This window comes from Schistocerca americana, chromosome 5, assembly GCF_021461395.2.
Source record: "Schistocerca americana isolate TAMUIC-IGC-003095 chromosome 5, iqSchAmer2.1, whole genome shotgun sequence".
Lineage (NCBI taxonomy): Eukaryota > Metazoa > Arthropoda > Insecta > Orthoptera > Acrididae > Schistocerca > Schistocerca americana.
The window spans coordinates 183394265-183466353 of NC_060123.1; the positions used below are offsets into that span (position 1 = coordinate 183394265).

General features: G+C 39.0%; 2 protein-coding genes across 5 annotated transcripts; one reads left to right on the forward strand and one right to left on the reverse strand.

The window, feature by feature from the left end:
• The first annotated feature begins 13004 nt into the window (after positions 1 to 13004).
• Positions 13005 to 23804, forward strand: LOC124615529 (3-oxoacyl-[acyl-carrier-protein] reductase FabG-like). Of its 3 annotated transcripts, none has more exons than XM_047143491.1 (2): positions 13005 to 13130; positions 22857 to 23804. In XM_047143491.1, exon 2 carries the CDS (start codon positions 22859 to 22861, stop codon positions 23630 to 23632), a length of 774 nt encoding a protein of 257 aa, XP_046999447.1. In that variant the 5' UTR covers positions 13005 to 13130; positions 22857 to 22858; the 3' UTR covers positions 23633 to 23804. The 3 variants fall into 3 exon arrangements, with proteins under 3 accessions (XP_046999447.1, XP_046999446.1, XP_046999445.1); XM_047143490.1 differs by lacking the exon at positions 13005 to 13130 and adding an exon at positions 13307 to 13456; XM_047143489.1 differs by lacking the exon at positions 13005 to 13130 and adding an exon at positions 13790 to 13817.
• A 9152-nt stretch (positions 23805 to 32956) lies between these two features.
• LOC124615936 (sequestosome-1) lies at positions 32957 to 52192 on the reverse strand. 2 transcript variants are annotated; one of them, XM_047144125.1, is made up of 8 exons: positions 52021 to 52191; positions 44953 to 45160; positions 44689 to 44847; positions 44418 to 44584; positions 43680 to 44091; positions 39327 to 39617; positions 35272 to 35418; positions 32957 to 33751 (listed from the first exon to the last, which is right to left on the reverse strand). In XM_047144125.1, exons 2-8 carry the CDS (start codon positions 45128 to 45130, stop codon positions 33612 to 33614), a joined length of 1494 nt encoding a protein of 497 aa, XP_047000081.1. In that variant the 5' UTR covers positions 45131 to 45160; positions 52021 to 52191; the 3' UTR covers positions 32957 to 33611. The 2 variants fall into 2 exon arrangements, with proteins under 2 accessions (XP_047000081.1, XP_047000082.1); XM_047144126.1 differs by lacking the exon at positions 35272 to 35418 and having other exon boundaries at positions 52021 to 52192.
• Positions 52193 to 72089: the final 19897 nt, after the last annotated feature.

The window sequence follows — 72089 nt, forward strand, 5'->3', positions numbered from 1 at the left end:
GCGAAAGTTATTGAAAAAGCTGTGTATGTAAGGATCATTGATCATTTTATATCACATAATTTGCTATCAAATGTACAGTTCGGCTTTAGAAGTCGTTTAACAACAAAAATTTCTCTTTTCTCTGTGAGGTACTGGATGGGTTAAACAAAAGGTTTCGAACGCTAGGTATCTTTTTTGATTTAACTAAGGTGTTTGATTGTGTTGATCACATTAGTGAAACTTAACAGTTCAGATTTCTAGGTATTCAGATATATACTGGTATATATATTTCGTAGTGTAATTTCTTGTTAACAATATTAGCTTATTCCCAAGAATAAGCAGCTTTCACTCAGTTAACGCTCGGCAGAAATCAAATCTGCCTTTGCATCAGCCGAAGTGGCCGTGCGGTTAAAGGAAGGCGCTGCAGTGCGGAACCGCAAGACCGCTACGGTCGCAGGTTCGAATCCTGCCTCGGGCATGGATGTTTGTGATGTCCTTAGGTTAGTTAGGTTTAACTAGTTCTAAGTTCTAGGGGACTAATGACCTCAGCAGTTGAGTCCCATAGTGCTCAGAGCCATTTTTTTGCCTTTGGATCGAACTTCCTAAAGGCTTGTGCAGAAAGGTGTGCAGTATACTGCTGCATCCACTTTCAATAAGCTACCACTAGAATTCAAAAATCTTAGTACTAATCCACGCGCTTTCAAATCGAAACTGAAGAGTTTCCTCATGGGTCACTCCTTCTATTCTGTCGAGGAGTTCCTTGAAAAATTGAGCTGATTCTTGTTGTATTCATGATTGCATTTACTTAAACTTATCGCTTGACTTTTTTTGGGTTCATAAACATTTTATTTTTATCTGTCATTTGAGATTTGCTCCTCAATTTGGTCCTATGGAACTTGACGTGTAAATAAAAAATAAAATAAAATACTCAGTGGAGTTGGTGTTGTCGTTTGAAGACCAGCAGTGGATAGCATCACGCTATGTGTCAGTGAGTCACGTGAGAAAGATGCGGTGACAGTGTGTCATGTAGCAGAACGAGAGTGCACAGTGATGATAGTGGTGGGGTAACCTGGTGGCGAGTCAGGACATGGCGTTATGAGGAATGTGGTCCACTGTGTATCAAAGGTTGGTTGCAGTGTGGCTGCCGAGAAGAGTGGTGAATGGGCTTGGTCGAACGTCGGGAGAGCATGACCACTAGGTGCTTTGGGAGCATCGAATGTGCTCCCACTCTCATCTTATGACACTTGTGGGTGAACGCCGTAAGCTGCTCGCACGCCAGGAGGAGGGAGCAGATATGTCGTTACTACATTGTGGAAGCAACAGTTCCTCTGTACAAAGTGCGTCTAATGACACACAGCAGTTGGTACAGCGTTGGTAAATCAGCAAAAGCTCATCATCTCAGGAAGCACAGACCTTGAGTGTCTTGACAGATGTACGATTGTCTTCCTATTGTTTATCTTGAATACAAGGTCCTGCGTTTCAGTGGCCTGTGTCAATGTACAGTGTGTAGAACAACCTGGGGAGAGGTAAACTGGCATAAAATGTCAATTACTAGGTCTTGTTTTATGATATCCTTCACTGAGAATGTCCATGTTGGACATTGAGATGGTGACTGTTGCAGAGTCCAGGTCGTGGATCTGTGCACTACAATTGACGAGTGAGGCCACATGGCAAATCGTTTGTTGCTTTCAGTTGTTTGGCACTAACATTGTAAGCCAAAGCAGAATAATGAAGCATGTCACTTGTATAATTGTTCACTGTAGGCAATCAGTGAGAATATTGAAAAACACTATGTTGTCCAAATGGGAACCATCGATGTGGCATGCGAATTTCGACACACAGTGGTTATGTGCAGATCGTATTGTAATAGTATAGAAACTGCATCAGCATGAAAATTACCTCATGAATGGCTGTCATGAATTGTCAGGGTCATCAGTGTGGAAGTTGGGTATGATATAAATGAGATGTGAGATGGTACAGTAGCCTTACAGTAGAACCACACTTGCTGGAACGTCGCCGTGACGTAACCATCACATTTTTGAACGTCGATGGTCAGAGCAACTTCTGAGCAATCACATGACACGGCACGTCAACGTCGAAAGAACGCTGTGACGTTACAACTGGTTAATTAATACCCACCAGAGGCGCTATTTCGTAGTTCATGGTAGATCGTCAAAAAATTCTGAAATTTAGTTTAAACCAGTTTGTAATAATTACTTTTGCGCTCAGGAACAGAAAGAAAAAAAGTCTGGGTTAGAAAAATGTTAAAAAATCGAGACTGTGTAGAAGCTGGAAGAGGACGAGTCACAATTCTATAAATATTTCAGAGTGTCTAAATAAAAACTTTTTTGTACCTGTTAAGCAAGAAACAAATAAAAATTATGAAGAGAGATTAAAGATTTAGACATCCAATGTCACCTTGACAGAAGCCTATGGTTTGCCCACAGTATGTCTAAATGGGACGTTTTAGAGAACTTAAACTCTATTTACATATATTTCTATACCTGCTGTTCGTCGTTAATTTATTACGAATCCTATTTTAAACTTCTGCATGCCACATCAGCTTTACTCCTGGTTTTTCTTTACGCTATTCCGCTGGAAAATTGAACGAAATATATACTGTTTATTTTGCAATACATTTCTTCAGTGTATAACATAAAATACTTTAACTTAGTAATGTCTTCCAGTACCTATTAGTTTGTGGGGAGAATACTTTTGTATTAGTTCACACTGTGTACTTAATGTGCAGTTGCTCGCCAAGCAGGCTACGCTGTGGCCCGTCGGAACATTTTTCCCAAGAAACATGCGACAGTGACATGATGTGACATCATGTTTGCTGACGTTCATTTGATGGCGTGTTTGAATGCCACCATTCAAACTACACAGGAGAATCTTTTGACGAGACGGACATAACTGTGATGTTCTGTCAAGTGTGAATCCACATTTACACTTTATTGGTCAAATATGTACATACATACTTACATACATATATACATTAATCCTTGTTCAATAGATCATGAATACGACATTTCGTAATGATGTGGAACATGTCACTTTAACATAAGTTTTGTTTACACAAAATAATTAATTAATTAATTTTTTACAGTTACTACTTCATATCTAAGAATTCATCTATTGAGTAGAAAGAGTTGACACTCAGATATTCTTTTAATTTAATTTTAAATGTTGGTTGGCTATCTGTCAGAATTTTAATACGATTTGGCAAATGATCAAAGATTTTTGTGGCACCATAATTCACCCCTTTCTGTGCAAAAGTGAAATTTAATCCAGAATAGTGAATATCATTCTTTCTTCTAGTGTTGTAGTTATGCACTTCGCTGTTATTTTTTAATTGGGATGGGTTATTAATGACAAATTTCATAAGTGAATATATGTATTGCGAAGGTACTGTGAATATCCCGAGTTCCTTAAAGAAATGTCTGCAAGGTCATCTTGGGTGGGCTCCAGCTATTATTCTGATTACACGCTTTTGTGCAATGAATTCTTTCTCTCTTAATGACGAATTGACACAAAATATGATGCCACATGAAAGCAGTGAATGAAAATAGGCATAGTAGGATAATTTACTGATACGTTTATCAGCAAAATTTGCTATAACCCTAATAGCATAAGTAGCTGAACGTAACCGTTTCAGCAGATCATTGATGTGTTTCTTCCAATTCAATTTCTCATCAATGCACACACACAGAAATTTTGAGTATTCTACCTTAGCAACGGACTTCCGTTCATAGTCTATATTTATCAATGGTGTTACGCCATTTACTGTACAAAATTGTGTAAACTGTGTTTTCTCAAAATTTTGTGAGAGCACTTTGCAGACAACCACTTAATAATTTTATGAAAGACATTATTTACAATTTCCTCAGCTGATGCTTGCTTCTTGGGTGTGATTACAATACTTGTATCATCAGCAAAAAGAACTAACTGTGCATCTTCGTAAATATAGAGTGGCAAGTCTCAATGAGTGATGTTCAAATGATACACGACTGTTCAACATAGGCGCTAAGAAGGAAATGAACTCTCTGATCAAGTCACATTTACTGCACTCGCAGCAAATCATCCATGTATATCGCAGTGGATGTCCCAATGAGTTTAAATTTCACTATACGTCCACCATGTTTGAAACAATTTCAGTGCCTGTCCGCCATTTCCTCTGTAGTCAAGAGCGTCGTCTGCTGTGTCACCCCTCTTGAAACTGACTTTGTCTAACTTCAAATTACTCATGCTAGCTTTACTTTTCTCAACAAACAATAAAAAAACTGTGATTTTCTTGTACACAGGCAGCAATAAGGAGAGCTGTAGCCGAAAAAGGATAAACTTTTCAATGTCCATAAAACTACAAGGCTACTCAAAACAGTTTCTTCCACCCATGATAATTTCTTGTTGCTCATAACCTGAACGTAAATCAACACAAAATGAGCAAATATCACCTGAATATTATGCTGTACACTTAGAAGTACGTTGTGGCCAGCCAATAGAAACGGTATTTTCGTTTGCATGAAAATATGTGAAATCAGTATAATTATTAAATTACAGACTTATTATTTACTACTGATGACGCAAGACGATTATCTACTGAATTGTCAAAAGTTCGCATTCTGGGTTCTGGTTGTGCGATTTTGTAAATGTTGAAAATTAAAGGCAGCTGGGATTGCCTTGGACGAAAAATCGCCTCTGATAATTTGTGTCATACATATATTTCTCTTCAAAGAGATTTGAGCAGCTATAGCTCGTTGATGTTCGAAACAGTTTTCCTCGTTTCATAGTTCGTGCCCATCTCTATGTTAGCTCCTGTCACTTCGATTTGAGCAAGTGTATGTTAAACACACTTTAGGCATGTTTAATTTATATTTCGCTAAATGAATTATAAACAAAACCAAAAAGAATTCACTAAAAAAAGAACTTCACTTTCCGTGCAGACAAACTTCTGAGTGTTCTGTCCACTGTTGATATGACAGTAGAGTTGACACTGGATGCTGCAATGAGAGTGTAACACGTGTTAGTCACTCTATGAAATTTAGGCCCACTGGGCTATCCCCACACTGGTATCTGAAATGCATTGTGGAATTTTTTGATGTTCTGTTCTATTCCATCCAGTGCGAATTGTTCTAAGAGCACCTTTCAAGATGCACCTGTAATGAATTTGATATGCCGCCTACTGTGTACCATTATTCGAATACAGAGGTTGTGTAGAGAACCCAGGCAAAAATTCGACCTTCAGAGTGAGAATGTAAACACAACTCTCAAGCAAAATAGACTACTGAAAACTGACAAAATACTTTACAATAAACTCCCCCATCTCATCAAGACAATAAAAGAAATCCAAAAGCTCAAAGTTGCTCTAAAAACACATTTGCAAGATAGGTATTATTACACCGTGAGTGAATATCTGTTGACATAAATGTAAATTTTCCCTTCTTTCTGTCATGTATTTAAAATTGCTTTGTTATCTACTGTACAATGTATTATATTGTACTCTTATTTTAATGTATTAAATTGCAATGCTTTACTGTACTATGTGCTTAAATGATTTACATTATTGAATCAATTTTACTGTTATGTACCATGTATTTAAAACTGTGTATTAATGTATAATGTATGTTTCATCTTATATCAAAGATTTGATGAAGGGGGCTACATATATAAATAGATAAATAAATGATGATATGACCATTTTGTCATTTGAATCGACATATGCCCTCTTCTTTTGAGTTTTAATGCCAAACAGAAGATTATTTATTTAAAATTAAGTACAGATATCCTGAAGATGGCTGTAAATGATCAAAATACACACTGATGTTTCATGCCTGGAAATAGAACAAGGCTTGAATTGACTTGTGTTTTACACATAAAGCAAGCAAACACATTTGAGTACATTTTTGTTTGTTTTACTACTTCTACAATTGAGAAAAAAATTCTTAAATTTAACTTCAAGAACAAAACTGAATACAAAGGGTGATTTTATATGAACAAAGTAGAAATCTAGTTAACACTATTCTATTATCTAACAAGAACTGTGTACTGACAATTAAGTAGAGCAATAAAACGTAAGAAAATATCAATGAGATATTGAAAGTTAAATAAATACTATCTAATAAATCTCAGCAAGTAAACTAAGTGTCTCCACAATTTCTATTTACAATATTGCATCCAAATGTCTTTTTGACACATTAGGCTACTACATACAATCTTTGCAAATGAAGTTGGAATGTTTAAACACAGAAACTTAGCGCATTTCTAAGAAACATATCGAGTTTTACTCTCTTTACACCCAAAGCATCTTCCTCTTTTAGACACCGTACTTTCCTTCACACATTCAACTTCTTGATGCTTGAGTTCAGAGGTTTTTTGGGAGGTTGGTTGATATGCTTATTGCCAACCCTCTGTAGTAATTGGTCTTTGATTAGAGTCTTCCAAGTGATTTCAGAAAGTCTCTTCTGTTCATCTCCCACTGGTAGTTAACTCGGAAAATTACAAGACTCTATATACTTGTCACATTCAGTAAGCAAAGGAATAAGGCCAAAAGCCGTCTTGTAGTCATTCTTGCTTCATCACATGTCACACATCTCTTGTCCACTACATCTACTTCTCCTTTAGGAATATTATACAGTGTTATCATCTCAGTGTTCATTCCTTCTCCAGGTGTTTCTGCATTTTTTGTCACTGTGCATAGTGCTCATTAGAATTACGCACTTGCTTTTCCTTGGTAAATAACTAACTATTCTGCAATCTATCTGGAAGCCAAATATGCTTGTAAAAGCAGCTCTCCCTCTTGTTTTCACAAATTCTGGGGGAATTTCTTTATTAGTGTTCCCAAAACTGTTAGTTGATGATCCTTCAGTTCATAGCTTGTAAACCAATTATACATGTTTATGTTTCTTGATGTTTTGGAAATATGATTTCACAATGTTTTCACGATAGTTACAAAGTTATACAGCACATTTGGTTGCTCTTCTAAATAAACTTTCAAATTTGAGGTATCAGCTGTTGCACTGTCAGTTAGATTGAACACCTTCATTCAATATTTGCCAGGTTTGGAAGGAAAATACATTTGAAAACTACATCGTCATTGAAATTTTACAAGTATTTCATCCACAGTCACATATTCTCCAAGAGAATAGTGTGTCATGCAGTCTTTTGGAAATAAATAAAAAATATTTCATATAGGAGTCAATTTATCCTCTTTTCATTTGTTGGACCTAGTTGAGTTACCATCAGATCTCAGACACTTTGCCAATTCTTCTAAATTTACCTTACCAGCCTTGTATATTCCATCCAAATATATCAGACAAATAATAGCTTCCATTTCAATTCTCTCTCATGAATAAAGGACTGAGAAGAAGAGTTGGGTTGGGTTGGGTTGTTTGGGGAAGGAGACCAGACAGCGAGGTCATCGGTCTCATTGGATTAGGGAAGGACGGGGAAAGAAGTCGGCCGTGCCCTTTCAAAGGAACCATCTAGGCATTTGCCTGGAGCGATTTAAGGAAATCACAGAAAACCTAAATCAGGATGGCCGAACGCAGGATTGAACCGTCGTCCTGCCGAATGCGAGTCCAGTGTCTAACCACTGCGCCACCTTGCTCGGTTGAGAAGAAGAGCATCTAGAATTAGCAGCATTATTTTTATTTCTCGTTCAGCTACAGGCAAAGCGTGATACACTTACAAACATCTCTTGCGTAACTTCGCCTGTGAGGGCCGGGAGGTATTACTACGTCCGGCCACCGTTTGGTGGTGACATTTGCTTCTCGTGTCGCAGCTCGTTTAGCAGCATTAATGCACAGGTTATTACAGTCACTATTTCAACCATTATTTCATCAGCTAAAAATAATCGCCATATTGCTATTGGTCTTTTTATCCTTTGCAATTTCCCTCACACCCGCAATATGAGATAAAATGTAAAGTATTCGGAAGATATAGACAGTAACGAAGTGTGTCATAATAGAAACATGGTAAATGCAGGTGGTATAGTTGCCAATATCTTGAGCAACCATTTTTTGGCAGCAACGGATCAAATAGGTTATAAAGGATCTGTGGTTGAAGCCATGAACCTGCTTAAAAAAGCAGTCCAGAACAAAATTAGTCTGATGCATATACCTTATATTACTACCGATGAGACTGAAAGGTAATATGCCATTGAAATATAAAAATTCCACTGTAGTGAATAATATGTCTATGAAAGTACTGAAGCAATGCTGCAAATATATTCTTCAAATTCTCTGTGACATATTTAATGATTCTAAAAATGAAGGTATTGTTCCCAATACACTCAAAAAAGTAATTGTTAAGCCACTGTTAAAATAGGTGATAATGCTGAAGTTTCCAACTACTGGCCAATTTCATTGCTAACAAGTCTTTTTAAAACCACAGAGCCACTAATGTTCAAGAGAAGCAAGGGTCATCTTAATAAACATAACATCCATAATAAAAAATCAATTTGGATTCTAAAAGAGCATTTAAACTGAACCCGCCATTTTCTCATTTGTCAACAACTCATCAAATACATAAACAATAAAATGTCACCAGTTGGAATCTTTTGTGATTTGTCTAAAGCATTCGACTGTGTAGATTACAAAACTCTATTTAAGAAGCCTGAGAACTTTGGCTTATATGGTTAAGTAGGAATGTGGCTTGAATCATATCTGTATAAAAGAAGGTAGTATTGAATAAGTCTGCGGTCGCATCTGCCTGCTCTGACTGGGGCACAGTGAAATATGGAGTACCACAGAGCTAGGTGCTTAGTACCTTACTTTTTCTAATATTTATTTATGATCTGCCATGTTGAATGTCACAAAAGCACACTTCAACCTATTTGCAGATGATGCAACCATTGTGATAGAGAAAGTACCAAACTGCAGTCTTCTAATGATCTTCAAATGGCTCTGAGCACTATGGGACTTAACATCTTTGGTCATCAGTCCCCTAGAACTTAGAACTACTTAAACCTAACTAACCTAAGGACATCACACAACACCCAGCCATCACGAGGCAGAGAAAATCCCTGACCCCGCCGGGAATCGAACCCGAGAACCCGGGCGTGGGAAGCGAGAACGCTACCGCACGACCACGAGATGCGGGCTCTAATGATCTGTCCCTCAATGTTAATGATACTCAGATCATTTAATTTCAAACAGCAAACATAAAATTGGAATATACCGAAATAAAACGTGACAAAGAAATATTGAGAGTTGAGTCTTCCAAGTTCCTGGGATTACACGCTAGCAACACTCTAAACTGCTCAGATCACATCATTGACCTGTGTAAAAGACTGAATTCCCCAGCATCTGTCGTTTGCTCAATGTCATCTTTTGTGACTTGAAAACAGTTAAAGCTGCATACTTTTGGATATTTCCATTCACTTACACTATATGGCATCATGTTCTGGGGAAACCAGACCCAAGGAAATAAAGTCTTTATTACACAAAGAGAGTCAACAGAATTATGGGTAAGTACGGCCTAGATGCTCATGCAGGCTGGACAGTGAAGGGGGAGGCGTGTTTATAGCGATAAGAAGTGCAATAGTATCGAAGGAAATTGACGGAGATCCGAAATGGGAAATGATTTGATCGAAGATCACGGTTAAAGCTGGCTCAGACATGGTAATTGGATGTCTCTATAGGCCCCCTGGCTCAGGAGCTGTTGTGGCTGAGCACCTGAAGCATAATTTGGAAAATATTTCGAGTAGATTTGCCCACCATGTTATAGTTCTGGGTGGAGATTTTAATTTGCCGGATACAGACTGGGAGACTCAAACGTTCATAACGGGTGGCAGGGACAAAGAATCCAGTGAAATTTTTTAAGTGCTTTATCTGAAAACTACCTTGAGCAGTTAAACAGAGAACCGACTCGTGGCGATAACATATTAGACCTTCTGGTGACAAACGGACCCGAGCTATTTGAAACAGTTAACGCAGAACAGGGAATCAGCGATCATAAAGCGGTTACGGCATTAATGATTTCAGCCGTAAATAGAAATATTGAAAAGGGTAGGAAGATTTTTCTGTTTAGCAAAAGTGACAAAAAGCAGATTTCAGAGTACCTGACGGCTCAACACGAAAGTTTTGTCTCAAGTACAGATAGTGTTGAGGATCAGTGGACAAAGTTCAAAACCATCGTACAATATGCGTTAGATGAGTATGTGCCAAGCAAGATCGTAAGAGATGGAAAAGAGCCACCGTGGTACAACAACCGAGTTAGAAAATTGCTGCGGAATCAAAGGGAACTTTACAGAAAACATAAACATAGCCAAAGCCTTGCAGACAAACAAAAATTATGCGAAGTGAAATGTAGTGTGAGTCAGGCAGAAAATTCTAAGAAATTTTGGTCTTATGTCAAAGCGGTAGGTGGATCAAAACAAAATGTCCAGACACTCTGTGACCAAAATGGTACTGAAACAGAGGATGACAGACTAAAGGCCGAAATACTAAATGTCTTTTTCCAAAGTTGTTTCACAGAGGAAGACTGCACTGTAGTTCCTTCTCTAGATTGTCGCACAGATGACAAAATGGTAGATATCGAAATAGACGACAGAGGGATAGAGAAACAATTAAAATCGCTCAAAAGAGGAAAGGCCGCTGGACCTGATGAGATACCAGTTCGATTTTACACAGAGTACGTGAAGGAACTTGCCCCCCTTCTTGCAGCGGTGTGTCTCTAGAAGAGCGTACCGTTCGAAACGATTGGAAAAGGGCACAGGTCATCCCCGTTTTCAAGAAGGGACGTCGAACAGATGTGCAGAACTATAGACCTATATCTCTAACGTCGATCAGTTGTAGAATTTTGGAACACGTATTATGTTCGAGTATAATGACTTTTCTGGAGACTAGGAATCTACTCTGTAGGAATCAGCATGGGTTTCGAAAAAGACGGTCGTGTGAAACCCAGCTCGCGCTATTCGTCCACGAGACTCAGAGGGCCATAGACATGGATGGGTTCACAGGTAGATGCCATGTTTCTTGACTTCCGCAAGGCGTTCGATACAGTTCCCCACAGTCGTTTAATGAACAAAGTAAGAGCATGTGGACTATCAGACCAATTGTGTGATTGGATTGAGGAGTTCCTAGATAACAGAACGCAGCATGTCATTCTCAATGGAGAGAAGTCTTCCGAAGTAAGAGTGATTTCAGGTGTGCCGCAGGGGAGTGTCATAGGACCGTTGCTATTCACAATATACATAAATGACCTGGTGGATGACATCGGAAGTTCACTGAGGCTTTTTGCAGATGATGCTGTGGTGTATCGAGAGGTTGTAACAATGGAAAATTGTACTGAAATGCAGGAGGATCTGCAGCGAATTGACGCATGGTGCAGGGAATGGCAATTGAATCTCAATGTAGACAAGTGTTATGTGCTGCGAATACATAGAAAGATAGATCCCTTATCATTTAGCTACAAAATAGCAGGTCAGCAACTGGAAGCAGTTAATTCCATAAATTATCTGGGAGTACGCATTAGGAGTGATTTAAAATGGAATGATCATATAAAGTTGATCGTCGGTAAAGCAGATGCCAGACTGAGATTCATTGGAAGAATCCTAAGGAAATGCAATCCGAAAACAAAGGAAGTAGATTACAGTACGCTTGTTCGCCCACTCCTTGAATACTGCTCAGCAGTGTGGGATCCGTACCAGATAGGGTTGATAGAAGAGATAGAGAAGATGCAACGGAGAGCAGCGCGCTTCGTTACAGGATCGTTTAGTAATCGCGAAAGCGTTACGGAGATGATAGATAAACTCCAGTGGAAGACCCTGCAGGAGAGACGCTCAGTAGCTCGGTACGGGCTTTTGTTAAAGTTTCGAGAACATACCTTCACCGAAGAGTCAAGCAGTATATTGCTCCCTCCTACGTATATCTCGCGAAGAGACCATGAGGATAAAATCAGAGAGATTAGAGCCCACACAGAAACATACCGACAATCCTTCTTTCCACGAACAATACGAGACTGAAATAGAAGGGAGAACCGATAGAGGTACTCAGGGTACCCTCCGCCACACACCGTCAGGTGGCTTGCGGAGTATGGATGTAGATGTAGTATTGGTATATCAATTGCCGACAATGCTTTTTATGTGAATATGTATGCCTTGTAATTTGTTTGTGCAAGCATCATTACTATTACAATCTATGTTGTTATTTGAACACTTGAATCTTGTGTATCTTTTTACATATGATTTAGACTGTAATTTTCATGACCATTTGCATATGGTTATTATTGTAATAATCTGACACATTCTACATCCTAATGATACACTCGCATCAAGGATTCATGGATTGACTGATTGATTTTTTTAATAAAATAAAATAAAATAGCCTTCATACGATTATTAGGAGTGTCTTTCTTCCGTTTAGTATGCTCGTCCTTACAAAAAAAAATTTACTATTGTTCTGATTTGTACCAGTCACGCCCACTTTCTGTATTGTGTTCACCATATAGTTCAAAGCCTGAGTTTACACTTTCTTCACCTGATTCTTCACTAGCCATTTCATTTAGCAGTCTATAGTTACATGGATCTTCTCTCTCATCCATTTTAGTTCTCTTCTGAAATAAACAGCCGGATTCAACGTATTGAATGTGTGCTAAAATCGTATTTATGTTACGAAGAAAGATACCACTAGTGCTACTCTGGGTCCCGCAGACGCAAAAAGTACTTACCTGCTTGCTACCGTTAGTTCTTGCAGACCCAAACACGTCAAAATCGCTCCTAGACAATGGACTTCAACACACATTCAGCAATCAAATTTCACAACAATGAAAGATAAGAAGGTACACGAAATACTACACGGGTACTGTGTTATAAATCTAACAAAAATTAATCATCAACATAGCCCAGAGTCTGGACTATGCTACTCTACAATAGCAATGGAAGTTTAATTCAATATGGCAGGTTTACGCTGAAATGTCAAGATATTTGAGTACGCCTGGCATTCTTCAACTTAAATCTGTCGCCACAACCTCTCTCCACGGCCAATGAAATTAAAGGATAGCCACAAGTCAGAGTCAGATGGAAAGACAACTGACATTGTAACTAGAAACCACAGAGATAATGAAACTGTTGGTTTTAGTAGAAAATAATCAAAGTGATTGGAGCAGCTGCCATTTGAAACAAAATTAGTAATTGGTAGAAATATACACTGACGGTTAGAAGTCATACTGATTGTTCGTTTGTATCAGCTTTTCTGTGATGGGTCTTTTAGCCCAATTTTGCTTCTTTCTCCTATTTATGAAGAAAGCAATGAGAACGAAACGAGTAAAGTCACACATTTAGTACAAATAAATATAAATATGATTTTGAATGCTCATAGATCTATATATACGTTGTTGTATATCGAAACTGAGAAGTGAGAACTGTACTGTGGGGCTGTTATCACAATATCAGTGTGATACACGTGCTAAGTGTGTAAACAGCTTTCGAACTCCAGAGTCTTCGTGGAATTTCAACGTTTGCATGTCAGTTCTGTTAGAGGCAAGTGGGTTGTTAGCATTTCACAATTTCACCGCGCAAGGAAATTGTTAAGAGTCGAGCAACGTATTTACAAAATAAAGAGCCGCATGGATTGTCACATTCTTGCCCCTTTTACACTACTCGAGCCCGACCTTGAAAATTGTGCGAATGAAAAACGATGAAAAGCGATATTGTTGTTTGACAGCAAAATGGAAATTCCATTTTTTCCGTATTCATTATAATGCAAAAAATGAATTTTTGTTATGGCCAGGTACTGTAGGCCTAGTGCTTGTTGTGAAACAGGCATTGGTTCTACCCGTTTGCTCATTTACCGGACATCAGCAACTTTATTACTCAACGTATTCAACTATGGCATTACTAGGTGCTGCCCAAAATATTAATAGCCTTTTTGCTTTTTTTCTTCAAAGCTGCGGTCCTGTAGGTTAATTAAAGTAAATCTATTCTATTCATTCCTCATATTAAACTTTCCCTTGCTCCATTTGTGAAATATGCACTTTTGAAAAGTGTCTGCAGCATGTTATCACTAGAGCAAATTTTGCTTTTTCATTGCCGTATTCATTGCACAAAAGAAAGCCATTAGAACTGTGTGTGAGGTTTACACATACACATGTTGCAAGCATCTGTTTAAGCATTTGGGAATGTTAACCACAGCCTCACAGTATCAATATCTACATCCATAGGCTACTCTCCAAACCACTGTGAAATGCATGGTATAGGGTAGGCCTACTCCCCATTGTACCAATTATTGGGCTTCTTCCTGTCCCATTCATGTATGGAATGTGGGAAGAATGGCTGTTTACATGCCCACATGCATGCTCTAATTAATGTAATATTATTCTCACGTTCCCCATGGGAGTGATTTGTAAGGAATTGTAGGATATTCCTAGATTCATCATTTATAGTTTGTTGTTGATTGCTTTATAAATAGGCTTTCTCAGGACAGTTATGTCTATTTTCAAACTAGTTAGTTTTGTGTTCCATGGATCATTTGTGTGGTTTCTTGAGCACAGACCTGTGACTTCCACTGCCCTTCACTGTATGTGTTCAATATCAATTACAGGGTGGTTGCACAAGTGAATTGTAAGCAATCTCCTTTGTATATAAATTGCATTTCCTTAGTATTCTAACAATGAACCAGTCTGCCACTTGCTTTACTTAAGACTGACTCCTAGGACACACCCAATGTTACTTAGTTACAGCCATCATTTCCTCCATCCAAGATAATATGCTGCATCCTCCCTACCACGAAATCTTCAGTCCTGTAACAAATCTTGCTTGATAGGACCATATGGGCTTACTTTTGACAATAAGTGTCGGTCTGGTATTGAGTAAAATGCTATTTGGAATTTGAGAAGTACTTCTAGCTGACTGCCTTGATCTGTGGCTTCTAGGATGTCATGTGAGAAAATTGCAATTTTAGTTTTCATAATCATAGTTTTTGGAATCCTTTATTAATGGATGAAATCTGTTTCCAACAATACATTGCAGTCTTGAGTGTAGTAGTTATGTTGGGTCAACAGAAGCACCCGATTCCACCTGTCGACACTTGAGAAATATTCTACAATGGGTTGCACAAGCGATTTGTAAGCAATATCCTTTGTAGATTGTTTGCACTTCCCCAGTATTGTAGCAATAAACTGAAGTCTACCACCTGCTTTACCCACAACTGACCCTATGTGAACATTCCATTTCATATCCTTGCAAAGTGTTACACCTAGGTATTTGTATGAGTTGCCCGATTACAGCAGTGAGTCTGTGTTATTATGGTCATAGGGTATGTCTTTTTGTTTTGTGAAGTGCAAAATTTTACATTTCTGAATATTTAAAGCAAGTTGCCAGCCTCTGCACAGCTTTGAAATCTTATGAAGATCTGACTGAATATTTATGGATTATAGATAACTGCATCATTTGCAAAAAGTCTGATGTTACTATTAATATTGTCTGCAAGGTCATTAATATACAAAGTGAACATCAAGGGTCCAAACACAGTACCCTAATCTCACAAATGCTCTCCATCCTATATAACATGCTGCATCTTCCCTACCAAAAAATCCTCAATCCAGTCACAACTTTCAGTTGATATCCCATATGATTGTACTTTTGACAATAAACATAGATGTGGTACTGAGTCAAATGCTTTTCAGTAATCAACAAATACAGCATCTAACTACCGAGCGAGGTGGCGCAGTGGTAAGACACTGGACTCGCATTCGGGAGGACGACGGTTCAATCCCGCGTCCGGCCATCCTGATTTAGGTTTTCCGTGATTTCCCTAAATCGCTCCAGGCAAATGTCGGGATGGTTCCTTTCAAAGGGCACGGCCGACTTCCTTCCCCGCCCTTCCCTAATTCGAATAGACCGATGACCTCGCTGTCTGGTCTCCTTCCCCAACCAACCAACCAACCAGCATCTAACTGATTGCCTTGATGCAAAACTATTAGTACATCATGTGAGAAAAATGTAAGTGGCATTACACATGATTAATGTTTTCAAAATCCATGCTGGTTGGCACTGCGGAGGTCATTTTGTTCCAGATACCTCATAATGTCTGAGCTGAGAACATGTTCTAAGATTCTACAACAAATTGATGTCGAGGACATTGGACGGTAGTTTTATGGATCACTTCACGCTACCCTTCTTGTAGACATGTGTGATGTGTCTTTTTACAATAACTGGACATTGTTTTCTGTTCAAGGGATCTATGATAGATTATAATTGGAGGAGGAGCTACCTCAACTGCAAATTCAGTATAGAAACTGACAGAATTCCATCGGGCCCTGGACTTCGTTCAGTTTTAACAATTTCAACTGTTTCCCAACACCACTAACACTAATACTTATTTCATTCATCTTTTCAGTTGTATGAGGATTCAGTTGGGACAATTTTCCTGTTTTCCTTCATAAAGGAACATTTGAAAATGGAGTTAAGCGTTTCAGCTTTTGCTTTGCTACCCTTGGTTTCAGTTTGTGTCTCATTAGGGACTGGACACTAATTTTGGTGAAACTAACAGCCTTTATATACAACCAGAATTTTTTTGGGTTCTGTGAAAGGTTACTTCACAATATTCTGCTGTGGTCATCATTGAAGGCACCACACATTGCTGTCTTGACAGACAAATGCATTTCATTCAGCATCTCTTTACCTATAGCTATACGTTCTCCTTTGCACTTATTGCTTTAGAAGTATCTTTACAGTGACTGTATAGCATGAGATTCCATTCCATTATGAACTGTTCTACTGGGTACATGCCTGTCCAGTACAAGGTCAACTATTCTTTTAAACTTGAGCCAGAGTTCCTCAGCTTGCTTCTGCCCTGTGCTGAAAATTTCAAGTTCCTCATTGAGATAATACATTACTGATTTTTTGTCTAAGTTACTGAACATACATACCTTTCCTTTTGTTGTAGTTGTCTTTTGTACTTTGGTAATAGTTGTTGCCACAACCGTGTCGTGGTCACTGATCCTGAAGAGGATATCCTCAACAAGGTTAGGTCTGTTTCTTGCCATTAGATCCAATATATTTCGATCGTGAGTGGGGTTTCTAACTATCTGTTCTGTATAGTTTTCAGAGAAGGCGTTTATTGAAGTTTCACAGGATGTCTTATCACGCCCACCACTAACAAACCTGTAATTTTCCCAGTTGACTGTTGGACATTAAAGTCTCCACCAATGATTATAGTATGATCGGAGAACTTATGTACAAATGAACTGAGGTTTTCTCTAAAGTTTTAGGTTACATCCTGAGATGAGTCTGATGGGCAATAGAAGAATCCAATTATCATTTTATGGCCACCCTTGATGCTGTGTCTTGCCCAAACAATCTCACATGCAGCTCCAATTTCTACCTTGGTGGATTTTAGATTCTTGTCTATTGTGCAAATACACCACCTCGATTTCCCATTTGCCTATCCTCTTGATATACCCTTAAATTTTCTCCAAAAATTCTACTGTTATAAATTTCAGGTGTCAACTAGCTTCCTGTACCTAGTATTATCTGAGCTTCAAATACTAACAAAGAGATAGAGGGGCTGGCCAGTAATTACCTCAGCTCAGTACAGCTGAAAGTTACACAAAACAGAACAGAAAATTTGCATTCCTAGCTTTCGGAACTTTGTTCCTCCCTGATGAAGGAACAAAGTTTCGAAAGCTAGGAATGTAAATTTTCTGTTCTGTTTTGTGTAACTTTTGGCTGTACTGAGCTGAGGTAAGTACTGGCCAGCCCCTCTATCTCTTTGTTAGTATTTGTTTCACATCTTTATATGAGATTTTCCATTAATCATTATCTGAGCTTCACCACTTTTAATAAGCACTTGAATTTCTGGCACTCTGTTGCAAATGCTTCGGCAGTTTACCATTAGGATTTTAATACTCTCACCTGTGGGAGACATTTCTGTCGATCTTACACTGATACTTCTGGGTTTCCTACAACTATCATTATATGGATTGGATGGAGGGTCGCTATATATATATCCCAGGAAGTCACAGCTTTGCTTGTCACAGTACTTTCAAAGTCTCCGGTTCAGACCTTCCGCTCTTCGCCACTCACTGGAATGAACCAAGAATGACATCAGAGCCCAGACAACAGGCATCATTTGTTCCAACATGAGCCACAATCTGCTGTTGATTGCACCCTGTTCCCTCAGTGGCTGCTGGAATAGCCTCTTTGACATGTTGTGTGAGGCCCCCAGGCACACACATTGTTGCCATTTTCGTTATACGTTCGAACTGCCGACGATTAATAGACCCCTTCCTTTTTGCATATGCCGCCTTCTGACTGGACAAAACACATTTCCCCAAAACAGGTGAAGTGAGTCCCACTGGCTCAGTTTCAGTAAAAGACTGCATGTTCTTTACAACATTTGTCACATGTTTTCAATGTCACTTGTCAAAGCCATCGACTAGTGGAAGACTCTCCAGGAGAGACGCTCAGTAGCTCGGTACGGGCTTTTGTTGAAGTTTCTAGAACATACCTTCACCGAGGAGTCAAGCAGTATATTGCTCCCTCCTACGTATATCTCGCGAAGAGACCTTGAGGATAAAATCAGAGAGATTAGAGCCCACACAGAGGCATACCGACAATCCTTCTTTCCACGAACAATATGAGACTGGAATAGAAGGGAGAACCGATAGAGGTACTCAAGGTACCCTCCGCCATACACCGTCAGGTGGCTTGCGGAGTATGGATGTAGATGTAGATGTTGGTTAGAAGGATTGATACAATACCCTGAGTCCTTCCTGGTCCCCACCCACCTGCCAGGATGCCTAGCATAATCCGAAGGCTGACAGTTTGGTTGAAAGTTGGCAAAGCCAATGGATGTGAAAGCAAAAAACCTGGTTGTGGTAAAAAGTTATCTGTGCTTAGTCCCTTTGGAAAAAATCACCACTGATGATATATTATTATTGTCATGTTGTTTACAACATTTGTCACATGTTTTCAATGTCACTTGTCAAAGCCATCGACTAGTATCACATGTTCCTCTTTATCCAAATATATTGTTCACAGCATTTGCAAGGGAAACATATTCCCATTACTGATTTACTGTGAGCTGTCTCTAAGTGATTTGCATTTCATGTTAACCGATTATAAAGCTGGGTATGAATCTAGAACAGGGGCAATGCCATTACTTGCTTGTTTTGCTGAATAATGTTGGCAGGAGTCATTATTACATTTAGTGGTAACTCAAGATGATGTCCAAACAGCTGATTTAAGTACCCATGACGAGAGCAGCAGACAGGTGTGGTTTGTAACTATGAGTTGCGCTACTAACAAAACACATCACACTTTCTCACCTGTCAAGGTTTCCAGTAGCTGCCTGGTGGTTACAAGAAACATGCACTTTGCCGCCATATGTACTGTATGGATAAAAGTGAATTAATTGAAGAATTCAATGTTGCTAGCCAACACCCAACCGAACTGTCAGCTTTGAATCTGACTTAGTACTCAGTCTACACCACAGAATGGTATGCCACCACATCTATGAGTTCATGTTCAAATTTGTTTGCTGTGACAACTCACAACCTGTCACCTTCCGACCTATCCTATACATTGGGCTATGCTATAGATCAGTCTATCACCACAACCTACATTTCAAAAACTAATACAGACACAAATGCAGTTTGTCAATCTGTTCCCTTTTGTTGTGCGCGCATGGAGAGCTGCATCAAACCAGTCTCAGGACTGAAGACCACAACCACAACAACAACAACAACAAAAAACCTATGGTGGCACATCCAGAATGTCATTATGTTACGGGAAGAAACCAACATAGGGTATCAGTAGGTTCAGCTGACCCGAAAAAGCCCTCTGGCTGGTGGTGTCCCTATTCTAGATTTTTAATAATGTGATCAGGCATCTGCCATTTTTCATTCTATATATTTTTGTATCAGAATGGTATGCAGTTACTGGAATCGAATTACCAGTAGTAGTCTCATTCAGATCATCTTCTCTTATTTAGAAATGTTAATAAAAGAAATAAGGTAGGTGTTGATCTCGCCCTGTGTTTAAGATTTTTATCTGATTATGAGTTGGTTTTGAAATCTCAGTGTTCAACTACCTTTAGGATGTATCGTCATGCACTTTCTTCTGGGCCTCAAATTTAGGTGTGTTTCTTGCTGTTGCCGTGTAGTTAAATGTATTCATTAACAGTAGTGTTCCTGTATGTGATTTGTCTGCGCAACTTTCAATGTTGAATTCACCAAAATTCAGGGTCCGACTCAACCCCATTTCAGACTATCTGAGCGACAAAGGAATGATGTTTTGAAACGCAGAGTAGTTAATATGAGTAAACTAGCTCTGCAGGAGTTGATGACTCATGCTAGGTCATAGTGATTCCACAACCATTTGCCTCTCCGGTCAGTGTCACCACTTACTTTTGTGCCATGAGGTCTGTTGTTTTTTGCACAAAAAATTGGGGTCCCTTGCTGTACACTGAAGTATACAAAAAGAGATTCACACTCTTTGTATAAGATCATGCACTGCATAGAACAGAAAAGGAAACTGAATTAAAACTAAGGCTCCCTTTGAATGCAATAACTGGTTTGAGAGGCCCAGCCCCTTGCATTGCTAAAGGACCACTTATCTTGTGGCAACAAGAACCAAGTTTGTAAGAATGTGTTGTTTCTGGAGGATTATCTGACAGGTATAACACAGCTGCTGGTATTCCATGTTATGCTACAGATTCTTACATACAAGCTGTTTGATGTAACAGTGTCACATAAGTTTCTGGACACAAGTTAAAAAAAAATATTTTAAAACGATGATGTGACTTACCAAACGAAAGTGCTGGCAGGTCGATAGACACACAAACATACACACAAAATGTTTGTGTTTGTTTGTGTGTCTATCGACCTGCCAGCACTTTCGATTGGTAAGTCACATCATCTTTGTTTTTAGATATATTTTTCCCACGTGGAATGTTTCCCTCTATTATATTCAAAATATTTTATAATCAATTTAATCAGTAATGATCATCATCAGATCAAGTCCCCGATAGTGTAATTATATAAAAGCTGTCATTTCTATTAACACAGACTGATGTCAAGACGATCATTATAGACTGAAACACATTACCAAACAAAATTTAAAAAACTTTCTCATGATCGGGCTGATGTAAGTACTATAATTTGAAGCATTTGTGTCACTGTATCTTCGTCATGATGATACCACAAATTTGCTTTCCTGTATGCAGTTCTGTAGCTATAGGGGTTGGACAAAAAAATAGAAACACTGCAAGAAATGCACATGTGAACGTAAATGCCAATGATAGCCAAGCCTCAGGTGGACATGTCATTTTTGACCACTGATTGCACTTGTGCAATGTCCCCAATATGTTGCAAGGGATAGTTGTGGTCAGAACACAGTGCTCTGTGTAGTTGTGAGTGCATTATGTTGGAGCTAAGTGAGTTTGAACATGGGCAGACTGTTAGTGCTCGAATGGTGGGTGCTTCAATAAACAAGATAGCTGAAGTATTTGGTATATCAAAGATTTATACAGCATACAGGGAAAGCACAAAAATATGATATGCTAACTCACAACGTGCACAAAAGTGTGTGATGAGAAATTGTGAAGGAAGGTCATTGAAGAAGATTGTGGTGAAAGATATAAGAGCATGACAGCAACAAAAATCACTTCAGAACTGAATGTCGCACTCGTGAACACTGTCAGCATGAAAACACACGAAGGGAGCTCTGTAAGCAGGAAACAGTAGGGTGAGCTACAATTCCAAAACCATTCATCATTGATGCAAATGCCCCTAACGACTAAACATAAAATCTGAAATGCGAAGAAATTTTGTCATATGAGTCTTGTTTCACAGTATTTCCAATTCCTGACCAAGTTTATGTCCCAAGAGTGAAACCTGGTGTGGGTACGGTTATGATTTAGGCAGCCATATTGTGGATTCCATGGGCCTGTAGTTACTCAGCAAGGATGCATTACTACCAATGATTATGTGGCCATTTTGGCTGGTCTGGTCCATCCTATAGTACAGTGTTTGTTCACAACAGTAATGCTGTGTTCCAAGATGATAGTGCCCCTGTTCTCACAGATCACATTGTCTGTGACTGGTCTTGCGAGCACCAGCATGAACTATTATATCTCCCTTGTCCACCAGTCAGTCACCAGAGCTCAATATTGTTGAGCCTTTGTGGTCTATCTTGGAGAGAAGGTGTGTGATCACTATCCACCCTCATCATCGTTACCTCAACTTGGCATTATGTTGCATGAAGAATTATGTAAGATTCTCTTGAAAACCATACAGGATCTGTGCTTATCCATTCCACAATGGCTGAAAGCTGTTTTGAATGCCATCACGATGTGTTGTGTTTTTGGTGTTCACATTTTTGTCCAATCCCTGTATTTAGCTACAATGTAGTTACTATATTGCAAAGAAAATTGAGGTTTAATAGTTGAACAAAAATTGCATGTACTTTGCTTTGATGGGAAATGTATAGTTATAATGTATGCCTCTAGATTTAGAGTTATTGTGAGTATGACACTTTACATTTGTTGAAATGTAGATCAGCACCATGTAAAATATGGATTCAACTAAAAGATGTTGCAAATGCCAAGTATCACATAAAAATCTGAGTACAAGCTTCTTTGTCTGATATGGTGTAAAAGAAACCACTGTACGATCTAATAAGAAAATGGCATCATACTGTCTAGCGGAAGGTCCATTCTGCATAGGTGGTTTTAGGATGAAACACAAAGAAGTTGTACAATGTTGAGATAGCGTTACTGCTGAGAATGAACACTATCCACAGTGTTCAATTTAAGTGTGACAAGAGTAAGGTGTATAACTGTAATGGTCATCAAGATTTTCAAATAAGATTTATGTAAGTAAAATTAGAGTCTCAAGTAAAATACAGTGACTGATAACAGATTTTCATTTCTTTTCAGACATGGCATTCAGTGGCAAAGTGGTTTTAATTACAGGTGCTAGTTCTGGAATTGGTGCAGCGACAGCAATACACTTATCACGGCTTGGAGCTTCTCTTTCTTTAACAGGCCGAAATGAGGAAAACCTGAAAAAAGTGGCAAAGTCCTGTGAGGTTCTTCCTGAGCATCCTCAACCATTTTTGCAGACTGGGGACATCACCAATGAAAATGATACAAAAAATATTGTAGAAGCAACATTAAAACATTACGGCAAACTTGATGTTTTAGTGAATAATGCTGGTATTATAGAGACTGGAAGTATTGAGAATACATCATTAGATCAATATGACCGAATCTTCAATACAAATGTTAGGTCTATGTACCACATTACTATGTTAGCAGTTCCCCATCTTATAAAAACAAAAGGCAGTATAGTCAATGTATCAAGTGTGAATGGTATACGATCATTTCCTGGAGTACTGGCATACAATATGTCTAAAGCTGCAGTGGATCAGTTTACAAGGTGTATTGCTTTGGAATTGGCAGCCAAACAGGTTCGTGTTAACAGTGTCAATCCTGGAGTGACACTAACAGAGCTGCAGAAACGGGGTGGTTTGGATGAAGAAGCTTACTCAAAATTTTTAGAACGTAGCAAAGAAACACATGCTCTTGGTCGTGTAGGGAAACCTGAGGAAGTGGCTGAAGCAATAGCTTTCCTAGCCGGTGATACTGCAAGCTTTATTACTGGTGCAAGTTTGCCCGTGGATGGAGGCCGTCATGCTATGGGTGTACGATAAGCCCAAATTTTGTTGAAAGTATTCAAATACTTGAATGGGGCTTTCATGGTTTAATACTGCAGCCATTTATACTATACAATAGATGAAGTCATATTATGGGACCTAAGCATTTATATATACATGTGATACTTACTGTAAAAATTATACTATGAATAAATGTAATTTTCACCAATGTAATTCACTTTAATCACCTTTCAACCAAATCTTTTGAACTTAAAAAATGCAGACAACACATAAATTAACAAATATTCTTTTAGTGAGGGAGAAATTTGCTTTGACCAATCAACAGTTTAAAGGCCACCAGTGGTAAATACCATAATTTTCATAAAGTAGGTAATATTAATGAAGTTATCCAGAATTAACTAGACATACATTATTTGTAGTGAGTTTGATGATAATTTTCTCTCCGATAGTAATGACTGAGGTCACTCAGAGTTGTCATCCAGCTTTGGGTTATTTCCCACAGTTCACCAGGAGATTTGTGGTCCATAGAGCATCAGCTACTAAAAACTTGTTCATACACTCAAATAATTCCAGTGATTTAAATGTAAAGTAACAGTAAATAGTTTTCTCTCAGCATGGTGGTCAAATATTGCCAATAAGACTTGCAAAGGTCTGCTTCAGATTAGAAAAGAAAAATTGTGTATAACAGAAAAATAAGCAATTATTTTCATGATAAGGGTTAGAGAAAACTTACAGGAAGATCATTGGAGGGGGTGGGGTGGGGGAGGGAGAGAGGGGGGGGGGAGAGAGAGAGAGAGAGAGAGAGAGAGAGAGAGAGAGAGAGAGAGAGAGAGAGAGAGAAAACCCTCAACAGTGTGTTAGTGTCTTGATGAAAAAAATTGACTTGTCGGGTGCAGCCGAGTTTCTTGCAACAATAACTTTATTTATTGGTAAAGTGAACAACTGCATCCAGCTCACTTATAGCAGTCAGGAGAAGCTCAGCAAAAAGAAAAGAATAAACACACTATTTCTGCAGTGTCATCTGTGGTGGCATGCACAATTTCACTTGACAAATATGCCAACAATACTCAGCAGGCAACAGTAGATGATGATGATTATGATTATGATGATGTTGCTACATCAGCCCCCATGTTAGAACAGTGTGTCATCTATGAAACATGCAGGGAAGTGCACATGCCATCCAGAATGGTTCGTGTGTGTTGGTTGGGAACTGTGTCGGTTGGTTGTTGAGCTTGCAGGTGAGACTGAGTCTGAGGTCATGGTCGCAGTTCTGTCACATTGGCTGACGATATGTCATGACGTGTCTGACGTGGTCAACAGAGAGAGTGATGGGTATGCTGTTGACACAAATATCTAACGTCCATGAACCTCTTTGTAATATATGGCATAGGCCTGTGTGCAGAGCTTGTAGCGAAGGCTTCATGCCATCTCTGTGTAGCATCATGTTTGAACAGCTGACCAAGTCGTGATATATGTAATGGATGTGTGCCATGTCTAGAACCTTGACGATGGTGAAAAAAAAGCTATGTACTCATGCAAATGAGTAGAAAGTCTGGCTGATCTTGTCTGGTGGATGGCAGAGAGCTGGTGTCAACAAATTTGCCTGGAAGATGTATCACTTTGCCGAAAACCAGCTCTGCCAATGAAGCCTCTAGGTACAGTTTGTAGGTATTTTGTGAACCAAGTAACATGCTAAGCAGAGCAGTTGTCTGGTCATATCATGCCACATGAGAGCAGCTTTTAGTGAACAGCGCTACACACTATCAGATTGTTGCTTGCTGGGTGATAAATTGTGGTTTTATGATTGACATATCCACAGAAAATTGCAAGCTTGGTCAGTAATGCTGATTCAAATTGCCTGCCACAATCTGCTATGTCCAGTGGGCAACCAAATCTTGGTAATTTCATGGACACGAAGGTGGAGGTTAATATTTCCAGGCTGTGTCCAATGGTACTGCTTATGCCCAGCAAGTGAAACAATCTACAATAGTCAACTGGTATCGCAGAGCACCTGATGGAGGTAAAGGACCCATGACGTTGAGGTGTACATGTGCAAAATATGAGGTGTGTCAGGAATTTGTGCACTGATGAACGTATGTGGATAGACACTTTGCGGCACTGCCGTGGTGCACACGTGCAGGTCCACTCGTGGCAGTCCTCCTCCATTCCCGGCTGGACAATGCGCTTGGACATCGAACAAAATGTCAGAAGGTCTCTGGGGTGAGACAAGTTGTTTAAGTTGCACAAAGGCTTGCTTGCAACATTGAGCAGGTAGGAAGGGTCCTTGCAGACGTCACCATATATTTTAGCACCTGTGCCAGGCACACTAACAAGTTGGTAGCTGATGATGGTGATAAACTGCATGATAAATTCCAGATGATTATATTGTCTTGTTGAACAGTTGTTACTATTCTGCCTGAATGGATACATTAATTGTTTATTGTCTGCATAGATACTGAAATCTCTCACATCTATCTGTACCTGGAAATATTCAATGGCTTCATACAAGGCGAGAAGTTTTCCATCACAAGTGCTTCACTTGCATTGCAATGGTGACAGTTTATGAGAATAAAAGGCTAGTGGTTGCCACGAGTCATCTGTCCATTGTTGTAATACAGCACTTATAGCTGTTTGGCTTGCATGAGCACACTGCCTCTGGCCACTGCACTGGAGAGTTTTGGCTTTGATATTCGCAGAATAGCTTCAGCTTTGTTCAGTAGGGGAAGGGAGCCAGCAAAGGACAGACGTGGACTGCGAAAATTGACTTTGGGTCATCCACATATATATTTAGCTGTGTTCAAAATGAAACTGTACTGTTCCAATTATGGACACAGTTCAGAGGAGTTGGTGTTCTTCTTTGGTCATCAAAAAGATCAAGATATCATCAAGTTAGGCAAAGCAGAAGGGTAGGCCTTGTGGTAAAGAATCAAATCTTTGCCACTATTGGGCTGCATTACGTAAACCAAAGGTCATAAACATGATAGTGAACAACCTGAATGGTGTAATAAATGCAGTTTTTGCTGTATCTTCTTCTACCACCAGTATTTGAGTATAAGCCTTGGCACAACCCAGCATGCTAAAGGTCGTTGCACCATGTAAAGCATAATTAAAATCTTGCAGCAATGGAACTGGGTAACAGTCCGGTATGTTTCTTGCACTAAGTACTTTATAATCACCACATGGACACCATGCTCCACTCTTCTTAGAAACCAGATGCAGCAGAGACAATGATGGACTATGTGATGGTCAGATAATGCCTTCTTTCAACAAGGTGGCAAACGCCGCCTTAGCTACTGCTGGGTGATCCAGTGCCAAACGTTGAGGCCCACATGTTACTGGAGAACTGTCCATGGTTTTAATAAAATGCACAGTTTTATGCTGCACATGTTTCGGAGCTCTAGGCGGCCTAGTCAGAGCAGGAAATCGGCATAATATAGAAGCATACTTATAGTCCTTCACTTACATTAGTTTGACACTGTGTACACTCATGCTATGGCAGAACCCAGTTGTAGTCAGGCCAGTCTCACAAGTTGGGAATTTGCCATGTCCAGCATCAGTCAGTAGTATGCCAGGAAATCTGTGCTGATGATTGGCTCAGCTATGTTGAAGTCCCAGATCAACGCATGGAATAGTCTGTAGTCCAGTTCCACACACCGAGTTCCATACGTTGATATTGTGGAATTGTTAGCAGCCAACAAGTAGAATGTGGTCAATGGCCAACAGCAGTGCACTGAGGTTGATGTCCATATGTTCAAATCAGAATGTGAATCCACTAGATATTTTAGCCTAGTCCTCTTGTCAATGGTAAACAGGCACTCCGATCCTGCCTAATAGGTGGCTGCACCTTAGACTGACTACTGTTAGCATTTGGGAAAGAGCACAGACTTGTGCACTTACATGCCTTTTCACCAAACTCCTGATGATACCATCATATTGATTGTTATGAAGTAGAAGGTGAGGTGTTGTTCAAGGATCACCTCCTGGATCTGCAATGATAACATATTTTGTCTCATCGAGCTGTTTGCAAAGGGCATTTACTTTCACCATCGGTGAATCGTAATCAGTATTGCCAACAGCTGCTGCATAACTGCCACAGAACTAACTCTTGCAGCAGTGATAACCTGTTGTATGTGGTCTGCAAGTTTCATAACAGTGTCTAGTGACATTTCTGTTAAAGGCTCCACAATTGACATAAGTTGCGACTATTGAGCCATATCATAAGTAATGGGTTGTCATGAACAGTACCGTCACCTCGCTTCATAAGTGCCAGAGGTACTGGGACAGTTTACAATACCCAATGCCCCTTGGTGTGATCTTTTTGTGATATGGCTACTCTTCAGATGAGCTGTTTTTTATTTCCTGTAAGGCTATTTTCTTATTCCCTATAAGACTTCTGCCAGTGGCACAGTTATAATATCCTGTAATTCGCAGCATATTGATGGTCTAGCTGCTTACTGCCAACAAAAACATTGTTGAATCAGTGGGAATCCCTGCATAATTGAAACTCGCTTCCACTTGTGCAACCAGAGTATGGGATTAAGTGGCCAACGTACAGCTAATGATGATATTATGGCTTCTTCTTACATCTTGTAACATATTCTGGTGTGGTTCGTCGTCAAGGCTTTAATTGCGTCAGTGTCACCAGCTGTGGGGGTGCACCTGAGTTCAAGGCCACTAAACTTGTTAGGTGTATTCTTCCAAGGCTACTAGGGTGTATAGACGATACATTCTCCAAATTACACAGAACATTAACTTGATTTGTTGGTAAACCGAACAACACCATCCAAGTCATTTGTAACCGTGAGGAGATGTCTCAGATTGATGTAGAATTTTCCCTTACCACACTGAAACAGCTAACGATGAATAACTAGACAATCTAATACATAACTATGTACAATCACCAAGAGTCAGCAAAAAGCAAAGAATAAAAATATTGTCCCTGCAGCATCATCTGTGGCAGCATGTACAATTTGCATTGACAAATGTGCTGAAAATACACAACAGATGACAGTGACATGTTGCTACAAACACATCCATAATTACCTGTGACTTATATTCAGCTAGAGGTGAGGTACTATTAAAGGCAACAAAGTGTTACAACAGTTACCCATTGATAATTCTATATAAATATTTTCGTAGTTTCATGCTAACTAAACATTTTAGACTCTCACGAGCTGAGTGGGGAACAAAATGGCCAACTACATGGTGCTGCATATAAACAGTACACCCAACTCATCCTGGCAAACGCTTCTTATTAATGCATAGTGTAGGTTACCATCACTGTTTTGAACACCGTTCCTAGCTGTGCTGTAGCCCTTTATGCCACATCACATTTTTGCCTTTGTTCAGGTCTCATTCGCTGTGGGCAACTTAAAACTCGGTATTTGATAAAGTATGTAGGCCAGAAATAATTTCAAGTAGAAAGTAGTAGGGTGTAAGTGATTTAAAGGGAAAAACTTTTATTTATGACACACTTTCTAAATAACTAATTATATTAGCCGAACTTGCTGTTGAAAATTACAGTTCTAACAAGCAGAAAAAGGAACACACCGAACTGAGGCGTGTTTGAGTACTATTGAAATATTTTCAGCAAAAACAGTCTCACTTTTTTTTTTTGGAATGCTTTAGATAGTGTAGAACTTACAGAATGAAATTTTTACTCTACAGCAGAGTATGAGCTGATATGAAATTTCCTGACAGATTAAACCTGTGTCAGACCAAGACTCAAACTCTGGATCTTTGCCTTTCATGGGCAAGTGCTCTATTGGGGTAACTCAGTCAATACAGCACTTGCCTCCAAAAGGTCCCAAGTTTGAGTCTCAGTATGGCGTACAGTTTTGATCTGCCACGCAGTTCCAGTGCAGAACTTGGTTTGTAACGAACTGTTACCAGGTGATCATCTGCTGCAGATGTAACTGATAGCAGTAAAGTAGTGTGTATGAAATCAGTGCAGTAAGATGTGTTGACCTGGAGACATGCCAGAAGGGCTGAGAGGAGCTAATGCAATCTGACGTGGCCATGACCACACTGTGAGTGTAGTTAAAAGTTCGTTGTTGAATCAATGCAGACAGGCCAACGTATCAACAAGGAAGGGTGTACTTCTCACCGCTATGTGACACTGCATAAAATCAATGGCCATAAACAGTGACCAGAGAAGAGTCTTGTGCTTTGTTAATGATAACTGGTTTCAAAGCCGACAGGAATTGCTGCTGTCATTGAATCCCAACCACTTTACGAGAAAGAACTGCAAAGTAAACTGCTTGCAATGGACATAAGGAGTTCGGTTTCTGCTGCAAGGCTATCATTCAAGTGGCACATTAAGCTGCAGATCATCAATGAGCCAGATAGCATAGAAACTTGACAGCAGCCGATAAAGAGACAAAGTTGTGAACTGATGAGTCTCAATTCTGCATCTTTTCAAATGGTACAAGGCAGCAAGTGCACTGATAATCCAATGAGGTGTGAGTGATAGTTCACACTGGAGGTTATTCTGTGATGTTTCAGTGGTGTTTGTAGACAATTTCAGTGCACTCATTCTGGTTACTGTGAACACGAAATGGGTTGTTTATTTCAACATTCTCAGTGGTCAAGTGTTGTTCTACCCCTTCGTGCTGAGTATGCTGCTGACACTTCCACCTTTCCAGATAACAGCGGCGTTCTCAAGGTTGCAAAAATACATTCTCAATTGACAAATACTCAGGCACCCTGTCACACCTCAAGTAACTCACTAAATTACTTATCTAAATCTTGTAAAAAAGGGGGGGGGGGGGGTTCCTCAGCCACCGTTATTTGCTGGACATGACTTCTCTCTTTCTATTCCCGAGGCTGAAGAGAACCATGAAAGGACATCATTTCGCCACCACAGAATAGCTGTAGGAGCTGAACACCGCAACGAAATTGAGTTCCAGAAGTGCTTCCAAGATTGGAAAAAGTGCTGGCACAAGTGTATTAAATAATCTGGGGGGTATTGGAGGGGGGGGGGTCAGTTTGAAGGGGAGAAAGTTGTTGATGATGGATAGCAATACCTCCCTAATTTGGTAGTTTATCATCAATGAATGGCTTCAGTTGCCAACAAAATACTTGTGGGCCTTCCTTGCCAAATTATTATGAAGGTTATAAGGCAGTGTTGCACAGTATTAGCATAATGTTTCCTGGGAGTGACAGTTAAAAACTGAACTAATTGGGCAACAAAAGAGTGGTGAGGTGAGTAATAGGAAGTGGGTTGGATGTGGAAGGAGGGGGGGGGGTGAGAAAGGAGGGGGGAGAGGGAGAGATCAAACAGCTCACACAGATGGCCACTATCTCTAGCACCCAAGGCCAGACTGCGAGCGACAGTGGATGATTGGAGAAGCAATCTTGAGTGGTGGAGGCTGGGGCAGGGAGAGGGTGGGAGACCAGGTAAGGGTGGAGAATGGTAAAGTGCTGCTTGCAGGAGCATAAAGGGACGAGGCGGAGAGAGGGTAGGACAATTAGATGCAGTTGGGAGGGTATGGGGGGGGGGGGGGGAGGGGGGGGGGGAGGCAGAAAAAGAGAAGCAAAATGACTGTGGGTGTTCTTGTGGAATAGAAGGCTGTGTAATGTCAGAGTGGATACAGGGAAGGGCATTTGTGGGTGAAGGACAATGACTAACGAATGTTGAGGCCAGGAGGGTTACGGGAACATCGAATATATTGCAGTGAAAGTTCCCACCTGCACAATTCTGAAAAGCTGATGTTGGTAGGAAGGATCCAGATGGTACAGGCTGTGAAGCAGTCTTTAAAATGAAGAATGTTGTGTTGCGAGTGTGCTCAGGAACTGAGTGGTCATTTTTTCGTGGCCACAATTTGTCAGTGGCCATTCATGTGGGTACAGATAGTTTGTTGGTTTTCATGCCCATGTAGAATGAAGCACAGTTTCTGAATTGTGCAGATGGGAACTCTCCCAGCAATACATCCTACATTTCTTAAAATCCTCCTTGCCTCAATCTTCATTAGTTGTTGTCCTTCACAAACCTGTCCCCTTCCCTGCTCCCCCTCCAACACTACACAGCCTTCCATTCTGCAAGCACAGCCACAGTCTTGTTACTTTTCCCTTTTCTGCCCTCCGCCCAACACTCCGTCTAAACTCCCGACTGCCCTACCCTCTCTCCACCTGGCCCCTGTACAGTCGCACAGACAGCATTTTTACAATCACCCACATGCACCCTGCTCTCTCTCTCTCCCTCCTCCTTTCCTTTACCCCATCACACAGACTGCTTCTCCCCCCATGTGCAATTGCTCTCAGTCTGACTTCAGCAGACAGACTGTGAAAAGCTTACATGTTTATTAGTCTTTTTGTTGTACCTGTGTAGGACTCAACATCTCTGCTATATGGCTCAGTAGCAATCCATCCGTTTCATAATATTGCCATTATTCCACCCTGGATTTTCTATTGTTTGAATTGATAGCAGTTGCACATATACTAGTTTCTGTAAGCAATTATTTGATAACATGATCAAAAGAATAATAGTTATCCTGCTTGTGGCATTTAGGCACAACAAACAGGGATAGGAAATTTGAACTGGCCTCAACATAAGACAATAAATGGAGCACACAAAAACTACCGAAGTAATAAAACACAAGCAAAAAATTTTGCATAAGCAAATAATGTCTTCTCTTGATCTGCTAATCACATATCAACCTGTTCAATACTAAACTAACTTATTCTGTATTAATTTCAATGGCTTTCTCAAACTGGGAAAATGTAACTAGTGCTCACTTTGAATATTTAATAGTAAATTAGGAAAAAAAAAACACTAACATAAAAGGTTTTTGTGTGCCACATTTCTTAGCCTGTTTTCTCCCTTTATTCAGTGTCTAACCCTGGATATTGTGTTCTGTGACAAGTGAGGGTGGATATTATGGGCTAATAACCAAGCTACACAGTGCTTCAGTCATCTATTTCTCCCCATAAAAAGTAAAGTAATGTGATAACATTGAATGATCACACGAATGCAGATGTGGCATTATTGTGCACTGTCAGTACGTCACATTTTGGTAGTAAATACTTCTTTATAAAATCTATTATAGCACCATGACTCCCTGAATAAAACCGTACTAACCACTGTAACTTCTGCTGCACCCTCTCCCCTTTCCACTGCATCTCTTCATCAATGCAATGCCTGGAAGTGTGAATATTATGTTGTCACATACTTGACAATTTGTTGAATTTTAAATCTGTTTTTGCTCTCAGTGCTGACCTCAGTTGAACCAAAATTTTTGCACATACGGTTCATTACTACAACAAAAGCATAGTAATTGCATGATGTGTACAAGCTGATATTCCTTGTATCTCAATGTGTATTATTCTACTACACAGATACACAAGTTTACAGCAAAACCATTCAGAAAACAATGAATTTATTGGTATTTAAGATTCATACATTACTAATTGGAAATTACAGTAATAGAAATTAAACCAATGAAAGACAATCAGATACCGTCACGTACCATATTTACATACTACCAGTCTATATTAAAAGCAACATCTTTAGAAAGATATGCCAACACTATAAATCAACAAGTCAATAATAATACATACAAGAAGCATACTTTTAATTTGTGCAAATTGAGGAACTAACACTACCATTAACTAAGGAGCACCTACGAGGAGCATTTGCTTGCACGTCACAGATGGGTCCTCTATATGGGTTAATGAACTACAATATGGTGTAGTTACTAATGGAATTAATAACATTTTAGGTACCATACTGGTAACTAAAGAGTTAACAGAATAAGCCTATTTGCAGTATCCTTAGGTGCACTGTAAAGTAGCAAATGGTTACAGTGTATCTTAAAAATAGGTCAGGAATGATAATACAATATGTTTTATAAGTAAAACATTCAGTAACATTAGATAACATATGTCAGATGTGTTTACAAATCATTTTGGAAACTAAAATGATCAACTGCATAATAAAAGTACAGCATACAATTTTTTTTCTACAATAAGACCATACATTTACAAATATTTCAATCTCATAATTATTCTGGAAGCTCTACTTCTTAACAGGGAGCAGAACATCCAAAACTCTGTCAATATTTCCATCCTTGATTTGAATCAACTGTGTCAGCCAACCTCCTTCATTTGTGAATCCCATTGCTAGTAGCTGCCTCAGTGTTTTTGCTACTTTTGGATCTGTAAAGAAATATGAAGACATTAATTAGCGAAATGCTGATGCAAACAGTAACTATGTGAGAAAAATTTTTCAAAAATAATAGCAGCAGTGTGCTGGAATAAATTCATCAACGTATTTTTTTATACTCTGGAATAAATTCATCAGAACTGCTAGATACTTCAAAAATGAAATTTTTACATTTCTTACAATTCATACATAGGAGAAAGCAAGAGAGGAAACTTGCTGAGAATGACTGGTTTCATACAGAAGTCTATCAGATCATTTGAAATTCAGTTATGTATTCTGACATCTTTAGCAATCAGTATATGCAGGTCAGGGTATATTAATCAAAGGTGGTATATCTGAAATTACACTTGACAATGGAAGCAAGATATAACAAAAATTAAGACACGTTTGTAAGATTTACTGACCTCGAAAAAACATTCAGCGGTGTAAACTGGTGCAAGATGTTCGAATTCTCAGGAAAATAGGTGTAAACTATAGAGCAAGACAGTATGTACAACAACCAAGAGCGAATACTACGTATAGAAGACCAGGAATGAGTTATTGGATTAGAAGGGGTGTATTACAAGTTCTAGTGTTTCATCCCAACTGTTCAATATACACAAAGAAGCAGCAATCACAGAAATAAAAAGAAAGTTCAGGGGTGGGGTTAAAATTCAGGGTGGAAGGGTATTGATGATAAGGTTTGCTGGTGACATTGTTATCCTCCGTGAAAGTGTGGGATGAACTGCAGGACCGGTTGAATGCAATGAACACACCAGGGACTGAGAGTAAACAGAACAAGTGCCCCCGTCTTGCCGAAGCTTAAGATTACATAATGAGTTGTTACTTTTATTGTTTCTATTCAACCAAGGACTTTCCATCGCATTTTCATTGCCACACAGCAACATTTTGAATGCTTTGTATCTGTTGTGGGAACACCTGAAATTTGGAGGTAGATACCCAAAAAGGTCAGACCTAAATTGAGCAATTTGAACGTCCAAGCCCATGGAATGTCTGACATACAGGATGTAGTTACCCAGCCAGACCTAAATTCCAGCCAGTTTGAATGTTTAAGCAAACAGTTCCCTAGTCAACCATTCTTCTATTTGCAAGCAACACAAGGTTCAGGTTTGAAGTCAAGAACCAACAGATAATTTTAAAGTTAGGCAAATGCAAAATAATATATTCTTTTGTGGCATCTTATGAGATGTAAATGAATGAGATATAAACAATTTAAGACTTCCTGGCAGATTAAGAACTATGTGCTGGACAGAGTCTCGAATTTGGGACCTCTGCCTTTCGCAGGCATGGTTCTGAATTGGAGTTTCGGTCTGGCACGTAGTTTTAATGTGCCAGGAAGTTTCACATCAGTGCACACTCTGGTGCAGAGTGAAAATATCATTCTGTAAATAAATTTATTTCATATTCTTTTTTTAAAACCACACCCTGTGTTGTGCATCTCTCAACGGATTCAGTTTGTATTTAGAACTCCTGAATGCTAACTAACAGCATGCTGTAGCAGTGTGACAGGTACCTGTAATGGACTGAAGTTCTAATTCACGTGTTCTGGCAATCACATCATCCACTCTAGGGTATATTGGAGAATAATAAGGTTCCTCAAGAGTCTTTAGTAATTCGTCAACGGCTTTACTGGCTACAGGATTTGGAGATCCAACATTATCTGAAAGCATAGCACAATGTTTATTGAAACATACCCTCATAATCTGTATCCATAATAAAATTGAACAATGGAATCAAAAGGTTTTCAACAAGAAAATTGTAATACTGTAAACACACGAGACTACCAAATTTTGTAGAGAATGGTGGCATTTGTGATAGTGCACAGGACTACTCAAAATTATATGCAATTCCTTTGTAAACTTTGTTGATGTTTCAGCCTGCATTTTGTATAGTTTGAATATCTTCCAGTACATTGTCTTATCATCCACATATCTTGAAGCTAATATTTTTCTATGAGGTGTATCATCGGAGCGTGCGCACACGTGTGTGTGTAGACATAGTAATAAGCACGTGATTTTGCTTTACACCTTGAGTTCTGCCTTTCTTCAAAAGATTCACCTGTATATGTTACCTATTCAATCTCCTTTATAATTTAAAATTCGTCATTTCTGCTACATCATAGAAATGTGCTTCAAAGGCACATTGAATATCATTTAAGAAATTTACCACTGGTCAGTATTCTATAAATTACATCTGCATAACAAAACATACTATTCACTCTAACCCAGAATTGTTTATTTTTTCCTTTGTTCTGTTTGTGGATGGGGGATGGGAAGACCAACTGCATGTACCTCTGTACTAGCTATGATTAGTAATAGCTAAAGCCTTACAATTCATATGTGATTTGTTTGTAAGAAAGATGAAGAAATATTTAAGTTCCTTGGTATTAAAGGACTTAAATTTTTTTAAGAAAACTTTCACACAAGAATTTGTCTAGAGTCTTCTCAATTCTGCATGTGCTAAATCTGGTAGGTCTACAATACACATTTTTTTCTACAGGAACATTTAGCTATTGATTCTGTCCTCATTCACAATGTATTTAATAGTTTGTTGACATAGGTATTTTCTTATCTAAAGGAAACACTCCATTTTCTGTTATTAATCCTCATGATTATTTCCAGCCGGCCGCGGTGGTCTAGCGGTTCTAGGCGGAACCGCGCGACTGCTACGGTCGCAGGTTCGAATCCTGCCTGGGGCATGGATGTGTGTGATGTCCTTAGGTTAGTTAGGTTTAAGTAGTTCTAAGTTCTAGGGGACTGATGACCACAGCTGTTAAGTCCCATAGTGCTCAGAGCCATTTTTTTGATTATTTCCATGACAACATTCTACAACATTTACCCGTTCACATGCAGTTAACAGGCTTGTCAAACACTCAAGTTAGCTTCTGCTACTTTCCAATTTTCAAAGTTTAAAGAATGATTTACCATTAAAACATTTTCTCCACTTTATTTTAGCTGTCAAAATATGCATACCAGCTTATGCTTCATGATACCTTTTTGCTGCTACATTTATCCCTCTGTCTTTTGCTGGATCTCTAATGATTTCAATGTTCAGAAGACATTCAACCTTTTTGTTGGAATATTTAATTCCTTGTTTTTCTACATTTTGTCATTTTTATGACGAGTGAATGGCTGAATATCTCAAGCATTTTTTCTTTGATGTTTGAAATCTCTTTAACACATGTAACGGACACACTGGAAGGAGATAGAGGTTTATAATTGACCTAATAACTTTTTCCCAAGTCATTAATTTTCCACTATGTCCCTGTCCCATATTTATTTTATTGTTGCACAGCATCTATCCATGCTCTCCACAAGTTTTCCAGTTTCCCCTAATGACAAGCCTCATCAGCTCCCAGCCATTATTATTTATTTTTACCTTTGTTGTGTCCTACATCCCAGATCATTAACACAGGAGCCATATTTCTCATTCTGATTACTGTAAACAGCAGATTGGTGAACTTGCCAGAGCTTAGAGAACGATTACTCAATTGCAGTACGGAAAATGTGATGAATACCTGTGACAAATTTTTGCCTTGGAAGGTCTGTACATGAGATAGGCAAAAAAAGTTCCTTGCCATATCTTGAGTAATCTTTGTTAAAGTGCCAATCATCATAGCTTTGCACTTTATTCAGTCATTTATTTTTATTTATTTTATAATTCTATTATTACGACACACAACAGGCTACATGAACCCTGAGTCATGAAAATTGCAACATAACAGATATTTTTCTAAAGCTATGTTTATCACATGAAATGCCTCTAATTATACAAATTGCAGGTTTGCACTTTGTGTAACGTCTCAGTGCATCTAACTTTTTCTTAAGCACATTTTACACCTCCATATACATGCATTCTTCCTTCTCTCTTAAAAAAGAAACTACATTCAGACACACAAGTGGGCTCTTTGGACTTTATAAAAATTGCTGAATGTGTTTGGAACTGCTGTTACAGTTACAAAAGATGTGTACGCAAATTCAGAAATAAGAACTTATAATTATTTTTGTTAGTTCAAAAACTGCAAAAAAACTAAATTAATAGCCATATAGTATCAACTAAAGGAAACATAACAATATGCCAACAAAATCCCTCTTCTGACTGCCATTGAAGAAAGTTATAAAAACATTATTATCTATTTCTAACATATTGTGGGCGAATTATAAATACTAATACAATACCCATCAGGAATGCTGACATGTCGTTAGCAAATAGTAATATTCAACTTAAAATTTAAATCAACCAAAGTACAATAATTTGCTAACTTTGACCCCTGAAGACCATTTTTATCAGAGTAAGTCAGCCTGCAAGAGAAAAATACCACAAGAAACTTACTGTATTATTTGTGTAATGAACACAATGTTGTAGGAAAGCAATGAGTGGCTTTGAGAGAGCAGATTACATTGTCCTATAGAAGCACTACAGGATTTCTTAGATTGTAATAAAATCAGATACACACGAGTTGCTGTGACACCTCACAATAATTTTTTTTTTTTTTTTTTTTCCATTTAGCCTTATTAAAAAAATTTTTTTACATAAAATGTGTTAGGCTTAAATATAAAAGGAAGAACTTTATATGTTAACAAAGGAATTAAAGGATATTTAAACTAGCCCAATATCTCAATGGTTAAGTTCCATACTACAATCTAAAGTTTTGGGGTTATAGCCAGATCAGTATAACAAAGTGATTGACAGTTACTTGTTTTCAGTACACCTACCAAAGTCACAGCTGACCACAGAACGAGCCAAGTAGCATCTTTTGTTCTGTGCATGGTTGTCCTATCACTCTGTTGCCTCACATGCCCGTAACCACACACAGCTGCATACAACAACTGCAGCTTCTAACTAAACTGTTGTAGTTTGTCTCAGTCCAGTGTTCTGTTTCCCGATACTGATTTAATTTTGGTTTATGATAAAGAATATCCAGATCTTGCAGCACAAGTGAGAAGGAAGTGAAAGCTGTTATGATATTGCCAAGTGAACTCTATACTACATGTTAAAGGAAATGTGAACAGACTGAGAACTGATTCTCACAGCTGTTGCTGCCAAAGCAATATTACATGTGCACGCAACAGCAAACTGACAAGCCTGCACCTGTCAATCACTTTGTTATGCTGAGTCAGGTATAGGCCTATAGCTTCTACCTGCCACTCAACATTTCATGACACAATACGATTCGGAGTCCACTTTTAACTGTAGGTCTCTTTATAATGGCTAAGTAGTCAGTTCAAAGGTTGAAGGAAGACAAGAGAACACTACTTCCAACACAACCACACCTTGAAAGCACTGTGATGTCCAAACCAAGCAACAGGTTGATGACAGCCTCTTACCTGGACTAACTAAACACCAAAATAGCAAAATAGTAACGTGAATTATGAAGAGGCTAGAGAGAGAGAGAGAGAGAGAGAGAGAGAGAGAGAGAGAGAGAGCGAGAGAGAGAGAGAGAGAGCGAGAGAGAGAGAGAATAAAAGGAAATGAAACATAAATTAGAGACAAAGTGTTTCAACACTGAAAGTGTTGTTGGCTGACAAATCACTCAAACAAGAATGAACTTTGCTGAGACTGTTTTACCTGGTATGAGGACAGTCCACTCTTCTGATTCACTAGAATGTTGTTCTGGTGGGGCTGATGGAGTCTCTGGACTCACTTCCATAGGCTCTGACACTGAAGCCGCCTCTGCCATTTCTGCCACCCCAGACTGGACATTCTTCTCTGGTTCCTTGGCCTGGGCAGTATTCTCTGCTTCCTTGGCCTGTGCAGTTTTCTCCGCTTCCTTGGCCTGAGCTGCACCCTGGGGTGTATCCTGCTTTTCACCTGTCTGCTTCTGGTTCTTGTCCTTAACCTGGATCTCAACATCTATTCCTGTTCAAAAACAAGGAAATCAACAAACTAAATTATAGATTCTTTATATATTTTGTTGTGCATTAAGTTTAAAGATTAACACAATCAAATTCTGTATGAAAAGAGGTTTACTACGCACAGCTTTGTTGGACTTGGTTATCACTTTCCTGATTCTCCAGGAATGAAGACCACACCAAAATTCGAGTACCTTGGACAAACCATGGTAAAAAGTAATTTCAAGTAACTGCATCTATAGTAACGATTTAACTGAGTTATAAAATTATTGGATACAATGTCCACTTGTCATAATTTGAACTGCAAGCATTGCAAATGCAAGAACAGCAAGTCCAAATGAGGAATTTTAAAACCTAGCTGCCCTGCTTATTTATAGTTCAGTAAGATTAAAATCACAATGAAATGTGATCAAACTTGAATTTTGTAGTACAGAAAATAAGATATCAATCTGTACAGTTTTCACAACCCCATCACAAAAACAAGCTTCCTTACAAAACTAAGAAAGGACCCAAAAATAGAAAACTACATTGATTCTTTTACATGTGTATTACAGAAATCGATACTGTTAACTGTTACTGTACATGTCATTTTGCTTACAATAATTCCTCCTCAGATACTACTTTCTCATTCAACAGGGCTACATTCAATTGGGGAGGTGCTATAGAAGTATAGATAATAGAAATGACAGGATACAATGCCTCAGAGCAATCTTTTAGACTTCTTGACATGAAGATGCAGACCTTGATGATAATGCTGGCAAAGGAAAGCCTTGTGGATTACCACTTCAGCAATGTTGGGAATTTAGAATGGATAACAGCAAAGAAGACGCTTTCCACATTCTTACACCATACACGGTAGCAAATGGGTAAACGTTCCATACTTACTCTCATTCTCATTTACTTAGAACAACTGAATTACCATAATGTTAAATGTAATTCCTTCAAGGTTATGATGACAGAAAGAACTAAAGCTAAAATCGTTAGAAAAGCTAAGATGGGAGTGAAGTAATTTACAGAAAACTGTAAGAGTAGATATAGAGGGATTTCACATCCAGTCCTCTCTCATTCCATTCATTTACAAACATGGTTTGGTTCTTTGCAATGAATTTTTGCAAACCACCATAATTTTTTGCTGTTGCCTTTCTAACTGCAGCTCTCTTATCCACTTTAATACCACACAACATATAGAAGCAAGCTAGATCCCTCTCTGTACTGTGCTGCAATAGTTCATGGACACTGCCACTAGATTTGAACACTGCCTACTGACACTACTGCTGCTTATCTGTTCAGTCAAGCACCTGTTTCGGTAACTTTCTTTGCAGAGCCACTACTAGAAGAGGTCATCCCATTCTGACCACTGTTAGATTTCACTGGTGTGTGCAAAATATGGGAGCAGAAATAAATGATCAACAATAGAACAAGAAGTTGGTACTGATTAACTAAATAAAAGACTGGGTGAGAACAATTTTTACTCATGATCAATGTTAACATCAAACTGATTGCACAAGAAGGGAGAGTGAACTGATTGGGTTCTTTCCAAAATAGAATCTCCTGGAATTAACCCAAAAAAATTGCAGCAGCCACAGAAAATCCAAACTGAGATCACTATAAGGGAATGGGAACACTTGCTTTATGCAAGGAACGTGATGGTTTCTAGTCTTTCATCACAGACAAACTCGCTGAAGCATGGACAGTAAGTATTAGTGAATTGGCAGAGCTTATCACTGTCAGCTTAACATCTCTGGCTCACACCAATATCTGGTAAAAACTGGATTACTGCAGAAAGGGAAACATCACTGATCAAAGAATTCAACATGAATTTGGTAAAAGAAGTCTGAATGATACAATAACTAATATTATGTGATGGCAGGAGGGAACACTTATAAAGTTATTGAGATCTGAAAGCCTTTAGAGCCAGTGACTCCTTCTCATGGCAGAAGGATTGAAGGGGAAGGAAGAGGAGAAATTCTCACCCATTTATTACCCCTTGTTAAGTCTGTTCGCATGATTCTCGTATGAATTTTTCTGATCTCACCGCTCTTTTTATCATGTTTTTCTTACCCCCCCCCCCCCCCAGCTTCTTTTTTGCCTTTCCCACCATCCCTTAACACTACAAACCATCCTCTCTTGTCACAACAAATCTCATCACATATTACATTTGGTCCTTTCAAAAACATCAACAAAACTAAGGTCCTATATTCTGTTTCTTGAAACCTGCTTGTCCATGGGAGTTAACCCCAAAGGCCTAACACTGAAGGTCCCTGTTTCTGGATGCAATCCTACTTTAAACCCTTTTACAGCCTCAAATACAGCAATCTTTTGCACTTCCCCACCTAATCTGTGACCCATGTGGCTCATCAACCAATTTCCACTTCACCAAACTTCTCTTCCCTTACAAAATCCTGCGGTTATCTGACTCATGTTTCCTTGGATGGTATCACCCACCAAGCCAACTTCAAACTGCAACGACAGACCGGACTTCACCTCAGAAAGCTACCCACCTTCTTCTAAACCACAACAACAATTGTTTTCCCCTTCCAGTCCCTCTCCAGCTATCTAAACAGCCACACCATCAACCACCACTCCTCTCCTACAAACCAGTTTGACCAACCTTCTTAACATCCCCCAGCTTTTACCACTGCCTCCCAGAGCAATAACAACTCAATACCACAAGAACAAGTCACAACAGTACAGAGTTCTCAACCCTCCTGAATTATCTGTATCATCCAAGGGTCTTTCAGCTCTAAATCTGCATTTAAACATGCAGCTTTGGTGAAGGACCTATTTTCCTTCACACACAATGTCAAGTGGAAATGTATGTTTTGTGACCCAGTAACAATACCTTTCCAACAGCAAACCTAACACTGAACCCTGTCTGGAACAGTTCCAACCACATTCCCAACATGCAGCATTGCTTCAGAGTCCTTCCTCTGGTCCCTACAATATGACCCTAATGTCCTCAGCAGAACTCAAAGCTTTTCATTCCATAAAAACTAGGATGAATAGGCATAGGCAGAGGATGTATACTGGCAGCGCACAAAACTGTGTTGCAGAAAATGCTCTACAACATGACTGTCATAATCTCACACCTATTTCACCACAGACACACACACACACACACACCATCTGAATTCTTCCCCCCAGTCACCAGTTTCTCAGAACCTCGCAGGTAGGAACTGGCACTACAACATGTTCTTCAGTCTCGCCCTAAACCTGGCCTTAATTTACTTAAGTTTTTTCATTCCCTTTAGTTTTCTATAGCTTTCATTTTCTGACTTGTCTATTTTTTCCCTGCTCCCCAATTCTGACAGAAAGAGCCACTGGCTCCAAAAGCTTGCAAATTTCAGTACAAATCTTTAACATAATGCAGCACTTCAGCAACCGTGAATTGTTCAGACAATAAGAAATTCAGCCTTCAATTGCAAGATAATTTTTTTTTAGTTTACCTAGGTTTCCATGCCAATAATGGTATCTTCTTCAGAACAGATTTGTGACATGGCCAATGTTTGGCCCTCAAAATAATTTAATTTTTGTTCTGAAGAAGATACCATTATTGGCATCAAAACCTACATAAACTAAAGAAATTTTACCTTCCAATTGAAGGCTGAATTTCTTACTGTCTGAAATTTCAGTTCCTTTGTACGAGTCTCCTCCTGCTGCCAATTGGTGAGTAGATTTTCTATCTACCCCATTACGTTTTCAAAAACTGATTATTTGCACTGATACAACTAATATTAATTCAACTGTGCTAGAAAGAAGTGTAAGCCAAGCAAAAATACTACTACATAAGTACGGAAAAATTGTTTTTCAATGTTTTATTATAGTGTTAAATATTTTTATGTGAGTTTACATAATTTTCAAAACTAGTCTCACCAATAACTACATCACATTGGAACAAAGAAATTATGCTTCCAATACTCTATCTATTGCTCATCATTACTACTTCAATGCTGATGTTTGTATTTTGATAACACATTCTTATACTTTATTGCACATTTGATAGTGAACTGATATTTTCCCTATTATATGGTTAGAAAATATACAATCAAGGAAAACAATATAAACTCACCCAGTGGACTAAGCAGTGCTGCAACAGTCTCACCCACATTCTGTAAATAAGTTGTATCTCTCTGCTGATTAGAATTCCTTTGTGTTGCTGTTCCCTGCGGACCTTCTGTGCACTCTGCTGCACTTGAAGTTGAAGGTTTTGGTGTAGTATTTTCTGTGGTAGTAGCAGTATTGCCTGCCTTTGGAGGAATTTCAACCTCTCCTGGAAGATTGACCCATTCACCTAGCTGGCTGCAGAGATATTCCAACCAACCAGGATGTTCACTGTAGGACCTTCTGTATGGGCACTGAACATTGCTTTCATTAACACCTTTCACATTGTTTGTGCGACGCTGGTGGTGATGCCTATGAGTTTCAGACTGGCGAGACCACTTGGCCATATGATGTGCCAAACGTCGGCTGTAAGTTGAACGCTGGAACACATACAAAAGAACTTTGCATGAGAAATTAGCGTACTATTTTATTTTATAAATGAATGTTTGACACTTCTACAATAGTTTGCTCCCACCACAATACCTAAAAATCTTCAAATTTTCTTCAATGCAATATATGAAAGTTGACAAACACCTGACACCATTAAGAGTCATCAGTGTGTGGATCACAAGTCTGTTACCTCTAAATACACTGTTTTACAGCAAGGCATGAAGACATTTACTATAGACTATAACTTATATGAGCCCCCCTCCCATGCAAACACACAAAAAGAAACTCAGAAAAGCAATTATACAATCTCACATACCCACTTAATTGGTTTTGAAATACGTATCATGAAATGTTCATCGTGCATTCCAAAGCCTTCACATGTAGAGCAGAGGTCAAAATCAGGACAAACAGCACACTTGTATCTGAAACCAACAATCAGCTTGTTGCAGCCATCGCAGGTCACTCCCTCGTGAACTGCAGGACCTTAAAACAAAAGCAACACTGTGTCATTATGGATAATAATTATAACTGCAAACATCAATTTGAAAACAAAAAGAGAGAAAGATAGAGATCTGACAAGATCTTACCATCTATTGGTCGTCCCATTTCAGGCATTTCTGCATCGGGAGCTAAAGTTTCTTCAGGTTTGACAGCAACATACAACTTTCTTACGTCTGTATTCATCTCACTCAGTGCTAATGTGAGTTCCTCATCAGATGATATTGTAATTATGTCACCTTCCTGATCTGTTGGGTAAAAACCAACCCTATTAATATGTTGTTTTAAGGTTTCTAATGAAGTATTAATTAAAAATTCAAACTTAAATAGAAGTGAGGAATTTGTGATTTTACCTTTCCAGGAAACATAAAAGTTCCTATTCTGCAGTGATGGGAATACTTTCTGGAGTTTCTCTCTTAGGAAATTGAACTTGAAAGCAAGACTGCGATCAATCCCAAAACGTCGTACTTCGGTAGTGTCTGTACCATCTTCCAGATACACTTTGTACGATATGCTCATTGATTCTGCCATCTTTGCTTCTCTCTGATAAAAGTCTGCTTACTGCAAAAGCATTTAATAATAGTGTCAGTTTGCATGTTATCCACACGAGCTGCATCAGAATAATTCTAACCTAAGATCTCAAATATTATACAATGAATATACATCTATTTCTCTATAATCTTATATTAAATGGTGAAATCTGTGTATATATAGATGGATAGGTTCACCAGAGATTGCTAACCACATTCAAGTTCTCCAATTTAACAACCACGCTACTGCTACACTGTCTCATACCAACAGTCTCTTCTCGTTTTTAAAATCATTATTCATTTACTCTAGCAGGCACAGTCATCTGCTTTGCCATGTAAAATGGGATATCTGAATGCAGCCAACATGTCTGGGTGAATGTTGTGTGGGAATAATTTGTGTGGATTCAGAATGAATTATCACTCTGCAACAGAGCATGTACTGATTAGAAATTTTCTGGCAGATTAAAACTGTGTGCCAGACCAGGACTTGAACCCAGTACCTTTGTCTCTCACAGTTAGCTGCTCTACCAGTTGAGCTATCCATGCACGACTCATGAACTGTCACCATAGCTCTCACTGTCAGTAGTAAAGCTGTGGGTTGTACATGGCTAGTCAGTCGGTAGAGCAATATCCCGCAATGGGCAAAGGTTCTGGTTTCAAGTTCTAGTCCAGCTCACAAACTTTGAATCTACAAGGAAGTTTTAAATCCATGTGGGTTTTGGAGAAATACTATAGTTCTTGTTCATATGGAGAAAGGACTTCAAAAGGGCGAAATGGAACTAAAAATTAAATTATATACATAAGAAGAAGAAAAGGGAGAGGAGGAGGGGGGATATATATATATATATATATATATATAATAGAGGGAAACATTCCACGAGGCAACCATTGGTTGCGAAAGCTAGAATTTTGTGTGTATGTTTGTGTGTCTATCGACCTGCCAGCGCTTTTGTTTGGTAAGTTTCATCATCTTTCATATATATATATATATATATATATATATATATATATATGTGTGTGTGTGTGTGTGTGTGTGTGTGTGTGTGTGTGTGTGTGTGTGCAGGATCTGACAGTCCCATGTCCCATACTACTTTACAGTACAGCTGATTACTGACACTCAAGAGGAAAAGTAAAATAGATACAAAGCTACTGGGTGAAAAAAAAAGTAGATTATGCGAATTTATGTAGTGGCACAGAGGTATGCCAGATTACATTACTTACGTAACAAGTTTACAGAGTTAATAAAATAAAGACTATAGGCTACAGACATGAATAAATCGAACAAAACTTAACAAATGTATCACAACTGCTTACTATCCTGCAGGCACACTGTAAACCGTAGAAAAGAAAGTTCCAAATGCAACGTGACAAGTATTGCAGATAAGCAAACGTTAGTAGCAAATTGTAGTAGGTGCACAAAATAATATGCAGAACTAAACTGTAGCTAACAAAGTAAAGAAAATTGCAACAGTATTTTAAGACTTCATACAGACCAAACTCACAGATGTTCAATTGAGAAAATAATGATATTCAGGAAGTGTTGCTAATAAGATTTAAGTTATTCCCTACCCTCCAACTCTTTGCGTTACTGTTAGTTCACATATTTATTCATTTATCAGGTTCCAAGGGGCCATGTGAGCTACAGCTACTTGTCAGTATTTAGTTTACAAAATGAAGGTTAGAAAATTTATAAACAAAAGAACAAAGCATAAAAATTGCGAGTATGCAAATAAACAACACAGTACAGAGAAAATTTTCTCAGTTACTGTAAGAAACTCCTGAATAGAATGGGAGGCATCAGCAATGAGGAAATGTTTGAAGTTAGCATTTTCTACTTTATTTTGATGTTTATTTCATTTATGTACAATCCATCTGAAGACTATACTGTCTAGAAATTGATTACACAAATGTGAAATAAATGTCAAAATCAAATATACCTAAAAGGAAATTAATTTTCATTGCAATAAATAAATAACAGCTGTAAGTGACTAAACAGAAAACTTCTGAACTGTATCTGAATATTTGAAGATGACTTCTCTACTCTGGCAGCCTACCGAAAAGGAAATCTGCTGAAAAAAGCACACCTTTCTACTCAATACTTACAAAAGTGTTATCGAAGTGTGTATTGAATCTACATCTAGTGTTCACTGAATGAATGTCACAGTTTCTCCTGAATGAGTCAATATTGTCAACAACAAACCCTTGGAATATATTTACACAGATGATATAGTACAAATTCTGAGACACCTGAGAAGTGGCCTCCACAATGATCATGAATTGACCCTGCCGACCACAATGCCTGTCCTTTACTGAGCTAAAATACTCTTGGTGCGTGTACAGAGCTGCTCTAAAATATGACACCTTATGAGATAATAGAGTTAAAGTGAGCAAAGTAAAAAAGCATATGATCTTTAATGCAATACTTACAATAAAGCTTTTCATCTGTTCTCGGTTTTAAGAATTTAAAATGGTTGACTTCTTTACTAACTGATCACATTGGGACAATAATGATGCCAGTGTCAGAAACAGCTTACATTGTGTTTTGTTGCACTTTAGTATGAATCTGTTCTCTGAAACCCATATGTTGTTGCTGCGAGCCTATTAGCTATATCACAATGTCTCAAAGACAATAAATACGGCAGGAAAATGATTTAGGGATATTGTGTTGACCATAAATAAGGAAAAAACAGTATGGATGAATTTCAGTAATACTGAAAGCAAAGCTATAATGTAACTGGAGAGATAGTGGCCAATGGCTCTTTCTTCCAGCAGAAGAAAGCTCCGAAAGCTTACACATGTGAAACCTTTTTTCTATGTTTGTTCCCCTGCTGCCACTTGGTGAGTAGATTTTTTTTTTTATCAAACTGATTATATTCTATTGTCAAGAAGTAAAGACATAAAGAGCATACAAGCTGAGTTAGGTAAGTGTGTTATTGCACCAGCTTGCTCCACAAAATTTCTAGGCAGATGGATTGATGAGCACTTACTTGGCTGAAGCATCTACAATATCTGAATAAAAAACTAAGTAAATGCTGTTACATTCTAAGAATGCTTTGGAACTGCTGCAGCTGTTGTGTGCCTAATATGCTTGTATGCACAGCTTGCTTAGATACGGTGTGACCTTTAGGCAAATACAGGGGTGGCAAAACCAACTTTCAAACTCCACAAAAGGGCTGTCAGAATAATGAAAGAAGTTCACAGCAGAGAGCCATGCAGCGAAATATTTAAGGAATTTAAAGTAAAGACACTTTCTGGCTTACACATTTATGAATGTGTGTGCTTTCTGAAAGCTCAACAGCAATATTCATCAGGTTCATAACTACAAAATAAGAAACAGAGATGACTTCCACAGAGGCACCCACAAAAAAGCACTTTACAAAGAAGTGTACATTATCAACCAAAAATACTTTTTAGCACAATGCCTATTAAAATAAAGAAAATTAAAGAATATCATAAATCTGAGGTAGAACTAAAACAATTTTAATAATGCATAGCTTTTATAAAAGCTGTATCTGAATATGACAAAGTAAAATTATTTACGTATACTGATGTAACATGACTGTATTTCTATGTAAGATAGTAAACAACTTAAATACAAGAAATTTTATTGTAATGAGCCTTGGCTATGAATTGACTACATCCATACAACACGTATTGTTAACGCATGTAAAAAGAAACTGAATTGAGTTATGTTTCACATCTTTCAAAATTATCACAATAACACTATACCACCTGTAGGGAGAAAATTTCATCACCTGTCATGTTTAGTGAAACATCATTCATAAAGGCCAATATCAAGAACAATGGGCCCACAGCAAAACCCTGTGCTCCCACCCAAATTTACCAGACCTCAGTCCGAACCAAATCTCTTTCTTATTGGTTCATGCTGGAGGATAACATCCTGCTTCCTATTTTCCAGGTACGATGTTAATGGCTGTCCAATTTTTCCCTAATCCCATTATGTTACATAGATTGCTTGGTACACACATTAATTACTTTTGTTAAATCAAAGAAAATACCTACTGTTGTCTACTTATAGTAAAGCCGTATCAGTGCTCCACTCTCTCTCTCTCTCTCTCTCTCTCTCTCTCTCTCTCTCTCTCACACACACACACACACACAAAAAGAATACATTGTGTCATAAGTGGATGCTACACTCCCAAAGCTAAAATATGAGTCTGGAAGCAAATTGTGTACACTACCCTCCACTACACTGCTAGATCATCAAAAACTTCTGAAAACACTGGTACCAAAGAAAATTTCCTGTCACTGTTTACATTATCTCTCTTTACTATTCTTATAAAGTGGTTTCACTACAGAGTATTTTCTTTTGTCTGGGAACAGAGCAAATCTGTGCAGGTGACTAGAGCATAGAAGTTCTACTATCTGTGCACTGCTCTACATAACCCAGCTTGACATTTCATTATACCCACAGGGGTATTCACTCTTTAATAATAATAATAATAATAATTATTATTATTATTATTACTGTTACTATTATTATTGTTTACATTGTTATTTTATATTATTAAATAAATGGTTAAATGAATATAACTTAACACATAGTATAAAAATCAAACACTCAAAAAATTTGAAAATCAAATTATTTGTTTCAGATTTCTCTATTAAATAACACAGTTTTTCTGCATTTAGGCCTACTTTGCAGTTTTACTTTTTTATGCGAAGTGTGTTAAATATGGAGCAAATATAGGTTTTGGTATAGGCTATTTTAAAAGTCAATCTGTTTCTGCAACCTCCCTTCGCCAATTCAAAACCAACTACACTACAGGCCTGCCACTACAATCAAGCTCTTGAGGGTAGACACTATCACACTGCAACTGAGAATGCCGAATGAGGTGTATGAAGCCATTCAAGATGTACAGACAGAAAATTACCTTGAGACAGTGTTTCAATAAAAGGAGTTACATTTTAGGGCAAAGTAAAAGTAAAGTAGCCTACCTTACAACATAATTTATAACGTGTGTGCATTCCTCGAACAATGTTGTAACCTCCACTTCTCAAGAAAGAAAACAGCCAAGACAAAAAGAATTACAGACAATGTTATCATTGACTGTACAGAAAAGAAACTTGGATCTTAATCAACCAAAGTAACAAAGTGGCATTAGAAGCCAGCACAAGAAAATGGATAATTTGCAAATCATGAACAAAATAAGTGAACAGAGCAATATTGGGTTAAGTCACTGATCACTAATGCAACCTCCACACACACACACACACACACACACACACACACACACACACACACAGTGCGGCTAAACTCACAGACTTTGGGTGTAAGCTTGAAAGTAGGCCTGGAAAATCAAACTCAATTGAACTAACAATCTATAGGCAGCACACTGAAAAGAAAAAAGGACAAATTATAAAGAATTCATGGAATGTATTTACGAGTTTTTGTATTTAGGTTAGTTTAAGGCAATGACTGAATGGCCAGAACAAGAAAATGAGTAAATATGGTCTTGTTTGTTTTTGGTAAACTAAACAAGTTTTCAAAACACCACTTCTGATGTGTCCAAAAAGAGTTCACCAGGTCTGACTTAAAGAAACAATTTTGGAGTTAAAGACTGCTCAGTAGACATTGGAAAAATATATGTTAGTGATTACTACGACAGGCAAGGAAAGAAACGAAACAAGGAATACTTTGAAGTGGAAAAAGCAATTAAGAGTACAATGAAACCGAAATGTAAGTGCCAAGGTCGCGTAGAGGAAGTAGCGCTAGTTCTTCACAGGATTTCGGGGGAGGTGCAGACCAAGAAAGCGATGAAATTGATGTGGTTACGTGACAACAGAAAATCTGAGGGAACCGCATGACTGCGTGAAGTTAAATACTGTAATGTATGGTAAAGCAGACGTCATCTTCCAGTGGCAGATGTCAAATGACTGACGATGGTTGTGGAAGTTTCATTGGGTGTATAAAGACAAATATCATGTAATTTGCAATTACTCTCGTCCCTCTTTATTCCCTGAAAGATAATACATATTTTATCTTCTAAATGCGATTAGAAAATTCTTAAAACTCTAATATCCTGTAGGTATCGTTTGGGCAACTTTCAGCAACTATTAACCCTTACTAAAGTTACAGTCAGGGCTTTACATCAACGTCGTGACGTTGTACGATACATTTCAATATACCGAACATTATGCATTCTTTCATTCTACTGAAATTGGTTTGTTTGGAATTCAATAACTTGTAGTTATGACACAGTTAAGAAAAAGTTTTCAGTGATGCAGGAAAATACTACAGTTCCAGTCTTGGATCACAATTTTTATTTGTAATCAGGTTATTAATTTCGGCCGGTAATGACTATCTTTAGATCTGAGTAGAAACATGTTGCTTTACACGTATCAGGCCTTACATGTGATACTACAGTAAAATCATCAGCCATTTCGGATTCGTCAAACAAATAAAACTATGGTATGTAAAGTGCACCACTGGAGCGTACATACTGTTCATGAACAGAGGCTCAGCAGCTCTCCTTGACGTATAGTATATGTATAAACTGCGTGAACTAATGCAACAAGGTTTTACTTAGGTCTGAAGATGGTCGTTACCTAACGAAATTACTAACCTGATTACAAACAAACATTGTGATCCAAGACTTCAAATATGATAAAGTCAATAATTCGTGGCTGCCCAACAATTACATTTCTCGTAGACCCAACAGACGCGCATTACACGTTGTCATTAGAATATATTGTAATATTAATTTAAAAAAAGCGCAGTGAAGTTGTGAGGAAAGACGATTCTGATCTTAAGGCACAAATGCGAGTTTCTCATGACACGAAAACTACGAACTATAACGACTCTGTTTTCTGAAACGTCATAAGAAATCATTGATTTACAAATTTTAACTGCTGTTGCACTTTACTTACGTTAGTAGCGACAGCAAGAACGCAGCGTTACGAGGTAATCTTCTGTGCACAGGTTACAACTAAACAGATACAGCCACTGCGTCTGCGAGTCTTTATATACCTCAAACGCCGTCAGCAATTCTGATGCAACTACGCAACACACAGGACCAACCCACCATGATACTTTAAAATCGAAGATTACGATTGCCAACGTGATACATTCGAACGTCTGCTATACACAGAGGCCTTTTGAGCTAAATGTACTGGAGTATGTTGGCTGCACTGTAAGCTACTTGACAGCTACACGTCACGTGAACTGCTTCAGTACTAAAACCAACTAATTTCACTTTTATTGTCATCTGCGTTATGACTGAACTTCCGAATTTTCAGTTAAGAAACTCTGAAATAATATTTTGTTGACTTACATTCACAGCGAAGTGTTCTGACACCCACTTCTATTTGTGGTGCAATTTATGTCGGCTTGCGTCATTGTGATTTGATGTGCGCGAACTGTGCAAATACATGCAAAATATTTCAAGGTGTGCACAGTAAGGATTATTTCGTTAACTAGTTAAATATGTTTGAGAACGCTTTGCGCAGAACCGCTGTATGGGTAGATCTTCGTGCTTGGTTCCCACTGGAGCTAGAAACATGGGCTAATAAGTTTTTGGTTTAGCCCGGACCAGCGGCCATTCGAACGTATGTCTACAGTACTTTAACCCAGGCAAACTTGAAAATCAGTTAATTTCTTTTGCGAATGATGTTAACGAGGCTGAAATTAACAGTCAGCTAATGGCATCATTTGTATGTACACTGTTCGAATGTTACATGCAAAAAATACTTTTTTTCTGGGAGGTTTTTGAACCGCGCCACTTCTATACTTTGAACTTGTCGTAATTAGTTCAAACTTTGCGCTAAGATAGAGAAATGGATACACTCAAAACTTTTTTTTATCCAATACTCTTTTTCCCGTTGTCGAGATACGACGGTTTGAAGTCGAGGTAAACTGTTGCGCGTGAAATTCACACTTACATGAACCGAATGCGTGGGAACGGTTTAAAGTGATTCAGATAAATAAAAAATGTTTCCTTACGGTAAAACTGAGAACTTGCTTTCGAAAATCTAGCTTCGTTCGAATTTTATGTGTAAATACCACATGTTTTGTGAGGTTTTTTTTTACGCTGGCCACTTCTATCTTTCAAGTTTGTGAGAATCGGTTCAATAAGACGGTAGGCAAATACTTGTAGTTAATGGTCGTTCTGCTGTTTTGCGAAATGTATATCAATTGCCATGATACAAGCAATGTGCTTCGAAAGACAATAAAAAAACCTATCCCAGATCAATGGTCCCCCGAGTCAGCAAAAATCTACTTCGGTTGCCAAGCTATCGCGGCCCAACGTGAAAATTATGGTAGAGCAAAAGTTGGGAACCAGAATGAAAAATGCTCCATCATAGCACATAAAAGCGAATATGCCTGGGGCAGAATGAGCGATGTAAAAGAAGGAAACTAGGTTTTAGACTTATCTGGAAATTTCGAAGACATTTGGATCAAAACATCTTGACATATTCGTGCTTTTTTTTACGAGTTAATCCCTATTCTCCAAGCGTAGTCACCTCTCCCCAGCAGCAAGATGATGGCGCACACTGCATCTTACAATTTGTGGACTCAAGTCCGTGATCCTGTGCCCAAAATCCAAACGAATCGCCCGCCGTAGTAAACAAGATATTATATCATATGGCTGAAGACCATTTCGTATCAATTACTTTAAAGCACTGTAGCTCAAATAGTTTTACTCCAGGCCTCAGTTGGCAAAAATCGGAATAAATCAGTCAAACAGCATATTTGCTTCAACACACGATCGCCACCCTTTAATATCCCACATTACTGCAGCGAAGTACCAGCAAAAAATCCATTGTCGAAAATAAGCTAACTGTGTATGCGGCAGTTATAAGAACAAAGCGCACTATTGACACACAACCCAGCTGTTCAGAAGTAGTTATTTCTTCATGAAATTACACTGTGTGTGGCAACAGCATGAGTAGTAGGGTGATGGCGGTACTGGGACAATTTATATCAAATTGACATCACATTAATTATGCAAATTAATTAAACTGATCAATTAATTACCCCCCACCCCCTGATGACATCATGGATTGTGCCCAGCCGGCACATGGGTCCCTCCTCCATCCCTCTGGAAAATACAGACCTCTCACCCACCCCTTCCTCCTACCCCACTCCCACTCCCCTCCCCAATGTCCAGAAAAATGGCAGGAAACTTGTTCAGTCTGTATTGAGCTACTGGACTGAGAGGATCAATATAGTATTTATTTAAACCATTTCACCCTGTTTATTTATTTACTTCAACAATTTTAGGGACAGTTTTCACACTCACTATCAAGTATTGCTGGAATATCTTTATGTTCTCATAATACCGATGTTTCTTTAAACTATTTGTGGGAATATTCTTTACTTATAAAATTATGAAACACGATACCTTGGGAACCCCTCTTTGAGTGCACCTCAAACAGGTTTCGACATGCATACTTGAATACAACTCTACTATTGGCTAAAATAGAATTGGTGAAGGTACTTAAACCACTACCAAACCATTATCGATCTCAGTTATCGCTTGTGGTTGTGTTCGCTTGTGTCAGCAAGTCTCATGTATCCTCTGCCTGTGTCTCGTTGCCAGTTTTCTGAGAAAAAATGAAACATAGCAGCAGCAGTATCAACGAGAGCAGTGCCAACAAATGGTGTGGAGAGTCGGAAGACACTGGGGTTACCTTGTAAGGAGTCATTCAAAAGTGACTTTCGTAACATGTGTTCATAAATGACTTTCATAGTATGTGCTAATTTTTTTCGTTGTTGCAGCATTTTTGCACAAGATCTTAGCTGACTTCGATCAGCATATGGAGGCTGAAAGACGGCAGAGGCAGTCTCCAGCAGTAGCTGAGGCAGCAGCACATCAAGAACACAAGTACATATATTTTTTTCGTGCTTTTTTGCTGTTGAACATAGTTTATAATTTGATCATTTACTTAGTATGTTCTTGTCTGAGCTATATATTGTATGCTGTAGATGAACCTATGAAGCAACATCAAATGATCTGGGAAGGGTGCGTGCTGAGGATGAGGGCCAGGAGCCAACACATCCATCTTGTAAGTATCGAGTTTATACATTTTTTCGTACATTTGTGTATAAGTTTTAAAATCATTATTTTGTTGTTGTAATGATTCTATAGATTTTGTTCATAGATTATTGTATAAGTTTTAAAACCAATGTCTTGCTGTAGCCGATTTCAGAAAGTTAGATCGATGGGTCCATGCTGATTCTGATGAGGATGAGACACCAGAATGGGTCAGGGGAATGGCGGTGGAAGAAGAGGTTCAAAGGCGCCATGACCTGGTGCTGTTAGAGGAGGAGGAGAACATACCTGAGGGGGTGGGAAATATTCTTCATGAAATGGGTGAAGTGCTCCTGCCATGCATCCAGAGCAGGAAAGGTCATACACAAAATCTGTATTCTTTTTGAAACTTCCTGGTACATTAAAACTGTGTGCCAGACTGAAACTCGAATTTGGGACCTATGCCTCGACAGTTCAAGTCTTGGTCCAGCACACAGCTTCAATCTGTCAGGAAGTTTCATATCAGTGCACACTCTGCTGCAGAGTGAAGATATCCTTCTGTATTCTTCTTCTTCTTCTACTTCTTCTTCTCTCTGGAAGGCTGCACTTAATTTTCGTTATTCTCTCTCTCTGCTAAGCGGTGCCACAGCTCGCATTGACTAGGGTTGCAGGGATGATGGTGGGCCAACCAATGGCTGTGAAGTGCTGCCTGAAGAAGCATGTGCAGCCGTGCAAGGCACCTGTAGTCGCAGAGCAGGAAGCTGGTGTAGTTATGGCTGCGGCTGCAGCTGCCACTCAGCCCACTCCCAGTGCTGACCCAGCGCCACCTCCACTCTGGCATTCCTGGACAGGTCATCAGGAAGAGCAACAGCCATCCACCTCTCAGGCTAGTGGGTCAGGTCTGCATCAACAGCAGCAGCAAGAACTGTCACCACTGCCAAGCTGCTCTCACTGGCTTGACCCAGTAGTGTCACCTCCTCCTCCATTATAACATCCCCACCAGGATTGGCATCAACAAAAGCTATGTGTGCACTTAGTGCATACCCCTTTACTCCTCATTGGTTTCATCATCAACAGGATTGACATCCACACCTTCTAGTAGCAGTACTAGTAGTAATGATGATACTATGGCTAGTAGTAATTCTCTCTCCCATCCTTTTAGTGGAGGACATTAGGTCAGTGGCGTCATTTCGCCATTAGAATACTGCGCAGTTGCTAAGGCCTTTAAGGGCCGAACCTCACAAGAACTGAGAAACTAGCAGGAGGGCACCGAGAGCCAGCCAGGTTTCTGGAAGTGTGCCTTCCTGTGCTGGAAGTAGAGCTCCTTCAAGTCCTCAGTTATCTGTGGTATCCCACCATCATTTCCCCCTCCCCCCCCCCCCCCTCCCACCAAACAGCAAGGTGACACTGAGGAAAAAAGTCTTCATTACATTTTGGGGATAATGGCGTCATATTGCGGAGCACATGGCGTGATATTGCGGAGCACATCAATTGTCAAGTGGTTTCATGAGTCCATCATGAGAGCTAAACTGGTCTGATTTTCCGAGATGGAATTAAGGGGAGCAGGTAAAGCACTCAGCCAAATGCTACACCTCGACATCCATATACATGCCTGTGATCCAGTAAATGGAGTATCTAGCTATATAGAGCTACCTAAAGATAGAGCTGATCAGAATACATGTTAATGTTCAAAATAAAGACGATGAGGCTTGTTTTGCATGGTCAATCCTGGCTTGTGAGAGAAATTATACGGTGCATTCAGAGCACAAATCTCTATTCAGTAAATACCTTGATATTCATAGGTGTTATAACTTTGATGGTATCGAGTTCCCCATTGAACTCCAGGACATACCTAAATTTGAGGCACAGAATACCGGTACATTGGTTCATGCTCGCAAGTCTGATGAGCATAACAAGCGTACATTCATCAGCTACCTCCATTTCTCAAAATTTGCTGGTGAGTATTAGATGCATGTAAACACGCTCTTATTCTCCAATGAGAACAATAAAGACAAAGGCAATTACGATTATTTTGGATCAAACGCTTCTATTCTCCCACTTGAGTAAACATGAACGTAAAAGCATATTTGCCTAAGGTGCCTCAATGCCTTTTCAACAAGTGAGTTATTCACAAAGCATCTAGAAGATTGCGTTTCCAGGGACCCAGTATATGTTATTATGTCTACTGAGGAAAACAAATTCATAAAGTTTAAAAATGCTTACCATCAGAAGCGATGCTCTTTTGTGGTGTATGCCGACTTTGAATGCCTCCTCACCCCTGTGACCCTCTGTGAAGGTGACCCTACGTCTTCACATACCACCTTTACAGAAAAACACGTACCATATCCGACTGCTTCCCTAATTATATCATCCTATGTTCAAGTTTTAATAGCTGTTGGGGATAATCCTGCGGTTTGGCTTGTCACTGAGCTTGAAAAACTTTCATGGGAGGTTGATAAGCATTACAGTGACAATGTTCCCATGACCAAATCTAAGGAGAATGAAGATTTGTGCAATAACGTGGTTGACTGCCGTATTTGTGGACTTCTGATATATAGGAAAGTGGGAACTCCTCTTAGGAATCCCTCTCATCTCACAGGGAAGTTATATGGCGCAGGTGCCACCCACAGGTGGATTAAGAGTGTGTGCCATGTGGCATTGAGAGCCCCCTCTATCGATGATTATTTACAGTGTCTGTGCAGCAGTGTCCACAGTTCTCTGCCACAATCATAACACATGATGCTGCAGACTAGAACTTGTCCAATAGGACACAAGGTGTACACTGTGCTGCAATCTAAAGTCGGCTTGTAATCTCATGACAATAACAAGATCATTTGTGATGATGGGATTGAAACTCTCCTTTGCTCGCACTATGCACTTGTTGAGAAAGCTTGGAGGGGGGAGAGGGGCCTCTGATTGAGTGAGAGGGAGAGAATGAAAGAGAGTGAGAATGAGAGAGAGTGTATGTGAAAAATAGTATGACCCTTACATCATAGTGAAAATAATTGTGTGTGTGTGTGTGTGTGTGTGTGTGTGTGTGTGTGTTTGTGGGTGGGAGGGGTGGGGGGAGGTTCGGCGGGTGGTTGGGTGGGCATGGGTGAGTGATGTAAATATTTATTTATTTATGCACACAATATGTGTGTGCTGGGAAAAACGCTAAAAAGTTATAGAAAGGCATAAAGAGAAGTATTTCAGTATCTCTGTTGCTTGTCGTCTAAATATTTATACATACTTTGTGTACTGTGTACGTGTACAAATGTATCTCTGCATAATGTGGATTATGTAAATAGAATAGTTTTTAAGTTACACCTACCACTAGCCATCCAGTCCAATTAGTTTTTAAGTGTAGATGTCTATAGATCCACCCATTTCATTGTAAATTATTTCGTCTGTTTGGGAGGGGGGGGGGGGGAGGAATGTACAGATCGATTTCATTTCATTTGTAAATTTTTTATTACTTTGTCTGTTTGTGTGGAAAAGTGAATATCTATCCAGTTCATTTGAAAACAAAAAGGAAAGCAAAATTCATGTCTTTTGTTGGATCTTCCCAGTCCATCGTGAAAATTTACTACTGCATCTGTTTGGGTGGACCTGTAGGTCCATCCAGTTCATTGTAAATTGGATGAATTTCTTTAGTATTGGTATTAGTGTAAGAAGAAAGTACCTCTGCATTAATTATAGTCCTTTGTATCTGTGATGTGAACCTAAATGTTTCAAACAGTATCACTTTGAATCTCTGATGTGTATCAAAATATTTCAGTCTGTGATACTCTGAATCTGTGATGTGTACCAAAAGAACTCTGCCTGTAAAATATTTCAAACATCTGTGATCTGAACCAAAAATCTGTCTGTAAAATATTTCAAATAGCTGTGATGTGAACCAAAAGAACTATCAAAAAAACTTTTGCATCAACCACAGTCCCCAGAACTCCTAAAGATAGACGTTGACTGTGGATATTGCATCACAGACATAGTCGCTAAACCCGCCCAAAGATGTAAACAAGCTTACATGAGCAGTACCTAAAAGACGGAGGGTGTCCGACAGCCGATCAGTTCCAGTCATTCCACCACAAAGGAGGTACACATGTTGTCTGTAGTTCAACCACGCCTAGACAGTCAATATCGCGGTTCGATCGCGTCTGCATTGTTACTTTGTGGTAGGAAGGGTTCTCAACAAGGGAAGTGTCCAGGCGTCTCAGAGTGAACCAAAGTGATGTTGTTCGGACATGGAGGAGATACAGAGAGACAGGAACTGTCAATGACATGCCTCACTCAGGCCGCCCAATGGCTACTACTAGAGTGGATGACCGCTACCTACGGATTATGGCTCAGAGGAACCCTCACAGCAACGCCACCATGTTGAATAATGCTTTTTGTGCAGCCACAGGACGTCGTGTTATGACTCAAACTGTGCGCAATAGGCTGCATGATGTGCAGCCACCATGCAGTGTGGTACAGATGGACCCAACAACATGCCAAATGGACTGCTCAGGATTGGCATCACGTTCTCTTCACCAATGAGTGTAGCATATACCTTCAATCAGACACGCCTTAGGCACAGTGTCCAGCAAGTGCAGCAAGGTGGAGGTTCCCTGCTGTTTTGGGGTGGCATTATGTGGGCCGACATATGCCATGGTCATGGAAGGCGCCGTAATGGCTGTATGATACATGAATGCCATCCTCCAGCCGATAGTGCAACCATATCAGCAGCATATTGGCGAGGAATTCGTCTTCATGGACGACAATTAGCGCCCCCATCGTGCACATCTTGTGAATGACTTCCTTCAGGATAACGACATCGCTCGACTAGAGTGGCCAGCATGTTCTCCTGACATGAACCCTATCGAATATGCCTGGGATAGATTGAAAAGGGCTGTCTATGGACGACGTGACCCACCAACCACTCTGAGGGATCTATGCCAAATCGCCATTGAGGAGCAGAACTATCTGGACCAACAGTGCCTTGAAGAACTTGTGGATAGTATGTCATGATGAATGCAGGTATGCATCAATGCAAAAGGACGTGCTGCTGGGTATTAAAGTACTGGTGTGTACAGAAATCTATACCACCACCTCTGAAGGTCTCGCTGTATGGTGGCACAACATGCAATGTATGATTTTCATGGGCAATACAAATGGTGGATATGATATTTATGTTGATCTCTATTCCAATTTTCTGTACAGGTTCCAGAACTCTCGGAACCGAGGAGATGCAAAACTTTTTTTGATGTGTGTATTTATACATCTATCAAAAAACATCAATATATATATATATATATATATATATGAGAATAAAATTAATTACTATATGTCTTTGCTGGTATTTCACAAATCCCTACCCCCACAAATGTATATAAAGGCAGTACAAGACACACAAGCTATTAGTCTGAAGCAAGAGGGAGGTGATGTTTAAGATGGAGAAAAACAAAATCTATAAAATGGTGATGTGGGACTTTGCCTATTGTGCTGCCCATATAGGGTTATGAGAGCAGACAAAATGTAACCATGTCTGTTTCCAAAGATGTATAGGAAATATTGTCAGTGCTTGAGGAAAATCACAGGTACAGTGTCTGGACTAAATAACATGGGTCAGGGTGAGAAAAAATGATACTACATGAAATGAGTGAGAGAGAAACCCAATTCATTTGCTTTTCTTCATTCAACTAAACAGTACTTTTACATTTTCATATGTAGACACAAGACTGTTTTGTTCATATTCACACATCATCTTCTTGAGCCAATGGTGATCAGGACACTCACAGAATTCCCAGTCTTGAATAGCAGCATACTTGTAGATTCCACACATCCATGTGATTTTCTATTCTCCTTTAATGTAGTCAACGGTACCTGTGCCTGTCACCTCATCTTTGTAGGGTGAATCAGGCTCAGTCCAGTGAAATCTTTGGGAGAAACATGTTAACAACTTCTCCTTATTTTAGCACAAAAATTGTTCAAATTTCTCTGAGCACTATGGGACTTGATATCTGAGGTCATCAGTCTCCTAGAACTTAGAACTACTTAAACCTAACTAACCTAAGGACATCACACACATCCATGTCTGAAGCAGGATTCGAACCTGCGACCGTAGCGGTCGCGCGGTTCCAGACTGAAGCACCTAGAACCGCTCGTCCATAGCGGCCGGCCTATTTTAGCACAGTTCACGTCCTTGAAAGGTTTTTGCGATGCAGTGGTCGCTGAATACGTCTCTACTATATCATACTGTTATGAGTATACTATGAAAGCAATATCTTTAAGTACGAATTGTTTCAAGTCAGCTTGAAAGCCTTGAACGTCTGCAATGATGTTCACACGTTGAGATACCCTTCTGAAACTTGCAGACTCAGTTACAACATTTGTTCATTTATGCAGCTCGCTGCACAACACCAGTGAGTTGTATATAGTTAATCGCACAGTCATGTAGAGCTAGAGCACATGCTGCAGTGTGTTGTGGGAAAATTTCTGAAGATTCAAATTCAATTCACACAGCTACCAGTCCTGATTTAATTATTTCGTCCTGTTTAGAGCAGTTTGTTACGATGACCCGTGGGAGTTCCTTGAATTCCCATGGACTGAGTGGACATCCTTCTTCTCCTTCATAGTAAGAGGCACAGGACCCTGCATACATGTCAGATGCTATGCTGTATACATTTTCATCCCACTGCAGCAGTAAATTGTCAATGGATAGAATTCTGAATTCAAGTAGACTCTGGCATTAGTTAACTTGCAGTTGTGAAATATTGTGGAATCAACTGTTAATATTCCCCCCTTCTATTTGCCTGAAATGCAAATATGATCAGTTTGGGGGTTTCTAATCGACTTGTAGTTTTAGTAGCCCACATTTGTCTGCTTGGTGTTCGTAGCAATGGGTATTCAAAAAGCTCCCATGAACAGAAACTTAATGGCAAATATGGACCAGTATTCAGAACTTTTAAAAGCGTCAAACACTCCTTGTCCTAAGTGTTGATGTGAGGCATTTTCCATATAATTTTGTTGACGAATATCTCATTCTCCTCTGGAGGTGTACCTTGTGTGTAAGAGTTGTTATCCGTTGCACTCTGTACCAGAATAAGTTCTTGTTTAGCATTCATAATAATTCGCTCCATGTTCTCAAAGTTTTTAGAGGATGCATGCTATAAATCGTTTGTACTCGTCCACCTTTCTATTTTCTGGCTCCTATCTGAACCATACTGCATTTTCTAAACTGTTCAAATCAAAGGCGATGCAGAGACATAAGTTTCAATGGTTGAGGCTATACCCATACTATGTGTGAGGTCAATCTCAGCACTGTTAAACTCATATCGTATCTCTTGAAACAGAAATGTGAAAGCATTACGTGTAAGCTTCCATGCACCTGTTGGTGTGCCATCCTTTTGCTTAAAGGACCCATTGAGATATATATAACTCTTGCATGGAAGGGTTAAAGCATTTTGATGCTGAATGACAATCCTAATTTCATCGGTTTTGTTAAATGTGGTTGAAGCATAAGGTTTATGCGAGAAGTATTCCTGATGCATGGTTCGCTCATCATTTTCTACAGGCTCCATTATAACGAGCGACGTCTTTGCAGGGCTTCAGGCCTACTGATGTAAGAAACTTGTGTTCACACATATGATCACCTTGCGACTCTGCTGCAAAGTACCATGATGTGGACGGTGTGCATTGGTTTTATAACTTATGCCCATCCGGCCTTAGATGCAGCCGTATAATGATTTCCTCACCACAAAAGTTAACAAGCTGATTATTCTGATCTACAATATGCAGTTCCATTTAGTCCAATGTGTGAACTGTCGTTGGAAGGTTTACTGTATTGGTGCGAATCTCAGTAATCTTATACCCTGTTCCTATTGAGGGGAAGAATCCATAGTTGTATGAATCAAGCCATCGTTGAGATAGGAGTTCGTTGCAATGTTGCATTCAACATGGATTGTGCTGACAGGTAGTATATCAGCAGTCTGATGAGACTTGTAAATTTTACTAGAATCTTTGTTCAAAACCAGAGTCTTTGTGAAACTCAGTAGTCGTCCTATTGAACCTTTCTGGCTGAAGTCAATCGTTGCATTTACGGTCCTTATTTCAGATTTAAGTGTACTGATGTTTGCACATAGCTCAATCCCTGTTTTAAAACTTCGTTTAAGTCGTCAGTATCTTACGTGCCAGCTTCTATTTTCACAATTTCTTTGACACCATTAATTTCCAGATGCAGTTTATTATTTAGTCCAGTCAAATAGCAGATGTACCTTGCAAAAGGTGGGGTAGAAGAGTTTATTTTTTCAACTCGTTCGTATGGTTGGAAAGATTAAGAAACCGAGTTTTGCCAACAAAATTTCGCTTGGGAAAACTTTCTGCAGCCAATAAACTTGGATAATTTCGGCCTCTTTTCAGTTTTTTTGCTCCTATCGCTTTAACGTATATTGTCTTTTTTAAAGAGCACAAAATTCTCTAAAAATTTACTTCTTGCCATTTTTTTTCTACTCCCAATATCTAAGGCGCTACAGCTCCTCAAAAAATACCAATTTTTCAAATTTAAAGCATAGTGTTAGCTCAATGTGATCCCACACTTGACAGGCCAAAGCAAGGTGACACAAGAAATGCGCTCGCACAGCCCTGGATTATGCATGTCCTGACAAAATCTTTTCAACGCTGTTTTCAGCGAGTATAACACCAAATAAGTCCTTTAATCCATTTCCACCCATGATCATTCCGATACATCCCATGAACGACATAATTAAATGGAAACCTCCAAGTCGGACCTACACATTCTGAAATTCAGGAAGGTCAATCTCCACAATATCCATTGCCTTCCAATACAGAGGCTGATCAAATGTGACAAAGTATGTAGTCTGATTATGTCTTTTACATGCATCTCTAGCTATCATCAGAGCAGTATATATGGTGTCATAATGGGGTGGTGATGAATTAAGAAATGGAAGACACTCTATTTTAGAACTTTCATATTCTTTGCCTGCCGTCAAGCGTTCCATGTAACCATTCCATCCTGAAACAACTGCATTCTGAGACCATTTACAATATAACCACGTAATTTCCGCTGTTGAGATGACGATCTCACCTTTTGCAGGAGCAATTACGTCCAAATCTTCAATTTTTATAGCCTTCAGCCCTCCAATTTGTGTTCTGTGGAATGTCTGTATGTCATTTTTTCCGGCTTCACTAACAAGTTGAGCTAAGGGACGATGATTCAACTTTTTAATATTTTTCTGAGGAAGCAGTGCGTCATGAGGAGTAACACACATTATGCCTCCCATTGCATGAAAAGTACCAGTTCCATCTAGGGTGTTTACATTGAAATCTGCATTATCAAACACAAATTGGCAAAATGCGTCACTTCGTTGTCTTTCGTTGTCAAGCTGAAGGTTTGAACTTACAGATTCTGGTATGACAGACTCTACATCACATAAAAATTATCAGAGGTAGGGTACTGTTTTACATCGTACACTACTGATCTTATATAGTCTAATATGATATTTGCAGCTGCTTTGACGATTCGTAGTCTTTCTTGCTGAGGATCTGAATTTCTTTTGGTGTACCAATTTTCACTGAGTAGTTGGTGCCCAACTTTCTTGAAACATACGACTGCTGGCTTTGAAGCTGTTTCAACTATCACCACATCGTCACCATATTTCTGGAAAAGGCGAACCTTGACGGTTCAAATATCAGGACGAGGTGATGTGTGTATTTGCTCTAACAGATCGTCCATAGAAAACTGACATTCTTCCGTATTGGTTTCCAGGTAGGCAAATATAGCCTCCATGCCTGAGGATGTCGAAGGCTAGCTGCTATCAGTCTCTCATTAATGTAGCATGCTTCATGCACCATCACTTCACTGAGCGTTTTCAAAAAACGGGTGTGAGCAGACTCCCTGCGTTTAGCACTACAATCGATAAGTGTGCTCAGTCCTTTCTTTTTCACATTGCGTCCACCAGTCACCACAGTTTTTTCGCAAATGAAACACAAATTCATGTCAGACATACTCGTTTTCAGCACCACAACATATACTGAATGGAAGCGACTCCAAACTGTAGACCCTTATTGTTGTGTGCTAACAGCTGTCAGCGCGCTGTGAACGATCACCAGAGATAATCGCCTTCCGCCCGCCAAAGAATAAATACGCTTTTGTCCGCTAAAGAACTATTCCTACATACTTTTTCTTATAACTGATCATTAACGTCAATGAACTGTAGAAAAAATACGGCACCTGCATGCAATCGTATCGTATTGTAACACAAATAAACTTCACGCAATCCGACGTGAATGTGTTCATAGTTACTGAATATGATGCTGTTTGTTCTGGCCCTGCAGCAGAGTGAGATGGTAAATTCCAATGAATAACATAATGAGTAATATGTTTATACTACACAAATAGAAACTGAAATAACAGTGTTAAAAAATTAGGTAATTGGCCACTTTGCTCGAAATTTGAAAAGTTGGTATTTTTTGATGTGCTATAGCGCCTTAGATACTGGGAGTAGAAAAAAATGGGGTAAGAATCAAATTTGTTGAGAATTTTGTGCTCTTTGAAAAATAAAATAGACGTCAAAGCGATAGGAGCAAATGAAACTGAGATATTTTGAAAAAAACTGAAAAAAGGCCGAAATTTTCGAAGTTTTTTGACTGCAGAAAGTTTTCCCAAGAGAAATTTTGTTGGCAAAACTTGGTTTTCTAACCTTTCCAACAATATGAACGAGTTAAAAAAATAAAATCTTCCACCCCACCTTTTGCAAGGTACAGGCTTTTTTTCTGACAGTTTCACTGGACTAATTAGCCACTGTGATATTTGGAATGCTATTGTACACCACCAACCAAATCAGCGCTGTACTCCATTCACTCATGCTTAAATCAATTGGTGGAAAGTAATTCACACATAATACTGACAAACGGTCTTTTAAAGTCATAGTGTATGACATTGCATCTGAACCTTAACTGATGAATGGATGTTTGATGCATCTCCTTATATATATCCTTCTCCTTCTTCGTGAATGTCAGGAGGAACATGACGCACAGATGATCACACAGGTGTGTATTAAAGTCTTAGTAGCGTTGAAAATTGTAGAACACTCGTTTATGCTGGTGAAGTAATGTTACAATTCTTCCAGAGGCTACAGGTCACCAAATGAGTCGAAATAGTAGACGTTATTTGCATTTGTTTTAACATAAGCTCACCAGTGGGCCCAGATATTCTAGCAACATCTAAATTCATAATTCCAAAATATCTGGATTTCCACATAGTCTTCAGTAATGTATTACCCATTAACACACCTCAGAATCTTGGAATGAACAATTTTTTTCTGACAAACTTGAGCAGATCAGTATTTGTGAGTGCTCTATCTGGTACGAGTACTAAGAGGCTTTTTTACTTTTTTTAATTTATGAAGAGATGAAGTCCTTTATTGTATGGTTTCAAGTATAGTCATTCTCCAATGGTCAGTGCTTCCATCATGTGGTTATGTCTTCTTGCTTCTTCTAGTTGTTCCCAAGAATTCTGTGCATACTTGATTGTTTGGGCAATAGCGGCAACCCCACCAGCGAGTGAACCCACAGCTGAGAGCAATGTGCCATTTGTGCTTTTACCAGTGGGGGGGATGTCTTATGGGGTTAGTATAATTATATATGTTACTAGCTTCGACCGTGGCGTTACCCATGGTTAAACAGTTATTTATAAACAGATGTTAATGCAGAAACTCACTATTCACGCGTATGCACTATCAGAAAAGCCATCCCTTGTTGTATCTTTAAAAGTACATTATAGGTAAAGCTTATTTACAAAATCATCTACATACAGGTATACGAGGGGAATTCAAAAAGTAGAGGCACATTTGTGAAAAGTTGTGCTTATTCTGATGACAGAAAACTGAAACATGCGTTATTTTTCTACGTAACCTCCCTGGACTTCAATGCAGTTTTCCCGATGTTTTACAAGGTTTTTTTTATTTAATCAGAAAATACGTTTATCGGTTGCATCTGTAACCAATTTTGCACCGCAGCAATGACGTCTTCATCACTTTCAAATCTTCTTCCCTGTAGTGCTTCCGTTAAGGGTCCAAACACGTGAAAATCGTTTGGAGCCAGGTCTGGACTGTTTGGTGGATGTTCCAGCACCTCGAATCTCAACTCCTTTATTGCGTCGGCTGTCCGTTTGGCAGAATGTGGGTGAGCGTCAGCTTGCTGCAGGATGACACCTCTTCACAGTTTTCCACGACGTTTAGATCTGATTGCAGGTTTTAGTTTCGTACGCAACACATCACATCCACCATACAATACAGACCTGGCTGTAAAGCCTCGTTTACGCTGGGGCGACGTCTTGCAACATTGTGGCATGCTATGGAAGTGTGGCGTACATTGTCCTGTCATTTAGTTGTAAATGTTTTGAAATGCTTAACTATTACATAACACTTTTTCAAAATTAATAAGCAAACATATTAATAGTATTAATAGTAAGCTTTCAGTGTTCGGCTCCACAAACTTAAATTATATGTAAAGTCTTACTCCAGTGCGTGGGAAATAAACATCCCAGGTTGGGATACATAAACTTAAACCAGAGGAGGGGATTGTCTGATGCAGGGGGGGGGGGGGGGGGGGGAAATCCCCCACATCCCCCCCCCCCCTGCAAATCGCACACTGGCTGAGAGACTGGAGAGTGCAGAGATGAGGAATAGTACAATTCTGCTTGACGCCCTGGGTAGTGGCAGTACCCTGGGTGCATTAACCGATCCTCTCTTCTTCTGCTTCTTCAGAGCACCTTTAATGCCATACATCACTGCCAGGATACGGGTTTCTAAGCACCCCTGCTTCATCATCATCTTCTTCTTCTTGTTCTCTGCATGACATGTGGCATTCATAACTTGCTTGAAATTCATCACCCTTAAGCCCAACTTAATTTTACCATGCATGATTTTGTCAACTGCAAATGCTGCAATGCGTTGACCTACACCAGTACCCTTTCTTTTGCATATCGCCTTAGCCTTATCAGCTAAAATTCGATCTGCAATGTGACGACTTGAGAGATCTTTATTTGCAGTTTATGTGATGTCGTGTTCCTAACATAGTTCCTCGAACAGACTAATTCCTTATCACCCTGTGCCAAATGCTTTTGAAGCTTTGTTCTTGGCCCACCATAATTATATCCCGGAATGTGTAATTCCACAGATATTTTGCCGAGAACACCACTGTCTCCTCGAATGCACCTCCTTTCATGCATGTTGTGCTACTGTGGCGGTTGTGGTCTCCGCACCCCATTATACATCAGATCGTAAGAGTCAATCCAACTGTTTTGTGTTGCTGGAAAACAAAGCCATTTGAGTGTTCTATTTCCTCGATGTATTCGACACTCACCACGAAAAACACATCTGGTTCTGAGCTTTTTGTAACCCTGCTGTGTAAAAGTCTCATGCTGTTACTTCATGTTTACGTTTTCTTTAATATATGCATTATAGGACCGAGCGAGGTGGCGCAGTGGTTAGACACTGTACTCGCATTCGGGAGGACGACGGTTCAATCCCGCGTCCGGCCATCCTGATTTAGGTTTTCCGTGATTTCCCTAAATCACTCCAGGCAAATGCCGAGATGGTTCCTCTGAAAGGGCACGGCCGACTTCCTTCCCCATCCTTCCCTAATCCGATGAGACCGATGACCACGCTATCTGGTCTCCTTCCCCAAACCAACCTACCAACCATCATAGGATTCGTTCTTCGCACCTTGGAGACAGTGAATGTTTCACTTGACCAGCTTGAAGTGTATGATTTCTCAAAGGTTGTCTTATACTCTGAATTACGAAATAAATCACCCACATTTAACTTTTGTTTCCATAGGTCTGCCATTTTAATATGATTGTATACTGTATTTAGAAGTTCAGTATCACAATCAATAGATCTCATTTTTACTGTATGATGTTTAGTTCAGTTGTATTGATAAGTTATTTCTGGGAGAATATCTGTCCATATGTATGATCCACAAAGATTAAAACACATCCACAATTGACTTTTTATTGTTTGGTTCTGCTATTCAGATATACTCTCTTTCAAGTGGTGTATTCCATACCGCTCACTGTCTTGCAGTATCTATTGTAGAACTCCCCACCATGATCTGTTTGAAGACTGTCAGGGCATCAATAGTTTCCCATCGGTAGCAATTGTTCAAACATCTATCCCAGTTTTCGTTTTCACAGGTAATGCCCAGGCAAATTTAAGTATGTATCAATGATCATTATAATATACTTGAAACCATTATTAGCATGTGAATATTTCCTCATGTCTACAACATCTGCCTGCCATAAGTCAGCCAAACCTTTAATCATAACATGCTTGCAAGGGCAGTTTTTTGTGCTGATTTGTGTAGGTCTCAAACCACAGCCTCCATGCTTATTCGATGATACCTCTCTCTCTAAGCTCAGAAATTATTGAAACAACCTCATTTGAATGAGCTGTATTACCAACAGCAGCTGATGCCATAAGCAGTTGTAGCCAGTTTATTAGCTTGTTGGAATCGTCATAATATATAAACTGAGGCAGTCGATTGTTCGATTGTTCGCCCTCTTACACTCAATGTCAATACCTTCACTACTAGTATTTTCATCATGTAGTAAAGATTTTATAATGGTACCATACATTTTCAGATCTTTAGGTGTATAATTTACAGTTCTTGTGGGTCGTAGGAAAATGAGGTTCAGTAGACCTGGTGTTCATCGAAACTGTTTTTCACTGATCTGTATTGTGTTATCGGTTAAACTTATTAACTGTATGCCCACCATGTATGGTTGTACCCTGCTGACACCGAATATTCGATCTATCACAGCATCACTGTGATGGTTAATGAAAACATCAATGTCATCATTGTTGTCATCATCACATAATTTCACAGAAAGTGCCTGAGAGATTCAGTAACTGAGTTAATGGTTTCTCTTAGTGTTTGCACTCAGTCGAAACGCCCTGACCTTAGCTGCTGTAATTTCTCCCTAACGGACTCACATTCTTCCATGACTTTAAGCTTAGTTGTCAATGTGGTGATGCAGGCTGAACTGAGTATGAGGTTATATGTGACTTACATATTTGTATAAACCTGCTTCACTATCTTCATTGCTCGAACAATGCTGATATTTATTCTATGCCCTGTTTCTTCTAATTCATGGAGTGTTTTATTTACCTCATTTCTGTGCTTCAAAAGGGTATTACTGAAAGCCATATCTTTTTCATCATTGATTGAGATTCTTTCACTAATGATAATGATCTGCTCAGTATGATTTCTAAGAACTTCATTGAGTATTTGTACATTTTTAGCAATTTTTTCAGATTCATGTTGAGAGGTTGAATTCTATCGTTTTTTTTTCGCATCCACATTTGGACGAATGTTCTGACAATGTACACCCATATAATCAGGATGAGTGCTTGATGTACAGTCGAATTTATCCATGGCACTACATATACTGATGTACTCACCTCTTTGCTGAGCTGTATATGTAGGAACTCATGGAAGTGTTGTTTGCACCTACCGTCATTCAGTTTTCTTGTTTTGTCAATAGTGTGCATGATTCCAGCAATCCCCATATACTTTTACGAATTGTTTGAATGACCTGCCTGTTCCCACATGTGCTGGGTAAATGTACTTTAACTTCAGATTGTCTTGTTTGAAGGCTGTAATGAGCTTTGCATTATCCCTAATCAACTGTTTTGGAATCCTGGAATATGTCTGACTTAAGTAAAATACGTCAACATACAAATGGCGACCAAAACAGAAATACCTTCTAATTTGATTTTGGTTTTCCACAGTACCATCGTCAAATATGAACACTATGATTTGGCTTTACTTTTCCTGGTGGAGAGATATCGCTGTTTTCACTGTATGTCACACCATCTACATCCTGCAATATCTCTTGCAATAGTTCACATTTTGCTTGAAACAGAATTTTTGGAAATACACATACACGTTCAAAGCGGGGTCGATCTGGACGTAACAGAAGCCACAGGATTTCATCTGTTTTACCACTCTTGGACAGACCTTACGTTATCAGGAAGAAGTATATAATTCTTCTTTCTCTTCTTCTAGTCATCATCTCCACAGTACCAGTGGCTTACAACAAGTGTTTCACCCACCATGACTTGATACTGACTACGTAAAGGCATTGGCAAGCAATGGGCTTCCATAAAAAAAAGACACACACTTAATCTACTGTGAATTTAGCTAGTTCTTCTTCATTCAGTTTTCTGCTGCTACAGTGAAAATATTTGTGATATCATGAATAAGAAATAAAAACACAAACACAGTTTGAAATTATTTGAACATACTTATTCAAAAATCAAGCACTGGATGCACTATATCTGAAAAACCAATGGGTTCATTCTTCATCTTCACTCCTGTACAGAATTTAGCAAATAAAGTTTTCTTGTATGCATGGAAATCAGCTTAAATTTCTCTCAAACTTATTGGTTGTCATTTAGTTTCTTTTGGCACTGTATTGATACACTGATGTAAGTCATCAGCATTCACACTATTCACTCAGTGACAGGCCACAATGTCTTTATAGACAGTTCAACAAATGCAACCATCTGTTCAGTGTTTCCAACACACGGGATAATGCCATACTTAGTCCACGCAAGTTTGTAACGGTGGAGCGTGGTAGCTAAACAGATGTTTCCCCTAATTTCACACAGAGTGCTGAGACATCATACACCACAGATAATATCCTGGGGAGAACGAGCAGGATAATACTCGGTGATCATCTGCTGATTCATATAGGCTTCAGCACGTTCCATTTCATCCCATTTGTGCTCAGCAATGTGCACTTTAACATTTTTATATGCATTCTCAATTTCTAACAAAACACATCAGTCATCATCTTCTACAGCAGGTAGTATACTGACACTTAAACGTTTTAAACCAGTTGATGTTAAACTGTATGTTGAAGCAAAAAGCATTAGAGCACTAGATGGAACTGCTTCTCATTTTCAATATCTACAC

Bases quoted from the DNA above. Each gene is read 5' to 3' on its own strand.
- LOC124615936 (XM_047144125.1), bottom strand. From the start codon at position 45,130: ATGGCAGAATCAATGAGCATATCGTACAAAGTGTATCTGGAAGATGGT. The intron at 39,618-43,679 runs GTGAGTTTATAT...GTTTTTGAACAG, and splicing joins AGCACTGCTTAGTCCACTGG to GAATAGATGTTGAGATCCAG. The intron at 33,752-35,271 runs GTACCTGTCACA...ATTTCTTTACAG, and splicing joins AGAACTTCAGTCCATTACAG to ATCCAAAAGTAGCAAAAACA.